The 50,937-nt window shown below is 41.3% G+C and overlaps 1 protein-coding gene across 1 annotated transcript; it reads right to left on the bottom strand.

The window, feature by feature from the left end:
- Positions 1-484: 484 nt before the first annotated feature.
- On the bottom strand, positions 485-49,949 carry CPB2 (carboxypeptidase B2). The gene is made up of 11 exons (XM_075532841.1): positions 49,909-49,949; positions 46,322-46,397; positions 42,663-42,787; positions 40,647-40,755; positions 36,147-36,248; positions 33,365-33,469; positions 27,986-28,096; positions 21,785-21,878; positions 15,424-15,626; positions 9,979-10,066; positions 485-669 (listed from the first exon to the last, which is right to left on the bottom strand). The coding sequence occupies exons 1-11, from the start codon at positions 49,947-49,949 to the stop codon at positions 485-487; spliced, it is 1,239 nt and encodes a 412-aa protein (XP_075388956.1).
- Between the last annotated feature and the right edge of the window lie 988 nt (positions 49,950-50,937).

Genomic DNA, 50,937 nt, shown 5'->3' with positions numbered 1-50,937 from the left:
ACGGTAGTTTCTGGAGCCTTATTTTCAGGGAAGTCTTATTTTCAGGGGGACCCCTTAGATTTCAGCGAGAGGCAAAACTGTAAGTAGGTCTTATTTTTGGAGGATGTCTTACTTTATGGGAAACAAGGTATGTAGAAAGCTTTCTTCCTCAGTGCTAGCTGCTGGTGGTTTCAAACTGCCGGTCATGTGATTTGCAGCCCAACAACCACTGCACCACTGTATATTCATTAAACTTGTTTAAATAGTCAAACATTGTGAATCAAAGGAAAACAATCCAGACCCCCTACATTTTAAAAAAAGTGGAAAAACAGAAGCCCTTGTCTTAATTTCAAAGTAGCCATTTATTTTGGGTTTTGACCCCCCCCCCAAAAAAGGAACATTTTTTAACCAACCTTGATAAAATTTAAAAGGAGACTGATACAATTATCTGGTTTTGCTGGAATCAGTAAATTAAAGTATGGGAACAGCGATAAAATCAAAGGTATTAAACATTCCTAATGACATGCTGGACTATTTTATACACAGCGGCTAGAGCATCATTGCAGGTTGGTCTGATGAAACGTTCAGGCAGCAAGAATCCAAAGGTGCCTTTATCTCGAAGTTCAATTGTAAATGAATATTTGATGCCCAAGTCATAAATCCAGTCATCTGAACCTCCAGGAGCTAGATCTACAAGCATAAGTTATATTTTTAAATAGGTATTTTAAATTGGCTGACAAAATGGGTTTTTTATTCTAAAAATCTATATAGCTTTGTTTTTCTGTATTATAAAACTTAAGTTACTTATAGACAATGGAGATGGAAAAGGGAGAAAATAAAAATTACTCATATCCCTACTGTGTCAGTTACATAATCTCCTGTGAACTTGCGTGAATGGGGTGGAGTCTTTATATAAAGCTCTTTCTTATACACCTATGAGTGTCTCTGGATTTGTTTCTCTAGACGACCAGTCTTTATGTAGAGTGATTTTGATGCCTAGCTATCTTGTAGGTCAGACTAGAACTGCCCCAGCGGGTTCCCAAGGGCGGAAACATGACTAAAACATACTGACACCTGTTTTTCCTGTGGAGCAACTGGTAAGCTCCAGTCTTGCAGTTAGCAACCTAGGCTTAACCATTGCTCCCTCAGAGCACCCACCAAGGAGTGACGAAGAAGAGAAGGGGAAACAATCACATTGCCCTGGGGTCAATCCCAAATGGCTGAGATAGTTTATTATGCCAGCCTGGCCGATAAACACATGTGGGATTAATTGAAGGGCGGAGAGATCAATGGTTCAGCGAGCCTCACCTTTCTTGTCTCTTGCTCTTTGATTTTCAGACCAGTGTGGCTGCCTGGCTTGTTCTGTGCCTCAGTTTGCAAGCTACACTACCTGTGGGACACCTAACCTGTGGACTGTCACTGTAATTTGAGGCACCTTTAAGACCTGCCTCGCCAGAGAATTGTAATGTACATCTCTGGAGTTGGGCACTGACTGTTGGTGACCTGCCTTGCTGTTTGTTGCCTGTGCTGGGATAGCCTAGGTCTCTACAGAGGACTACCTGACGGTCCTCAAGACATGAAGGATTGCCAGTGTCTCACAATTCTCTCATGGGAGTGAGTTGCACTGAGCCATTTGTACTGCTTTATAATTTCACTGTTCATTTCTTGTATTATATATCTATCTGTATTTAATTTAACAGTTCATTTCTTGTGTTCTATATGTATCTTTATAAATATATATATAATTATCAGCAATCTGGTTTTGTCTCTCTAGAGAACCCTGTCTAACACAATGGCAAATGTGGGTGAGTAAAGTAGCACTGCTGGGCATTTTCTTGGCTATGATCCTTAAGGAAGCCGATCCCCGGGCTTTCCTCTAAGGTCAACCACCACCTTCAGGTCAGTAGCTAATTGCAAACCTCTTGGACCACTGAGGAACTCCTAAGGCAGCGGTTCTTAATCTGTGGGTCGGTATCCCTTTGGGACTCAAACGACCCTTTCACAGGGGTCGCCCGATTCATAACAGTAGCAAAATGACAGTTATAAAGTAGGCATGAAAATAATTTTGTGGTTGGTGGGGGAGCTCACCACACCATGAGGAACTGTATTAAAGGGTCGCTGCATTAGGAAGTTTGAGAACCACTGTGTAAGAAAATCACTCTTTTTTCCTTCTATATTTTTAGTACATATATTAATATATTTAAGTCTTACCTACATAAATGGGATCACATTATGCATGCTGCTTGGTAAAATTTCTATAAATCATCTATAAGGACCAACTATATATTAATTCATTCAAAGATACATTACTATTTTAATGATTACATAGTAAAACTGGATATAATTGATTTAAACAGTTATTCATTTATCTGGAAATATTAAGATTTTTTCTAATATAGATGATATAAAGAACTTTACAACAAGTATCTTTATTCACACATAGCTGCTTTTGTATTTCCTTAGAGTAAACTGTAATTCTGCAAAAACAGAATTGTTAGTCTAAGGATATATACTTTTAAAATTATATATATGATGCATATATACATCAAAGTAGCCTTTAAAATTTATGCTTCCAGTAACCAGGTATGAATAGGTCTACTTCCCCTCCCAAACCATCCATAGAAACAATGAATTTCTGGCAATTTTATAGCTGAAAAACATCATCATATTGTCTTAATTTTTATTTCTTTGATTACCAGTGAGTTGAACTTTTTTGGGTTGAGGAAGGCTTATTAACTATTGTTATATGCAAATGAAAGCAAAGGGGACTTATAGTAGTTGCTGAAGGTCAAAGACTATATACAAAACTTCAGTATGGATTATTCTTAGCCATAAATCAAATGGAAATCCTCACAGCTGAACCAATAAACAACACCAAAATAAGTAGAAAAGATTCAAGTTGTCAAGGATTTCATTTGGATGGGATCCATAATCAATACCCTTGGAAACAGCAGCCAAATGAAAGGAAGCATTTATTGCATTGGGTAAGTGTACAGTAAAAGACCTCTTTAACTTGAAGTATGAAAAAGAAAAATGTCACTCTGAGGACTATGGTGTGTCTGACCCAACCCAAGATATTTTTACTTGCCTCACATGCATGCCAATGCAGCCTCACATTGCTGACCAATAGATGAGGAAGACTGAAGTAGAATTGATGCATTTGAATTATGGAGGTGCCAAAGAATACTGACTATCCCGTGGAATGCCAGAAGAATGCATCTGTGTGACAGAATAGTCTATATAAGCATGATAAAGAGACTTTGTCTCGTCTGTTGCGGACATGTCATCATAGGGACCCGTCCGTGGAGAAGGATACTGCACCGGGTAAAGGAGAAGGCTTGCATGAAAGAGGAAGACTCTCAGGGAGATGAATTGACACAGTGGCTGCAACCATGGACTCTCACATATATCAGTGATTGTGAGACGGTGTCTTGTTCTGTTGTACATGCGCTGGCTATAAGTCAAATCCAACTCAATGGCATGTATCAAAAACAAAAGTATGTGCAGGTTTTTCTTTGTTTTGTCATTGGATTACTCACCACAATAAACTTTAGAACATTGTTTTAATTCTTGTACTCATCTTTATTAGCTCCTCATTTTCCCCCAACCTCCCCTGCCATACCCTCAACCACTAATTCAGTTATTATCTCTATAGATTTACCTATCCTGGATTTCATATACAGAAAAACATTACTAATAAAACAAAAAACCCAAGCCAAACTAACAAAGAAAATATCAGTTTTTGAAAAGCTGAAAATATTAAAAACTAGAACAAATTTTAAATCTGTCAAAGGGAAGATCAAATAAGATGTTAAATTTTAACCTAACTGCATCTGTAATAATCCACTTTCTAATGCATTCTGCATGAATAGCAAGGTTATTTACAACCTGGTCTACGGCCAGAGGGGATTCACCAGAGGCTTTATCCACGTGTATTTCCCCTTCACTTTTTTTTTTGTATTTAAAAAGTTGAAACAAGTTTTAAATATCAAAAGGGAGATGAATGATTAGATATTACATTTTAACATCTGCACAATCAACTTTACAATGCTCTCTGTCTGACAACCAGGCTGTTGACATCCCTGGACTAAACTGTATTCCTCTTCAATGTTCTCTGAGTTTGGGGAACAAAAATAAATCTTAAGGGCAAGATCAGGGCTGTAGAGTGTATGGGGTAAGGTTTGCCAATGAAATTCTCCTAGGGAAGTCTTTGCTACCTTTCAAGGATGAACAGGTGCATCATTGTGACTGAATTTTAAAAATGCCTCGGTGTAACTTTCCTCGCCTTTTTCTACCACTGCCGTTCACAGTTTTCATAGAACTTCCTAATAAGCCCCATGAGCATCCTGGTCTTTCAAGAAATCTATCAAGACTACCCCGTTGGTACCCCTCAAAACAGTCTGAGCTGACCTCTTTATCTTTAATTTAACTGGTCCTACAAATCTTCTTAGAAGCCACAATTTTGGCTGGACATTTTGGGGGGAAGGCATCCTAACTAAACTAAGACAATTTGTCTTACTGAGAAAAGGGATCCTTGGTGGCATAGTGGTTATGTGTTGGTCAGTTGACCACAGGTCAGCAGATGCAAACCACCATCTACTCCGAGGGAGAAAGATGGAGCTTTCTAGTCCAATACAGTTTCAATCATAGACACACACACACACGAGCAGTTCTCCCCTGTCCTATAGTGCTCCTATGAGTCAAAATCAACTCATGGTTAGTGTGAGTGAGTGATTTTTCTGGGAGAACTTATCTAAGTCATCCTGGATAGTAGAAAGATGTTTTATTTGGAATAAACTCATGCATATATCAACTGAAACCACAATAGCAATACCATTGCACATGTGTACAAACATATACATTTAATATACATGTACATTTAACAATGAATCCACATGTATATGTTTCTATGTATTTCTCCCATTCTCTCTCTCTCTCGCTATGTGTGTGTGTGTGTGTGTGTGTGTATACCGTTATGAGACCTTCCATCCTATTTTCTATCTGATTATTATATATATAAGAAAATCAGTAATTATGTATATTTTGTTCTGAATACTTTTATTATTCATATTGTTGCTAGATTTTTTCCAGGTAAACAATGATATCATTTGTAAATGTGATCAATTTTGCCTCTTTCTAAAGCAGGAATAATTACAAGGATGTTTACTGAAGTATTTAATATTGAAAAATATCCATCAACAGTAGACAGGACAAATTGTTCATTCAACGAATATTTCTGATAGTCTCTATCAAAATTGGCAAGTGTTTTTCCTGTTATTTTTCTATGCTTAACACACATACATATAGGTACATGCTGAAGGTATGAATGATTAGTGATAGTCTGATTTCATCATAGGAAAGGATTGCCAATGGGACCAATGGTTCTAGGGGGATATGGGCGAAGGGGAGGTGGGAGAAAAAAAAACGGAGGTGGGGGAAACCAACCCAGGGACAAGGGAACAAGTGAACTGAAATCAATGGAAGGAAGGGTGTAGGATGCCTAGTGGGGCTTAATCAAGGGCAATGTAGTAGTGAGGAATTACAAAACCCGAATAAAGGCTGAACATGATGATGGGACAAGAGGAAAGTAAAAGGAAATAGAGAACCAGGAGGCAAAGGACATTTATAGAGGTCTAAATACAGGCATGTACATATATGTGTGTGTGTGTGTGTGTGTATATATAAAACAAGGGAAATAGAACTATGTATTCATATGTATATGTTAAGAATTAAGGTTGCAGATGGAAATTGGGCCTCAACTCAAGTACTCCCTCAACACAAGAACGCTTTGTTCTAACAATCCGGTATTCTGTGATGTTCACCTTCCGGACACGATCACTGAAGAAAGTAGGTGCATAAGAAAATGTGGTGAAGAAAGCTGATGGTGCCTGGCTATCAAAAGATACAGCATTTCGGGTCTTAAAGACTTGAAGATAAACAAGCAGCCATCTAACTGAGAGGCAACAAAGTCCACATGGAAGAAGCACACCAACCTGTATAATCATGAGGTATTGATGGGATCGGGTCTCAGGCATCTAAAACCCAGAACAAAATCATACCCAATTGTGAATGGGGGGTGGGGCATGGAGTGGAGACCCAATGCCCATCTGTAGACAATTGGACATCCCTTCATAGAGGGGTCACAGGGAAGAAAGCCAGTCAGAGTGAAGTATAGCACCAATGAAACACAACTTTCCTGTAGCTCTTTGGTGCTTCCTTCACCCCACTATCATGACCTCAATTCTACCGTACAAATTGGATTAGACCAGAGCATGCACTCTGCTACAGATACGAGCCCACAACCCAGGGAATTCAGGATAGATAAACCCCTTAGGGCCAACAATGAGAGTAGAGATACCAGGAGGATTCGGGGAGGCTGGGGAGAGAAAGGGGGAATTGATCACAAGGATCTGTATATACCCCCCTCCCAGGGGGATGAATAATGGAAAAATTGGTGAGCGGTGATGGAGAATGATGTAAGATATGAAAAAAATAATGTATAACTTATCAAGAGTTCATGAGTGAGGGTGGGCAGGGGAGGAAGGGGGATGAAATGGGGACCTGATATCAGGGGCTCAAGTCGGAAGAGAATGCTTTGAAAATGATGATGGTGGGCGGAAACGGAATTGATTACAGGGATCTACATATGGCCTCCTCCCTGGGGGATGGCCAATGGAAAAGTGGATGAGGGGAGACGTTGGGCAGTATAAGATATGACAAAATAATTTATAAATTATCAAGGGTTCATGAAGGAGAGGGGAGTGGGGAGGGAGGGGGGAAAATGCGGAGCTGATGCCAAGGGCTTAAGTGGAGAGCAAGTGTTTTAAGAGTGATGAGATGAGGGCAACGAATGTACAAATGTGCTTGAACAATTGATATATGTATGGATTATGATAAGAGTTGTATGAGCCCCCAATAAAATGATTCTTTTTAAAAAGAAAATGATGATGGCGGTATATGTGCGAATGTGCTTGACAACACTGGATGAATGTATGGGTTGTGATAAGAGATGTAGAGACCCCAATAAAAGTATTTTTTAAAAGAAATTGATGGTGGTAGCCATTGTAAAATTATGCTTGATGTAACTGAATTATGGATTGTTATAATGTCTGTAGGAGCTCCCAATAAATTGATTGATGAAAAATTAATTAATTAATTTGAAAATAAAATAAAAAAGGAAAGGATTGCCTTTATCATTATCTCCAGCCCAGATGCATCTGCTTGTGTTTTAGGAACAGCAGTAGGAAAGGGAATGAGAATCAGAAAGCTCTGAAATGGGAAGAAGTTGTGCCCGGGTGGGAACCTGGATCAGCAAAGGCAGCCCATGCGCAACGTTAACAAGTGGCACCAAGTGACAGAGAGACATCATGTAGACCAATACGACCCCAGTTTATTCTACGACTATTAGGAGTGGTTAGGGTGCAGAGAAAAGGAAGACACCCCAAGAAGGTGATCCTAGAATCTTGAGCATTTGGTGCTCAAGCAATTTGTTATAAACAATACAACTGTGACTGTTTATATAGCCCTATAGAGCATCCTGTGTAAAGAACATGCTGGACCTGGCTTCACTGTTTTTTTTTTCCTACCCACAATCTTTTAAGACACATAGAAAAATCAAGAATTTTTCATCTGTTAAGCCTTGAGGGCAACATGCCGGCACGAGGCAACAAACTGACCAAGAGGTCTGCGGGCCTGGCCCCATACTCAAGCTTCATTGACCCCCCCCTCCCCAGAAGAATGCACTACAGAGGACAGCTCTACAGATATAGCCCAGGGAGAGGGGTGGGACTGCCCAGACCACAAGGGAGCAAACTAAGAGGGAGGGAGGGAGGGAGAGGAAGAGGGAGAGGGGGTTGAAAGAGAGAGAGAGAACAGGAGAACTGCATTCTGGCCCACCAAGCCCCTAGGGCCACATTCCTGCTAGGAGCAGCCAATGCAGAGAGAGGACCATAGCACTGGCCCCACTCAGACACAACACTCCCTCACTGACCACAGGGCTGCAACACAAAAGTGGATTTAGACAATATCTAGTTGAGGGGGAATAGTCGGGTTCCAAGAAACTTTATTCACGCTGAAATTTAAATATGTAATTTTCACTTATCACAAAATATTATTCTCTGTCGTATCCCCTCTCCCCGCCAATTACTTAAACATGTAAAAGTCATTCTTACCACTTCAGCCAACTAACTCACTGGCTCACTTCTGACTCATAGTGAACCTATAGGGCAGGAGAGAAGTATCCCTTTGGCTTTCCAAGATTTTTACTCTCTAGAGGAGTTGAAAGCCAAGCCTTTCTCCCATGGACTGGCTGATGGATATGAACTGCTGACCTTACAGTTACCACCAGCCTGGTGTCTAAACTACTACCCCACCAGGCCTACTCTTAGATGGCTTGGATTTGATAAACCAGTCTTCATTGGTGGCTCCTGATAAAATGTTTATCATGTTCCCTTTTTACCATCTTCCTTCCAATCCAAAAGGTGCAGAACCCGTGTCTGTCCTCCTCCCCATGGGAGCACGCTGTTGTCAGTTGTCAAGCCAACTCTGAGTCATGGGGACCTGATATGCGCAGAGGAGAACTGCTCCATAGATTTTCAAGGCTTGAGACTTTGCAGGAGCAGGTCTGCCTCTAGGTGGGTTTGAACTGCCAATTATTTGTTGAGTTGTCCAGCACTTAACCATATGGATCATTCAGAGACTGCCTCGATAAATACCTCCCAGCAAAAATTAACTGATAACATTGTTGGCTTTTCCACCTACCTTTTATCAGTATGATGCACACAACAGACATCCAAGTATAGCAAATTCTGAGTTATTCTCTTAGACATAGGCATCTAATATCACTGATATACTCTAGATTTACCTAGATGAGCACTAGTGATGTAGTGGATTACATATGGGACTACAAATGACTACATTAACAATTTGACCCCACCAATTGCGCTATGGGAGAATTGCCGTGGGTTGGAATTGACTCAATGCCAGTGGATGTTGGGTTAGATTTGTATCGTGAACAATCCTTACAACCTTACACACTGGTCCTGGGCATCTTTCACTTGTTTTATTCCTTTGTGACCTGATCTATTTCCCTCAGCATCCACGATGCCAACTCTTTTTTTAAAAACAATTTATTAGGGGCTCATACAACTCATCACAGTCCATACATATACATACATCAATTGTATAAAGCACATCTGTACATTCTTTACCTTAATCATTTTCTTTTTTTCTCTTTTTTTTTTTTTACATTTTATTAGGGACTCATACAACTCTTATCACAATCCATACAGATACATACATCAATTGTATAAAGCACATCCATACATTCCCTGCCCCAATCATTCTCAAAGCATTTGTTCTCCACTTAAGCCCTTTGCATCAGGTCCTCCTTTTTCTCTCCTCCCTCCCCACTGCCCCCTCCCTCATGAGCCCTTGATAATTTATAGATTATTAATAGATTATTATTTTGTCATATCTTGCCCTATCCAGCATCTCCCTTCACCCCCTTTTCTGTTGTCTGTCCCCCAGGGAGGAGATCACATGTGGATCCTTGTAATCAGTTCCCCCTTTCCAACCCACTCACCCTCCACTCTCCTAGCATCGCCCCTCACACCCTTGGTCCTGAAGGTATCATCCACCCTGGATTCCCTGTGCCTCCAGCTCTCATATGTACCAGTGTACAACCTCTGCCCTATCCAGCCCTGCAGATGCCAACTCTTATTATCTCTACTCTACAGAGAGAAGCATAATTTTTAAGTACCATTTAAAAAATACCAGTGGGATTTTAAAACACCACTTTAACTTTTCACTCATGAATTCATTGATTAATTTAGGTCCTAGCTAGTATGCTTCTGTTTATAATTGTTATCGACTATCATTTTATATGCAATCATGTGGAAACAAGTCCATTTGGAAAAATTAAATTTATACAGAAAAAGTGAACACACATATTTCTTGAGTAGCTCACAGTTCCCCAAGATCTCCAGAAACAATACTTACATAAACTTTCTGAGCCACTGCCATGCGAATACTTGATATTTTTACTCACACTCTGAATAGCTTGAACAGCTTCACTGGCCACTAGAGACTAAAAGCAATGGGACATGGGGTTTTAGTTAATATATAACTTTGAAACGAGACAGAAGAGGTCTCTACAAGAAAGTCATGCCTTAATTGACTCAAACAGTATATTTGGGGAAAACATAGATTTATCTAAAAGTAAGTTTAGGAAAATGAACTGAAACAATTATTTTTGCTTCATGAAAATTATAATTAGATATCTCTAAACAAACTTTTCTAATGGGCTGAACAATTTCATTTAATTTGCTGGAAAAATGTAATCTTTTCTAGAGCACATTTATGATGCGAATTGAAGGATAGTGTGCTGGAAAGACAAAATTTGGAGTTGCTTTGATCCTTGGCAAAATTATCCTCAAACTTTAAATTCAATCTCTACCTAAGACATATGTATATAACTGTACATACCTGTAGGGAGCCCTGGAGCCATAGCAGGTTATGCATTGGACTGCTAACGGTAAGGTCAGTAGTTCAAATCTACCAGTTGAGCCACAGGACAACGATGCAGCTTTCTGCTCTGCCGTAAAGATGTGTTGTTCTTATTGTTAGGTGACAATGCATTGGTTCCCACGAATGGTGACCCTCGGTACAATAGAACGAAACACTGGACCATTCCCACAATTGTTATGGTTGAGCCCATCCTTGCAGTCATGGTGTCAATCAATCTTATTGAAGACCCTTCTCTTTTTCGCTGGCCCTCTACTTTCACCAGACGTGCCATCCTGCTCCAGGATTGATATCTCCAGATAACATGTCCAACGTATATGAGATGAAATCTTTGCCATCATTGCCTCTATGGAACATTCTCTCTGTTCTTCTACCAGAGAGTTCTGTTTGGCAGTCCACAGTACTTTCTTTGTGGGTGTGTACTTATTTTTTTAATTGTGGTAAAAATGTACACAACAAAACATTCTCCAATTCCACAATGTCTACATTTATGATTCAGTGCCATTCATTAAAACTCTCCATGTTGAACAACCATTACTGATATCCTTTCCCAAATCATTCCACCACCATTAACATAAACTCAATGCCCTCTAAGAAAATCCTCTTCCTCCTTTACCCATGGTAGCCATAAGTTGAGTTCCGTCTTTCTTTCTTTCTTTCTTTTGTTCTTTCGTTCTTTCATTCTTTCTTTCAAGTAGTTTTTTGATATAATATTCACATATCATACACTTCCATAAATTGCTTTTAAAAAGACTTGTATATACATCATCACAATCAGTTCTAATGCTCCCTCCCTGTTCCGCCTTCAGTTGCTCCCCAATTCCCCTTACATTGTCCATCCTCCTACTGCCCCCAATCCCGATAAACCATTGCATCAGTCATTGTCGCTATGTGTCCACTCCTTCTGTGCTTTAACTGGGAAACTTAACAGAAACAATAAAGAACAAAAGCAAAATGAACAGAAAGAAGAAAATAATAACATAAAGATAAAAAATAAAGAGGAGTGGGGAGGGAGGGGAAAAAAGAGGACCTGATACAAAGGGCCTAAGTGGAGAGCAAATGCTTTGAGAATGATTAGGGCAAAGAATGTACAAATGCGCTTTATACAATTGAAGTATGTATATGTATGGATTGTGATAAGAGTTGTATGAGCCCCTAATTAAAAAAAATAAATAGAGGAAATTAAAGACTACCAAGAATATGTTAAAAGCCAGAAAAGAAATTTATGTTGTAGAAGAAGTGAGAAATATTTGAGCCTAGAACACATTCAGGTTGAGTCAAGAGGGAGGTCAACTGACCAAGTATCATAATATACCATGGTTTGATCCACCATAATCGAGTTTACAATACTCTTTGTCTGATAGTAAAGCCGTTTAATACCCTACCAGTGGCCAGAGGGAATCTGCCAGAGGCCTTCCCCTGCCCTTCATAGCTTTCTACAAATTGTGTGTTCACAATTTAAGTTCTGATACTTTTTCCTTCATCATATTTGGATTTTGTTAGCATTTTTGGATCACACAGGCAGATGTGCTTCTTCCACGTGGGCTTAGTTAATGCCTCATTTGAAGACAGCCTTTAAGACCCCAGACACTATTCCAATCACTAGCTAGACACCATCTGCTTTTTTCCTCACACTCTGCTAGAGTGCCCTTAGTTTCAGTGATCTCATCATGGAGGCGAGTATTGAGCAGTGTCATGTTATAAGAACTAACTGTTCTTGGATTAAAGCTAGAGTTGTATGGGAGCTCAGAACCCATCTGCTTGTCCATAGGTTCTGAATGACTCTGGAAAACCAATCACAACAAAATACAAAAACAAGCAATCCCTAAAATAACCAAAATCAAAAGGAAAATTCATCAATCATCCCCCTGAGGTATAGTCAATTATACTGATAACATCAATAATTTATCCAATGGCATAGAATTTAAAGCACTGTAAATTCATGAGGAGTTTATGGGAATATAATCCAACTGCAAGCTGGAATCCATGAGTTGTTGCTTTGTACAGATTAAAATCTTAATTGATTGAGCTCTGTTTACGTTGTGTATGGGAATGATGCTAGGGGAAATTTTCCTGTATCATTTCTCACAAGTGAAGATCCTTACCTCTCAGATTTAAACTTGTCATATTAATGGAAGCAGAGCATTGAAATACTAACTATATGGTGGTGCTAGGGTCCTTTTTCCTTGAACACCCATGCATCCCAGGGTCCCAACCAAGTTCCAATGGCTGCCATTCCCAGAGCCTTGGGGTAGCCATTCTTGGTTTCCTCTCACATCAGCATAGTTCCGTTCTAAGTCCAAGGACACAGATGCATTTTAGGCAGGGCCCAGTCAGTTGAGTCAGGTTTGTACATCAAGTCATTCTGGTGTGGTCCCGGGACTCTTTTAAGTGTCTTTGCCAGCACCACGATTCAAATGAATCAATCCTCCTTCAGTCTTCCTTAAGCATTGTCCAATTTTCACATGAGGCGACAGAAGATACCATGGCTTGGGTCAAGTGTATCTTGGTCTTCAAGGTGACATCCTTGCTTTTCAGCACTTTAGAAAGATCGTGTGCAGCAGAGTGACCCAATGCAGTGCAGCATTTGATCCCTTGGATGCTGCTTCCATGAGCATTATTGTGGATCCAAGCAAGATTAAATCATTGACAACTTCGATAATTTTTTCCCATTTATCATACTAGGACCCAGTGGTCCAATTGTGAGGATTTTGGTCTTGTTTCCATTGCTTTGTAATCCATACTGAAGATTGTAGTCCTTGATCTCCATCAGCAGGTGCTTCAAGTCCTTCTCACTTCCAGAAATCAAGTAATGTCATTTGTCACCATGGGTTGTTAATAAGCCTTCCTTCAACACCATTATTAGTTGATTTCTTGTAGCTATTTCTTCTCATTTGAGTCAAGCCTCATCAGCAAATGAAGGTCCCAAAGGCTCCACCCCCAGCACAGCTATCAAAAGATATAGCGGCTGGGGTCTTAAAGACTTGACAGTAAACAGCGGGCATCTAGCTCACAAGCAACAAAGTTCACATGGAAGAAGCACTCCAGCCTGTGTGATCATGAGGTGTCAAAAGGATGATGTATCAGGCTCCAAAGAACAGAAAAAAAATCATATAATTGTGAATGAAGGGAAGTGCAGAGTGGGGACCCATAGCCCATCTGTAGGCAACTTGACATTTCCTTACGGAAGGGTTGCTGGGAGAGGAGAGCCAGTCAGGGTGCAGTGTAGAACGATGAAACATACAGCTTTCCTCTAGTTCCTAAATGCTTCCTCCTTCCCTCCCTGCCCCCACCACCACTATCATGATCCCAATTGTACCTTGCAAATCTGGCTAGATCAGAGAATGTACACTGGTACAGATAGGAACTGGAAACACAGGGAATCCAGGACAGATGATCCCTTCAGGACCAGTGATAAGAGTAGCAATACTGGGTGGGTAGACAGAGGGTGGATTGGAAAGGGGGAACCAATTACAAGGATCTACATGTGACCTCCTCCCTGGGGGACAGACAACAGAAAAGTGGGTGAAGGGAGATGTCGGACAGTGTATGATATGACAAAATAATTTATAAATTTTCAAGGGTTCATGAGGGAGGGGGTTGGGGAGGGAGAGGGGAAATGAGCTGATGCCAAGGGCTTACATGGATAGCAAATGTCTTGAGAATGATGAGGGTAACGAATATACAAATGTGCTTTATACAATTGTATGAGCCCCCAATAAAATGATTAAAACAACAAACAAAGGCCCCATGACCATAGGCTTTACTCCATTCGTGTCATTATAGTTTACTTTGAGAAGACAGCTCTTACTCAGTCATATTTTGGGTTTTTTTGTTCCATTTTATTGAGACCTCTTACAGATATTATCCATAGTTCAATTACATCAAGCATGTTTGTGCAAATGCTGCCACCATCATTTTCAAAACACGTTCTTTCTTCTTGCATTTTTTGATATCAGCTCCCCTTTATCCCTGGCCTCCCTTATCCCACAGGAACCCTCGCTATTATATTAAATAGTATTATTATTCCTTTTTTTTGCTGTGTCTTATAGCACCTAATGTATCCATTCACCTATTATTCTGTTATTCAGACATATTTTGGGTGCCTTCTGACCTGAGGCACTACCGCTGGCAACTTTCTGCTTCTATTCTGTAGACGTTCAATATCTGACAATGTTCCAGTGGTATGCATAAGATGTTCAGTGGTTACTTCTCCAAAGTAGACAGCAGATTCCTTCTTTGTAGTCTCTTCTTAGTCTGGAAGCTCCGCTGAACCCTGCTCACTTTGAGTGACCCTGCTGGCATTTGAAACGGCAGTGACATAGCTTCCAGCATCACAGCCACACATGAGCCACCCCTGTATGACACACTGACAGACCTGTGGTGGTCCCACATATTAGTAGTTACTAACGGCACTGTAAGTTCCCACATGCTATTGCTCACTTGTAGTCTGTCTACGATTTGGCTGAAAGTTGAGCCACCGGAATGGCTTAGAGAGTTAAAGGGTGATTGAGGACTGTAGTCTTGAAAGTCCTCCCAGTCGTTATCAAACCAGCAAACAAACAAATCCCTCACTACCACCGAGTCGATTTCAACTTGTAGTAATCCTATAGGAAGACAGAGTAGAACTGCTGTATTGGGTTTTGGAGGCTGTAAATCTTGGTGGGCGCAGGGCTCCTCTTTCTCTTGGAATGCCTGGTGGGTTCAAACTGCTGACCTTGCCATTAGCAACCCAACACATAAGTCACAAGTGCTCCTATGAGACCAGTCGACCTGGTTTTTGTTTTGTTTCCAAAAATATTTTGAGTGTTGTTTCATATTTTCTCCTAGTCTATCCAGGAGTTAGGGTTGAAAAGAGACTTTGCTTTTAATAACTTTACCACACAAATGTCAAGAAGAAAACAACGACTTAGCACTTACCAGCTCCTTGTGGTCTTTGCTTCTGCTTCTATTATAGGAGTATGGAAACAATATCTGTTGGGAGTATGAATGCATCGTTATGTACGCTTTAATGTGGTCCTTATTTTTTCTCAAGAAATCAGCCACTGCCTTCACTTCCGGTTCTGACTCAGGGTAAGGGCCGCAGTAGGTTTCTGAGCATGAAAAACTTGATGCGCCTTCCTCTGTGGGTAAAATGGATAACACAGAATGATGGGTTCATGCACATAAGATTGTAATGGATTCTTTCTCTGCTAATGTACTTTTCTAATATTTCTGGTACAGTATTTTAAAGTAAGTGTATTCCCCTGTATACAAACCTAAATGAAGCTTTGCTGCTATTGAGCCAATTCCAACTCATAGCCACCTTATAGTTATAGAACAAGGTAGATCTGGCCCTGTGGGTTTCTGAGACTAGCACTTCATGGCAGTAAAAAGCCTCGTCTTTGTCATGTTCATGGCCACCCTGTGTGTGTTGTTAATAGCAGGTTTTTCTGAAGCAGATAGTATTAGTCCAGGTAGACTAGAGAAACAAATCCAGAGCCACTCATATGTGTATAAGGAAGAGTTTTATATAAAAGAACAATTATATATTGAGAAAACATCCCAGTCCAGTCCAGTTCAAATCCATAAGTCCGAGATTAGCCCATATGTCCAATACCAATCGATAAATTCCTCTTCAGGTGAGAGGGTATTGTTTGTGTCTCCACAGGGAAAGAGGGACCAGACTTAAATCCAGTGTTCTGGGATGTGAATGCAGCGTGAAGGGGAGCCAGTGGAGGGGCCTGAGGGCTCGGCCCCCATACCCCTCCCCCCCAGAAGAATTTACTTTAGAGAACGGCACTGAAGCTGCAGCTAGGGGAGAGGAGCATTTCTGATCAGAGCACATGGGAGCAAATGAAGGGGGAGGAAGAGAGAGTGAAGCACATCCTGGCCCACCAGGCCTGGAGGACATTATCCCCACTCAGAACAGCCAATGCACAGAGTGGACCACTATGAGACGTGCTGTCCCTTGCTGGCCCAGGGCCCCATGGGGGACAACACTGGAGACTCACTGTGCTACACTTATGGCAGAACTTGTAACTCAGAGTTCCATAGTAAAACTTTTCTTTATGTATTGTATTGAGTTGTTGTTGTTAAGTGCCATCAAGATGGTTCTGGCCCCTAGCAACCCTAGGCATACCAGAATGAAACACTGTCCTCCTCACAATCCTCAGATGCCTGAGCCCACTGTGGTAGCCACTGTGTCAATGTATCTTGGGGATGTCCTTCTCTAGGGACTGGTCTCTCCTGGCAATATGTCCAACGCAGGTGAGACACATTCTTGTCATCTTAGCCTGTAAGGAGCACTCTGGCTGTACTTCCTCCACCACAGAGTTGTTTGTCCTTTGAGCAGTCCATGGTATTTTCAATATTCTCCTCCAGCACCACAATTCAAATGCATTGATTCTTCGCCAGTCTTCTGTATTCAATGTCCACCTTTCAGATGCATCTGAAGCGATGGAAAACACCGTGACTTGGACCAGGAGCACCTTCTTCCTCAAAGCAATATCCTTGCTTTTCAATACTCTAAAGAGGTCTTGTGCAGCAGATTTATCTAATACAACCCATCTTTGATCTCTTGTTAGCTGCTTCCATGGGCATTGATTGTGGATCCAAGCAAGACAAAAGTCCTTGACAACTTCAACCTTTTCTCCGTTTATCATGATTTTACCTACTGGTCCAGTGTGAGGATTTGGGTCTTCTTTACAGTGAGTTGTAATCCATCCTGAAGGCTGAAATCCTTGATCTTCATCATCAAGGGCTTCAAGTTCTCTTCACTTTCAGCAAGCAAGGTTGTGTCATCTGCATATCACAAGGTATAATAAGTCTTCCTTCAATCCCAATGCTGAATTCTTCATTTAATCCAGCTTTGCCGATTATTTTCTCAGAAGATTGAACAAGTATAGTGAGGGTATACAACCCTGATGAACACCTCTCGTGATTTTAAACCATGCAGTATTACCTTGTTCTGTTCTAACAATGTATGGTTGCAATCATTATTAGATAATCTTTAGCAAAATTTTACTTGCATGTGACATCAAGCATTATATTGTTCCATAGTTTGAGCATTCTGTTGGGTCACCTTTCTTTGGCATGGGCACAAATATGGATGTATTCCAGTCAGTTAACCAAATAACTTTCTTCCAAATTTCTGACATAGATGAGTAAGTGCTTCCAGTGCTTCCTCAGCTCATCGAAATATTTCAATTGGCATTCCATTAATCCCTGGAGTCTCGTTTTTAGCTAATGCATTCACTGCAGTTTGAACTTCTTCCTTCAGCACCAATGGTTCTTGCTCATATGCTATCTCTTGAAACGGTGGAAAGTCAACTAGTTTTATTTTTGGATACAGTGACTGCATTCTTTCCATCTTCTCTTGATGTATCCTGCGTCATTAATATTTTGCCTGTAGAATCTTTCAATATTGCAACTAGGCTTGAGTTTTTCTTCAGTTCTTTCAATTTTGGATATGCTGAGCATATTCTTCCCTTTTGGTTTCCTAATTCTTGGTCTTTTCACATTTCAATATAATATTTGACTTTGTCTTCTTGAACTGCCCTGTGAAATTTACTATTCAGCTCTTTGACTTCATCATTTCTCCCATTTGCTTTACTTACTTTACAGTTCAGAGAAAGTTTCAGGGTCTCTTCTGACATCTACTTTGATATTTTCTTTCTTTCCTGTCTTTTTAATAAGCTTTTGCTTTCTTCATGAATGATGTTCAGGATGTCCTCCCACAGTTTATCAGCTCTTCTGTCATTAGTATTCAATGCAGCAGATCTGTTCTTGAATTGTTCTCCACATTCAGGTGGAATAGACTCAGGTGGTATTGTGGCTCTGGGTGACTTGTTTTAATTTTCATTAGCTTTATCCCAAACTTACATATGAGCAATTGATGGTCTGTCCTATATTCAGCCCCTTTCCTGGATTTAGCTTCTGATATTGAGCTTCTCCGTGGTCTCTTCTGCAGGTAGTCAATTTGATTTCTGTGTAGTTCATCTGGAGAAGTCAGTCTGTATGGTACCTTTTGTTTTGTTGAAAAAAAGTATTTCCTTTGATCAAGTGGTTGGTTTTGCAAATTTCTATCACATAATCTTGAGGTTTGTTTCTATCACCAAGTCCACATTTTCCAACAACTGTTCCTTCCTCTTTGTTTCCAACTTTTACATTCCAGTTGCCAAAAATTATCAATGCATCATGAAGGCATATTTGATTAATTTTCAACTGAAGTTGTTGGTAGAATTCTTCAATGTCTTCATTATTAGCTTTTGTGGTTGGTGCATCAACTCGAATAATAGTTGTATTGATTGGGTTTCCTTGAAGGCTGAGAGATAAAATCCTTTCACAAACAGCATTGCACTTCTTGATTGATTTTGCAATATCCTTTTGGACCATGAATGCCACACCATTCCTCTTGGTTGTATTATTCCAGGCATAGTAAATCATATGATTTTTTAATTCAAAATGCCCAATACCAGTCCATTTCAGCTCCCCAATGTCAAGGATACCAATATTTATACATTCCATTTCATTTTTGATGACTTCCAATTTTCCTAGATTCATACTTTGCACCTTTCAAGTTACGATCATTCGCAGATTTATGCAGCTGTTTCTCCTTATCTTGAGTCGTTCTTCATCAGCAAATGAAGATCACATAGGCTCCACTCCCACAGAGTGTAACTGTTCCCATGATTGGCTCCATCACTAACTACCTCACAGGATTGGTTTAGTAAGTTAAAAGGTTTAGGACTACAGTCTCACCTTCAATTGGTACAATAGGAATTCATAGAGGTAATGTTCTACATCATAGTTCGGTGAGTCTGGGCCCTCAGAAACTTGTGAGTAGCCATCTAAGATACAATGATTAATCTCTATTTTTTTGGAACAAAAGTGAAAGAAGGAAACTTACAACTCAAAGAAAAACAAGTCTATAAGACTAATAGACTCCAATCATAGGTTCCCAAAGTTATTTGGACTACTGCCTGCCTTTTCAGAAAAAAAAAAAAAAACGAAAAAAAAACCCCATTATTCAATACCCCCTGGGAATTAAAAATGTTTGCACTATACTCCATAACCCAGAGTAAAGTGTAGGTACTTGCTGTTGCACCCCCTTAATTCATTCCAGTCCTCCCAGATGGCACTATCACCCACTTTGGGGAATTCTGGTGAAAACGACCTCACCTATCTTGAGGCCAGGAGAACTAGGTAGTGTCTGGCTACCGTACTACAGATTGTTCCAAATCAGGGCCAGAAGAGATGAACCTGGGTGGAATGGGATTAAAAAGTAGAATAAGAATCAAATTTCTTTTTAAAAGCCAGACTTATTGGACCAGTAGAGACTAGAATAACCCCAAAGACTATCACCTGGAATACACTTTAAAATTGGAACTCAAACCACTCCCAGACATCACCTTTCAGCCAAATGATGATATATTTATAACATAAATATTTTTGCCACTAAGTATTTTTCTCCGCAAAATAATCATTGAAATGGAATCAAACATTTACCCAGGACTAAAGATGAGCAAATAAAGGAGGAATTTGGGGATGGGGAGCTAGATACATGGAACCAGAACAACTAGAATGGAAATAATGAGAAATCTAACACATTGGGAAAAATATAAATACTGGGGAAAATGTAACCAATAACTTATATTTATAAAATATAACCAAATTGTTCAATAGGAGGCTAATATATTGTTTAAACTTTTACCAAAAACACATACAAGGTAGCATTTCTAGGGAAAAGTATGCAAGTTTCAATTAATTTGGAGTCAGTCAGCTGGAGCTGATATGCCAGCTCAGTCACTATATACTCCCTTGACCAAGTGATTTAACCTTCTAAATCCCTTGTTGCCCACCTATAAACCACACAAATGAAGCCTAGCAGATGAACTATGGAAACGGCCTGGCACTTATGAACTGCTAGCCAGATTAGTCAGATCTTTTTACATTGAGTGCTTCTCTGACCCTTTACTCAGTTTTCACTGGCTACATCACCTTAGGTTCCTGTGAGTTCTTTGATTTTTAAGTGCAACTGAAGGAAGGCTGTTGTGCGTATTCTGACCCATAGCTACCCGATTACGTATACGCTTGACCTGCTGTGCAATCTTTATGGAAGACACCTGCCATATCTTTCCCCCATGGAGTGGCTGGTGCGGCTGACACACTGACTTCTGGATTAGCAGCTAAGTGCTTTAGCCACTGCTTCACTAGGGATCCTCCCCCCTGGGAAGGGGAACCCCGTTTCTGGCATTTGGCTCCGTGCCAGAGAGTACAGCGCTTAGCTCTAGCATCTCTCATAGTCACCTTTTCAAGAAGGGATTGTGACGAGGATGGATTGAATCGTGACCCTCCAAAGACATGATGGAGTGGTAACCTTTGGCAGAATGTTACATGTGTATAAATGAGAATTATCCTTATTATTAAGACTGATCACACTTTTGATTAGCAGCCCAGCACTTACCTGTTATACCAGCAGTGTAAACAAAAAGAAAATGTTTTCAAACAGTCTGGTGCTAAACACTTCCATAAGTAATGGAAAGTTAGAGGTACCACCACACTAATGCTAGGTGTTATTTGCTTATTAAATTAGACCCAAAAGTAACGTCCTTATTATTCTAGGATCATAGAATTTTGAAGCAAGATGTGACCCTTAGTAACTGACAGTCCTTATGTTAAAGATGAGGGAATAGCTGTCAGGATAGGTTAAGTGATTTGTTGACTCTGGTATTGGCAAAGAAGATTGACAATACCAGACTTCCAGAATAACAAATCAATCTGTCTTTGAAGAAGTACATCCAAATGTTCCTTACAAGCTAGGATGGTGAGAGCTCATCTCACATGCGTTAGACATGTTATCAGGAAAGAAGAGTCCCTGAAGGAAGTCGTGCGTGGTGAAGTAGAGGACCAGGGAACGAGAGGAAGTCCCTTAACAAGATGGATTGCCATCAGGACTGTAACAATGGCTCAACCGTCACAATAAGGGCAGGACTAGGCAGTGTTTCCTTCTGCTCTGTGTAGGGTCACTCTGAGTGGGAGCTGACTTGGTGGTGTATAACAACAACAACAGCCAACACTCACTCACGGCATAGCCCTACACAGTTTATAATTTCAATTAATTTCTGATTCAGATACCACCACCTCCACCAGTTGCTGTTGACTCAACTCCAGTGAATGGAGTGTCCCGTGTGTGTCAGAGTGTGCTCCACAGGGCTTTCAATCGCTGATATTTTGGAAGTAGATCACTGACAGCGGCACGGAGTTTGGTGTTTTGAATTCCTCCAAGAACATAACCTACCACACCAGTGTTTGGAAGCAAAGTTCCGGTTGAGATCTGTTCCGATGCAAGCATTGTCCTCATGTAAAGATCGGTTCTTTCTCCACATTCGTTTCTGAAGCAACAAAACACAAACAGATACCCAAACAGTCAAACCTGTCATCCGCGGGAATGCATAGGTGCTTTTTAAAGGACCAGGTAGCCTGCTTGGTTTCCTTTCCCTCAACCCTATTCCCGCCTTCACTTTATTCTGTCACTTGTTTCTCATCGTTACTTTCTCACATCCCTTAGTCTCAATCAGTCCAAACATCTTATCTTTGTCAGTGGGGAACCCTGAGATACTGCAAAGCCACAGAGGGTTAGAGGAATTTGCCCAGCATTCAGTGCTCCAAGGATCCTGGATAGCGCAGTGGCTAAGAGTGTGGCTGGTAGTTTGAATCCACCAATCTCTCCCAAGGCAAAAGCTGTGGCAGTGTGCTTCCTGAAAGAGGATGGCCTTGGGGACTCTACGAGCCCCCTATCCTATACTGTTGCTCCGTGTCAAAATCAACTCGATGGCAGTGGGGTTTCTTGTAGTTGTTTAGTGTTTTTGTTTTTGTTTTTTAAATACGTGAAGCAGAAGGACCCCTGGAGGTATCATGCGTAAGAGATTATCTGCAAACCCCAAACTTGGTGGTTTGAACTCGCCATCTATTCTGTGGGAGAATGAGAAGACAGTCTGCTTCCATAAAAATAGAGAGGGGGCAACAGATTACAAGGTCTACATATAACCTCCCTCCCGGGGCACGGACGGCATTGGATGGTGTGAGATATGACAAAATAATAATTTATAAATTATCAAGGGTTCAGGGGAGAGGGGAGAGGAGGGAGCAGGGCGGGAGGGGGAAAAAGGAGCTGATGCCAAGGGCTCAGGTGGAGAGCAGGTGTTTTGAGAATGATGATGGAAACATATGTACGAATGTGCTGGACACAGTTGATGTATATATGGGTTTGATAAGAGTTGTATGAGCCCCTAATAAAATGATTTAAAACAAAAGAGGTACTCAGGAAAGGAGCAGATGGTCCTGGGATAGCGTGGGTTGTTGGAATAAAAATCTGGAGTAGCAATTCCTTTTTGTGTTAATTTTGAAACATTATCCTTTGAATAAATAATTTTACTTTCATTGTAAAAAAAATCTACAGTCTTGGAAACCCTACAGGGCAGTTATTCTTTGCCCGATAAGGCCATCATGAGTCGAAATCAACTCAACAACAATGGTTTTTTAATAGATAAACCTGGAATGATAACCCTAATGAGTTTGCTACGTTAATGAGATGGTATTAAAGTGTTTTGAATCTGTCTCTTTAGAGATATAAAAGGAGCAGAAGAAGATGCAAGAGACAAGCGAGTAGAGATGGGGAATATGGCATACTAAATGAACGCGTCACCAAGGAGCCAAGGAATACAGCTGAGGAGACATAGACCTTCCCCGAGACCTACCAAAGGAAGAAAGCCTTCCCTTGGAAATAGCACCCCGATTGCAGCCTCTAGCCCCCTAAATTGTGAGAGAATGAGTGTTTATTTCTGAAAGCCCCCACTTAGGGCCTTTCTGTTCAAGGCAGCACTAGATAACTAATTAGGTCACAAGTTAGACAGCTTCTCGTTTAGTTTTGCTTCATTTAAAGTGATCATGGACGAGTTTCCTTTGGAGCTCTTTCCAGGAAAGGTGGCACCATCTTCATTTATGTCAGCTCTGATTAAAACTATTAGCTCCAGGTTTCAAAACATGCTTTTAATTCAATCTCACGTGAGATGTGAAGATACCTCTACCCAGACTGTTCCTTTAATGGTGTTCATTGACTCTGATTTTTAAACTTCAGGCAAATTCTCAGTTTGCATTCGTGGTGTGACCTGGGAGGCTTGATAATGTAAACCGTTGCATGGGTGCTTTAAATTGGGGGTTGGGATGATGAGACAACCCAGCATCACCTACAGCTTCTTAGTAACAGGTTCCCTGAGAAAGACAGGTTCTCAAATTCCAGGAATCAGTTGGTAGAATCACATGCAAAATATAGTTGGAGGTTGGGAAAATGTGAAGGGTGCCTGAATTCCATGGATTCAGGTGAAGTGGTATGTTCCACTATGGTTAAAATAAAATGAAAGGGGAAAAAAAGCCAATAATATAAATGGATTTAAATTTATTTAATATACCTTTGGAAAATTAGAGCAATATTTCTGACTAAAAAGCCACAAATGGTCCCCCAAAAGAAAAATCTTTCCGTTTGAATACCCAATCATACATTTAATACTAGCAATCATACACGGTCTCAGAAACAGCGTCAGAATGCTGCTGTCAGGTGCCTTCAGGTTGGTTCCAACTCACAACCACCCTGTGTGCAAAAGAACCCAACACTCCTGGTCCTGGGCCATCCTCACAGTTGCTGCTATGTTTGTGCCCTTTGTTAAAACCACTGTGCCAATCCAGCCAGGGTCTTCCTTTGCTTTGCTGCCCTACTTTACCATAAGGAGTCTTGGTGGCACAATGGGTTGTGTTGGGCTGCTAACCCACCAGGCACTGCCTGAGGAAGAAAGATAGTAGTTTCCACTCTTGTGAAGACTTACGCTCTCACAAACCAACAGGGCAGTTCTACTCTATCCTATAGGCTGCTAAGAGCTGGAATTGACTTGCCAGCAATGGTTTTTCTCCCCCCTCTACTTTACCAAACATATATTTCTATGGTCAGAATAGTGTTTATATATTAATTTGTGAGCATGCAACATTTTCTTTAAGAACAATTCAGGTAATTTCTGACTCACCTTTAAATATATTCTAGTCTGGTCTTGGAAGTTTCTATTGTTGAAACTAACCGAACAAGGATAATTCCTGAATAGTGCTGAATGCCCAAGGTAGACATCTAATAAAATCTTTTGGATTCGCTTGGGATGCAGATTTCTGGGCTCACCTACACAGATTGCCCTCAATCGGTCTTTGGGACCTTGAAAAACACCTTCCCTAGCATCTCCTCCAGGTCAAGCAATATCTGAGCAAGCTGCTTCATGGAGATGTTTGGCTTGTGCACAGCCAGCTTCCAGAGGATGAATTGCCCCTGTTTCTAGAGTCCAAATAGCAATTTTTAGAGGAGAGAGGAATACATTAGACTGGATCAAGGTTGTTGTAGGGTGACCTTGGTGACTGGCTCTGTAATTCATTCTGTGCTTCCTTAAGACGTGAATGTAATAGTGACTTAGTGTAGAACCTATTTTTGCTCTTCTTGAAAGCCTCTTCCTGATGTATTGTGACCAGAAGACTACCTACTCACAGTAAATATATTTTGTCATACAAGATTTTTAGTGTGTCTCTGCAAATCTAAGTTCTTGACATGCTTTTTACTAAGTAAGTTAGATTATTGTGTGACTTAACGATGACTTTCAGGAAGCCAAGCTTTTCTCTTCAGAGTTTAAGGTAGCAATAGGATCTTGGAGTGAAAGTTTGGGGGGCCATTTATTTTCAAACTTCATGGCTCCAGCAATTTGGACTTGTCAGAATTAAAAACTCTGCTCCTCAGTGGGAGTATCCACATATAAATATGACCATTTATTGAGCACCATCTATGTGCGAGATTTGGTGCAAAGTAGTTCTCATTTCCTCCCACATACAAGGTCTTAGTCACCATATCACTGTCACCTAGATAATTTAAAAACAATTTTATTGGTACTTCTTCCATATAGCATACAATTCAATAGCACAATCATATCACAAAGACTTGTGCAATCATCACTACAATCAATTTTTGAATATTTTCTTCTTCCTTGTACGCATTGTTATTCATATATTTTTTTAATTTTCAAAAATAGATACAACATATTCTACAATTCAACAACTTCTACATGTATAATTCAGTGTCATTGATTATACTGTTCATATTGTGAAACCTAGCTAATATTTTTCACCAACTTCTTTCACCATTTCCCTCTGTTCTGGACAAATTACCTACTCCATTAAATAATCCCTGTGTCCTTTAATGTATGATCACCCCAATCATTCCCTGCTGTGCAAAGCTACTTAAGTGAGTTTTTCAAAATATGTACATTATGCTTTTATGTGTCCCATACTAAATTATAAAAGACCGTGTTGCATATTGGAGAGCCCTGGAGGCACAGTGGATTGCTGATAGGGTGGCTAAGCCAGCAGCAGCAGCTTAAACCCACCAGCGACTGAGGGAGAAAGACGAGGCTTTCTGTTCTCATAAAGATGTGCAGTCTTGGAACTCTCCTCCCGCCCCCCCCCAGAGGCTGTTCTACTGTGCCGTCCTGTAGGGCTGCTTCGGCTGGCATCAATTTGATGCCAGTGAGTTTGGTTTGCTTTGGGTACTTCCTATTTAGTGAATAATTTTACATGACTCCTTGTCCCGATCGGCTAGAAATAATGATTTTCAACATAAATGAGCTTCACCATGCTACTTCATATGTGTGTTCAGGACTAAGTAAGTTAGACAGTATAAAGATTTAAATGTATGTATCAATCAGAATGCAATTCAACTAAGATGTAAGTTCAGTGAGAATGCTGTTCCAACTCTTGTAATTCATGATTCAAAATGCTATTCAAATTATTTCTAATAATATTTAGGAGATCCTGACATTGTGCATCAATGGCAGCTGAACTTCCCCCAAGAGAGACTACATTCCTTCTGATAGGAAAGAGGATATTATCACAGTGAAGTAGTTTTTCCCAAAAAATCAAACCTGGCTCTGATAAGCATCTAGAATCCATATAACAATTTTTAGAATACAAAGGCTGGAGGGATATATTAAATTACGACAAGGCAGTACAGTCAGCAAAACCCAGCTTGCACCCGCGGAGGGGCTGGTGGCTTTGAACTGCTAACCTTGCAGTCAGCAGCCCAATACAGCATCCACAGGAGCCTGCCTGTACTTGATCATATTAACCACTGAGCCTTCAGGGCTTCCTCTAGAACAGTGGTTCTCAACCTGCCTAATGCCGCAACCCTTTATACAGTTCCTCATGTGGCGACCCCAACCATAAAATTATATTCGATGCTACTTCATAACTATAATTTTGCTACTGTTATGAATCGGGCGGCCCTATGAAAGGGTTATTCGACACACACCCCCATAGAGGTCGCGACCCACAGGTTGAGAACTGCTGCTGTAAAACATACAAAAATAAAACAAAACCTCACTGTCTTTGAATTGAGTCCAACTCATAGCAACCCTATATGACAGGGTAGATTTGCTCCAAGGAATTTCCAGAGCAACAAATCTTTATAGAAGGAGACGCCACAGCGTTTTCCTGCAGGACAATGGCAGGTACCAGCAGGGTTTCCTCTAAAAGAAAAGAGCTCTTAAAAAAAAAAAAAAAAGACCACAGTGCAACTATACTTTATTGCACCCTCAAATAAAAACAGCAGCAGCAAATCAGTACAGGTGTGTTGTGGTTTTTCTTTTTTTGTATAACAAGGTACAATGATCCGTGACTTTTTTTTTTTAAGAACTCTTTTCTTTAGAAGAACCCATGGTGGCACACGTGGTTAGGTGCTTGGTTATGAATTGAAAGGTCCATTGTTTGACCCCCAGCTGCTGCAGGAGGAAGATATGGGAGTCTGCTTCTACATTTACAGCCTTGTGAGCTCTATGGCGCAGTTCTGCTTGGTCATAGGCTTGCTATGGGTTGGAACCAACTTGAAGACAGTGGGCATATTTTTGGATTGTTTAGGAGGGGCCCTGGTGGTGCAGTGGGTAAGGCACTAGAATGCAAACCCAAAGATGGGTGCGTCACACCCCAGCAGCTGCTCTTCGGGAGGAAGCTGTCACAGTTGACTTGCATAAGGAGCAACAGCTTTGGAAGCCCCATGGGGCAATGTTAGTCTGTCCTACAGGGTTGTGATGAGTCGGAATCCACCTGAAGGCAGTGGGTGTGGTTTTCCCTTTAGAGATGCATACTGAAATATTTATTGATGAACTGATGTGAGATAGAGGATCTGCTTTGTAGTCATACTGCAGGGTAGAGTGGGTGGGGATATAGACCAAAGCTGGGTCAGGAATTGATCATAATCAAGCTGCATGATGAGAATATCATTTGTTTTACAATTATTCCCAGTTTCCTAGATATTGAAATTTTCTATAATAAAAATAAAAGTTAACATTTTTGTAATTAAATAATTGGACCCAGGATTCTATGAATAATTCAGTCCAAGGGGGCTTTAAAAAAAATCTTCACCTACCTTTTTCCAGGTGTAATCATAACCATCCACATTAATCACTGGCATGACATAGAAATCCACGTGTCTCAGAAGATTAGTATAGAGTGTTTCTCTCCTATAAAACTGAGTTACCTACAAATTAAACATGTAGATTTTCAGATTGAATATTCAGAAAGAGCACTAATTTTTCAAAAGCATTGAATGTAGGACACTCTGCTACTAAATATTGGCAAGTGCTTTGGCCATGGGATGCACAGACTCCCTATTTAATATATAAAGAGAAGAGAATCACACATTTTCTAAAATTTCCTTTGAAAAATAATGCTTTATGAAAGCCATCCACTAAAGATAGTAAAGCCCACTATATTAGAATGTTTAAGGAAACAAAAATCCAGATATAGTTCAGCTCCATTTTCAATAATCCCTGTTGATTAGAGATTAGATGACTCTTGTCTTATGCCCAGATATGATTAGATGCTATTTTTAAAGTGGTATTTTATTGTGTTTTCAGTGCAAGTTTATATATCAAGTAAAGTTCTTGTCTGATAATTTACATACAAATTGATCAATGACATTAGCTAAAATGTCCCACAATGTGTCCACATTCTGCTTAATCATGTTCTGGTTGTTCCATTGGTAGCTCTAGTTTCCTGTCCCTTTAGCTTTTCATTTTTGGTTTAGAGTAAAGGTTGATCTTATAGACTCACACACAGGTTTTCTTTCTCCAGACAGCCCTGATAGATACTATTTTCTAAATTTCCCCTAGAACTTGTGGAGCTAAAGTCTTGCTAAAAATGAAGCATCAGGTCATTTGGCTTCCAAATCTCCGGGAGCTTTTCTGTAGGTACTAGCTATGAGTCAGAATGGACTCGGCAGGTGTAAGTTCAGGTTTTTTGGTTTTTGTTAGTTCTGTGTTTCCTGGTAGGCATGATCTGATACCTGTTCTTCTATGCTGTGGGACTCATATCCAACACATTCAAAGACGATACCAGGGACATCTCATTCTGACAACTGAGAAGTTCACTCAGAATAACTAAGCCCAGAGATGAGAGGACCACAGAGACGCATTTCAGTCGGCCAAGTCATTTCTCCCAGGGCCAAATTTTCTCTAAAACCTTCATTTGTGACATCATTAATATTAAACAAACAACTTTTATTGTAAATTAAGGGGAAATTATTCAAATCATTAATTTTGCACGCAATAGGCCAAACCACTAATCAAACCGTTCAGTAGCCCCCTTGTCCCAACTTTTATTCAAAAGATTTTGTGAAGAAATGTTTTCATTATTAACAAAAGCAAAAGAAGGCTTTTGATACCTACCTGTACTGCAGCTTAAATTTTGTGACTTTACCTTTAAATATTTAAAACATTATATTCATATTTTTCACTAATATAATCAAGAGTCATTTTAAAACTCCTTGTCAATGGATAACCACTTAAAAACATGAGGAAAGAATAAGAAAAATTACAAGTTATTAAAAAAATCTAGGTCATAGGAGAAAGACACTTCCAGGAAGAAGTACCGTTTCAGAAACTTACAGGAGCAACTCGACCCTGTCCTATTGGGTCACCATGATTTGACAGCATACCCTTGACAGCATTGATGTTGCTCTTTCGGTTTATCATAGGTCAGAGGGAGCCCTGGCAATAGAGTGGGTTATCCATTGTGCTGCTAACTACAAGGTTAACAGTGCAAAACCACTAGCCGCTCTTGGGGGTAAAGATGAGGCTGTAAAGAGTTACCGTCTTGGGAAACCACAGGGGGAGCTCTACCTAAAGGGTCAGAATTTATTAGATGGCAGTGAGTTTGGAGTGTTGTTTGTTTCTTAGCACAGGGGAGAGAGAGAACAGCAGCTTAATGAAACGGAAGCCACATTATAGACTGAGGAAAGCAATCTCTTAGGTAGTGAGCAACAAATTTAGAAATGTAGGTGGGATACATTTTTTGGTAATAACTTGGCATTTGTGATAGAAAAAGATTGCTCCTCAACCTTTGTTTCAGTGTCTACATATTTAACCACTACACCATCAGAGCTCCATTTTGGAAAGAGCAGGGATCTAAATGTGTTCCTGGCCTGAGGGAAAAGGAGTGAGAGGCACAGAGACTTTAACTGGATTTTAATTTCCCGAAGAAAATAAAACCTGATTCACTTGTGAAATACCAGTCAATGAAAACTCAATGGATCACAATGGTCCAACCAACAATGGAGCTCCTTCAGAAAACTAAAAAACGTCTCGGTTATGTAGGCTAGGGCGTTGTGGGAGGAAAACATGAGACTCTAAGATCCTGAGCTGCCTCTTGTTCCTCATTGTATCTCCAGAGTCAAAAGCCTTATAACCAATTTGTCAATATTTGTGCAATACGTAGTGTAATCTTACAAAGATACAGTAAGTTGAAGGGTGCAGTGCACTCTGTAACACGGCTCTTCCAGCCATTGTCTTTGTAACGCCCAGCAAGTGATGATTTCCTGATGGGTCTGCATAACTTGAAGGTGGTGAAGCTACAGATAGGATTATATGACTCAGTTGTGAGTAATTTTTAATAAGATTAATCATAATTTTAAAAGTATGGAATACTAATGGGAGCTTGGTCCATTTTACCAAGCTTCTGGGTATAAAATGAGCCATCTCAGAAGCAGGAGGGGGGCGGGGAGCTTACTACCAGCAAGAGAGAAAAGTCAAGAGTAGATTGTCTTTTGGACCCCAAGATCCCTGCACATTGAACCTACTTGATCCAGAACAGAAAGCCGGGACACAAAAGACTTATCGGAGGAATGGCAGCAGCGCCGAGAGCCAGGCCATGAACCAGAGCAGCGGACTTCTTAGTGCACCAAACAAGTACAGCTGAGTGCTTTGGGGTAGCAGGCTGATTTATGGAGTGGGGTGCCTCCAGGCACATAGTCAAGGGAGCTGGATTTGCTGACTCACAGCAAGCATACACACTACACAGCATAATACTGCTAAGAAGAATGTATGCGAGTTTCTATTAATTTGGAGTCAGTCAGCTGGAGCTGACATGCCAGCTCAGCCACTATATACTCCCTTGAGCAAGTGATTTAACCTTCTAAGTCCCTCTTTGCCCACCTACAAATCATAGAAATGAAACCTAGCAGATGAACTATGGAAACGGCCTGGCACTTATGAACGGCTAGCCAAACTATTCAGATCTTTTTACATTGGATGCTTCTCTGACCCCTTACTCAGTTTTCACTGGCCACATCACCTTAGGTTCCTGTGAGTTCTTTGATTTTTAAGTGCAACTGAAGGAAGGCTGTTGTGCGTATTCTGACCCATAGCTACCCGATTACGTATAAGCTTGACCTGCTGTGCAGTCTTTATGGAAGACACCTGCCATATCTTTTCCCCATGGAGTGGCTGGTGCGGCTGACACACTGACTTCTGGATTAGCAGCTAAGTGCTTTAGCCACTGCTTCACTAGGGCTCCTGCCCCCCTGGGAAAGGGAATCCTGTGTCTGGCATTTGGCTCTGTGCCAGAGAGTACAGCACTTAGCTCTAACATCTCTCATAGTCACTTTTTAAAGAAGGGATTGTGACGAGGGTGGATTGAACTGTGACCCTCCAAAGACATGTTGAAGTTGCAACCTTTGGCAAAATATTATCTGCCGATAAATGACAACTATTATTATCATTATTACTATTAAGACTCATCACTCTTGATTAGCAGCCCAGCGCGTAACTGTTACACCAGCAGTGGAAACAAAAGGAAATTACGTTCAAATACTAGGTCTGGGCTCTGTGTGGCCATCGCAATGAATGAGCGAGCCCAGTGGAAAAGTACTGAGTGAGTGGGAGGCGCTATGGGTGTTTAGTTGGTAAGTAGGTTGGAGGGTGAGATAGGTCTGACCTCAGCTTTGCAGGAAATGGTCTTGGGCGAAACTGATGTGGAATCGGATTCTCCTTTTCCCATGCGAAGTTAGGTGTTAGATACTCCTCCCACATCCCTAGTTTCTATACTAGAGCAAAGGATGGGTCACTTAATAGGGAAGGGGTATTGTGTTGGAAAGGGTTGTGATTAAGGACCACTTGACCAAAACAAACATGAATCAGGTTTTCTTCCTGGCCTTTTTCAGTTTCCTGATAGAATAAAAAGTAATTTTCTTTCTTTTTTTTCTTCCCCCTTCTCCTACTATTGCTGTTAACAAGAATAAAACGACTTGACTTTAGTAAATTTCCAGACCGTCAAAATGACTGGACTCTTCTATGGGCCTGGTCAGTTGGAATCACCCACGTGTGGTCACGAGAGTATCATCATTGGTCGGGAACTTTTCTGCAGATTTGGGGAAGCTACCACCCCATTGGTGGGAAAGGGAGCAGATGTTAAGGTGAAGAAAGGAATGCGGACATATTTCTACCTTTTACTTTTGAAATGTATATTTCTTTTTTGACTTTTGAAATAGCTCATTTGTTAAGGTGGATCTACTTAGGTGGCAAAGCTTTAATTTCCTGACTTATCTCTCGGTTGTTACTGTGAATCTGTGAGTACACACACAGTAGCCATTATGAAAGGGCCAGATGTTTTGGGTTATTTATACAAAAGCAATGTTTCTGTATATAAATCAGGATAGAGGATGTATATGCCTACTTTATAGGACCTGCGGCACATTGCTCCTTTATTATAGAGGTTCATCGTCATTATGTATTTTTCACTTTTATGATGTACGCTTTGCCTTATATGTGGTTTCCTTCAATGGCAAGCCTTTCTTCACGGACAAGATCTTCAATCATACCCATGGGAAACTTTGCTCTGCTCTGCTTTATGGTTAATGGCCAGAGTCAGAAAATGGCAAAAGGTATCTGGATAGTTCAAGCCAAAAAAGGAATAAGAATTCATTGGAAGCCAACTTAGACAATTGTTTCACTTTTTCCTTCTATTTTAGTACATCTATTACAGCCAACCTATTAATTTCAAAATAGTCTCCAGTGTTCAGCTCAGCTAAAAATCTCGGAAGGAAAAGACCAACAGTCTTCGGGTGGCGGCACATTGTTGAGTCATTTTTGACTCATAGTGAGCCCGTCCCATATGACAAAGGAGACCTGCCCCCATTGGGTTTTCTTGGCTGTTATCTTTAGATCACCATGTTGTTTTCTCTGCGGTACCACTGGGTGAGTTTGAATCACAGTCTTTTAGTTGTTCGCTGAATGCTTAACGCTTTGTACAACCAGGCCTCCTTCAGCAATCTTCAGGGTGACTTAAATGATTAAGATCAGTTTTCTAATTTAATTTGCATAATGACACCTCACCAAAGTCTCACTTTTGGAATTTTTTGAGCCAAGAAATCTATGACCGGTCTTGGAGATAATGCATTAAAATGAACAATTCCATTAATTCAGACATAGGTGGTCTTGAGCCACATACTTAAAGGAACATGGACACTTACATAGCCTATGAACCACAAACAGAAGGCAGGAGAAATCCATTCTCTGGCGTGGATTCCACAGTCAATCCATATGGCATTTTTAGCTGTTTGTTCTTTTTTGGAAACCTGTTCAAAGAAAATGAAGCAAACAAACAAAGTGTCTCAAAATAATATATTCCATTGATATTGTGCTTAAATAAAATATAAATACATTTAGCTGTTTCAACAAGTATAAAATACAGATTTTTCTCTTCATTCCTTTGAGAATTCTCAAGTAAAATCAAGAAGCTGGTGAGGTGAAGGGATATCAGGTAAAGTCTCATAACTCCTATAATGGGGGACTAAATTTTCCTACAGGGATTCTTTATGTCGAGCTCCCCACCTTGCACTTTTCCCGGCCCCCACAATGCACTAGTCTAGTGGGAACTGTGAGTTTAAATTGAGAAGTAGACACCAGCAACGGGATCCTTGCCGTACCTTCACATTAGAGATAAGTAGCTGTATCTCAGGGAGTGCCTTCCCTGGGATGTGGACCCTCAGCCAGAACAAAAAGAGTCTTGGCAAAGAGAAGGCAGCGGTACCAAAGAAACACCTGCACTTCTTCACCATTTTCCTCATGGAACCTTCTACTCCTCAATTCCCGCACAAAGTACCCATCTAACGTCACACAAACTAACCACACATCTGAAGCCAGAGATTGCTCCTTAGACGTGAGCATGGTCAGACTTTGTCCCACATACTTTGGACATGCTATCAGCAGGGACCAGTCTGTGGAGGAGAGCAGCATGCTTGGTAAAGGGTCGACGACAAAGAGGTGGACCCTCAACAAGACAGACGGACACATGGACTACAGCAATGGGCTCAAATATAACCATTAGTGAGCATGGCTCAGGACCCAGGAGCGTTTTGCTTTGTTGCATGTGGTGCCAACGATGAGCCAGACTTCCCATGATGGCTCCTACCAACAACTTGGCTCCTAATAATCCCCTACGGGCTGCATGCACTGATCCTTACAAAGGGCAATTTATCCCAAGAGGAAATACTTGATTCAAGGGAGGTTCATCAGATTCATTCTCATAAGGTTTTGCGACTGAAACTGGACGGTGGCTGGAGCAGAAGCTAGTGTCCGAGCCCTCTGTTGTGAAGGTCCCCATATCTGAGCTGATGGTGGTGTAAAGGACAGTAAAATTTGAGAAATTACTAGAGAAGTTCTCTCATAAACATAGACCCTGAAGCCCAGAAAAGTTAAGTGACTTATCGAATGTCCCAGCAACAGGAACACAGTTGATCCTAGAATTGAGGTTCTGACTCTTGAATTAATTCATATTGCCACCTAGTCAATGTTGAGTCATAACCACCCTCTAGGACAGAGTAGAACATAGAGTTGAAATCTTTATGGAAGCATACTGACACATATCTTTCCCATTGACCAGCTGGGGATTCAAACAACCAATCGTTCTGTTAAGTGGAGCACTTAACCACTGCGCCATCAGGGCACCTCTTGAACAAATGCGGCATTTATAGTTAAAATAAACTGTAAGTTATAGTTTATTTTAACTCTAATAAACATAGTTTATTTTAAATATAATAAACTGGATTTATAATTAAAATAAACTATAATTACAAAAACAAAAATAATCCCAACTTTTGTTGACCACCTGCATTACAGAGTAGAGACTGCTCCATAGGGTTTTTTCTGTTGCAATCTTTACAGAAGTAAAGCTGTAGGACTTTCTTCTGGGGCATCATGGGCAGGTTCAAGCTGTCACCTTTTGGCTTGGGTGTTTTATTAAACCAGCAACTAAACTCGCTCATTCACAGCGACTCTCCATAGGTTTCCGAGTCTGTAACTGCTCTAGAAGTCGGGAGCCTAGTCTTCCTCCCTAGGAGCTGCTGGAACACAGTCCACGTCGTAATCACGACACCACCAGGGCTTCTTTATTCGATGCCTTCAAGTCAGTTCTGACTCATCGACCCATTTTCACTCGGGACTATGTTTGAGTCCATCGCCGCAGCTACTATGTCAACCCATTTTTTAAAGCTCTTTTTCACTGACTTTACAAAGCGTGAGGTCCTTCTGGACACCTGTGATAAGATGCCCAAAATATAGGAGATGGATTCTCCCCCTCCTGCTTATTCTGACTGCACTTCTTCCCAGACAGATTTGCTCACGATTTTGGCCATCGCTAGTTAGTGTTCTTCATGAACACCGTAATTCAAAGGCACCGGTTCTTCAGGGTCCTTGCTCATTGTGTATCTTTCACATGTCTGCGAGGCAGCGTAAAATGCCATAGCATACTCTAGCAAAGGTGTCTTTGCTTTTTAACACGTTAATTAGGTCTTTGGCAGCGGATTTGCCCAATGTAATGTGGCATTAAAAGCTCACAGACCCAAACTCACTGTCAGCAAGCCCTTGCCAACTCACAGCGATCCTGTAGGACACAGTAGACATGTGCCAGTAGGTTTCCCAAAGACTTATTCTTTACAGGAGTAGAAAGCCTCAGCTTTCTCCCATGGAGTGGCTGGTGATTTTGAACTACTAACCTATGGTTAGCAGCCCAATATGTAAGTCTCTATGCCACTAGGGCTCCATAGTAGTTCATAATTGCGTGTAAACTACCTGCACCCTGCAGGGCCCTTTGAAGGTAATAACAAACTTCTCCAGAGTTGAATACTGAAGTTGAAAAACGCTGGTGACACATGTATTTCCAGAATTCAAAAGAAACCAAAGCTGTAACAAGTGCCCCTGGAGAGTTCAGTCCTGCACAAAGTCGAAAGATGAACAACTCTTTCTACAACTTACCTTCAAGACATAAAGAGGGTTCTTCTCATATGAGGATCCGATGTGGATTTTTTCAATCAAATCAGGATATCGCTCAGTTACAACTTCTATCCAAGAATAGATCTATCAAAACAGAAGCTGTGAGTCACAGAGCAAATTCAAAGCATCTCTATGATCAAAGAAAGCAGACCACGTCTCCAGGTGAAGGAGATTCTTCTTCTCTGACTCTGTATGTGTGATTAAAACACTCGGGGAAGAGTTGTTTCCTGCTATGGAGGGAAATCACTAAAATGAATATCTTGAAAAGTGAAAAAGTACTAAAACTTACAACAAAGTTGGAAAAGTTCATCTTTAAAGTTTGGCTCCTGCACGTTATTTTGAAGGCTGATTGTATTGAATCTCTGCTTCTGCATAAAATTATCATTCAATAATGAGTTCTCTTTAGTTTTTTCTTTTTAGTATTTGTTTTTGAAGACTAACCTCATGCATTATCAGAAAACACCATTATTTCTGAGCACAACAGGATACATGGAACCAGGAGGAAAAAGTTAAGGATAATCTGGAAAAAAGGAAAATTCTTTTTTATCCTGGCAAGTAGTTTGATTCGAACCCACTCTATTTTGTGGAAGACCAACGACAGTAAAATCATCCACTGGAAGGAAAACCCTTAAGTAAGTCCGTGACAGACTCAAGGTCGATGTCCACTTCACACCAGTCAGTGAAGGATGGGGCATTTGGGATTGCACAGAGTCATTGTTAAATGTGGACCTGCTTCCCAGGGCCCACACTTAAAACTTATATACTGTTTGGATGGAAATTAACCCAGAGCCTAATCTCTGGGACTTTGCCTAAAAGTTCTCTTCTCCAAAAATAGCAATTCCGGCTCATAGCAAGTGGAATCTTATTTACCCTTGGATTCTCCATAACTAGGGAGAATGGTCTGTTGGAGTGGCCGTCCTCAGGCTGAGAAGGCAAGGGCTTCTGGGAGGCTCAACTGCCACTAACTGCACATCCTCTGGGTGTTTGTAGTATCTGACCTTGAGCCACAGGCATTTCCTCATTGCCACCGATTCTTCTGAGTCATAACCTGTCTGCGAGAACTGTGGTGTGTAGAAATCCTTGAGTAGTGCAGAGGATGACGGCCTTGAGCTGGAGTTTGAAGGGCCCCTTAGAGGAGCCTCAGAAGAAAGGTCTGGTGATCAATGTCTAAAAAGGCAGCCACTGAAAGCCTTACGGGGCACACCTCCATTCTGACACACACGGGTCACCATGAGTGAGAATCAGCTCAATCACAACTGTTTGTGGATTTTGTTTTTAGTATGTGTTTCTAAATCATTTTATTGGTGACTCTTACAGCTCTTAGACATCCATCCATCCATTGTGTCAAGCACATTTGTGCATATGTTGCCATCATCATTTTCAAAACATCTTCTTTCGACTTGAGCCCTTGGTATTAGCTCAATCCCCCCCCCGCCCCCTTCCTTCCTCATGATTCCTTGATAATTTATAATTTTTTTTTCCATATTTTACACTGACTGCTGCCTCCCTTCACCCACTTTTCTGTTGTCTGTTCCCCTGGGAGTGGGTGGGTTAGATGTCAATGACTGTGATCGGTTCCACTTCCTACCCCCACCTTCCCCTTCCCCTTCCCCTCCTGGTGTTTTTAGTATGTTACAGCGTGGATGGTTCCATAGATTTCTTCCATACGGAGGACTGTGTTATGGGAAACATTCCAAACATAACTCATTTCACACTACTGTCTTTTGCCATTTGCCACAAGAAGTAGCTCATGGCCACTTGCTTCTTTCTCCCCACAGTTGATTACTTACAAGTAACTCTAATCGCTGGTCTGAACCAGGGATGCAAGCATGTGCCCACCAGGTGGTTATGTGGTCAGGGCTAGAGGGCAGAGACCCTGGGTGTCTGCAGAAGCAGCGCAGTGTTACAGGAGAAGGCAGGACATAGCGGCATTTCTTGAGAGCAAGAGTGCCTGTTCCCAGGAGCCTCGTAGAAAGGACTGGGGGTAGGGGAAGGATGTTGAAATCTTTTCTGGAATGTTATGGACATGTTTTTGCTTGCTTACGGTATTTGTTTTCCTCTTGTATGATGTCCTTCCTGGACATATGGTAAGAAAACGGCTCTTTTGAACACAATCATTTAAAAATTAAATTCAAAATTAAATATTTCTCTCTAAAACCTTCTTCCTACCCCTCACCAAGCTCAAGATATCAGTGGCACGGTCACCTTTTCCGTTTTGCAGATCATGCCAATGGAGCCTCAGCTCCGGGCCTCCAGCTTGCTGACTGCAGTACTGCTGGTGGCCACTGGAGGCGGTCCAGGTGGAGGGGAGGAGCCCAGCAGGAGAGAGACAGAAAGGGGAGGCAATTTTAAATGAACCCCACGAGTCAGCCATGGGTTCTAGATGCAGATTGGGTTCTGCCGAAACTAAAGGAAAGGAAGAGATGTTCATGAAGATTCAGTAGGAATTTTATTTTTGTTACATAAGTCTTAGATGCCTTAATATATAGAATGGCCCCAACTAGTTTAGGACACCTAATCCGGGACGATGAAAATACCTCTATAAGGCAATACAATGGCATTCTGACACGAGAGCAAAACGAGCATCAGGGTGTTTTATTCTTTGAGTAGTCTAGAGAAAAAGTCTGCTAGGAGTTTATCCTTTACAACTAACCGACACAGCTCTTGTTGCGTTCTGTAGAAGCTTGCTGAGACCAATTAAACGAGAGCCTGTGAATACTGACTGAAAAAAAGAAATGACCTAATTTCTTAGAGATTAAGATACAGGTATTCCCTTCAGGACCAGGGGTGTGAGTGGTGATACTAGGAGGGTAGAGGGTGAGTGGGTTGGAAAGAGGGAACCAATTGCAAGGATCTACATGTGACCTCCTCCCTGGGGACTGACAACAGAAAAGGGGGTGAAGGGAGATGCCGGACAGGACAAGATATGACAAAATAATACTTTATAAATTATCAAGGGCTTATGAGGGAGGGGCGAGCAGGGAGGGAGGGGAAAAAAGAGGACCTGATGTAAAGGGCTTATGTGGAGAGCAAGTGCTTTGAAAATGATGAGGGCAAAGATGTGCTTTATACAATTGATGTATGTATGGATTGTGATAAGAGTTGTATGAGTCCCTAATAAAATGTTATTTTAAAAAAGATACAGGTATTCTTGTTTCTCATGGGCAGAAAAAGAGCACTCACTTATACACTGTCTTACTGTAAGTGGATGCATTCCTTTAATTTAGTGAGATCAGCTCTAATTATTCACTGTGAGAGGTTTTTTTTTTAATCTGAAGAGACATGGTTAATCTGTCTGTTATTTCTTGTGGACATTTTGATTAAAAAGCTCCATTCTTTATTCCAGTTATTTATTTTTTTAACATTTTATTAGGGGCTCATACAACTCTTATCACAATCCATACATATACATACATCAAGACAAAGTGTTATTCCTAGCAGCTTCCCACTTTTGTTGAATCCCTTCGGACTCATCAGGACCCTATAGAGAGTTTTAAATTTCATCTTCCCCCTGGAGCAGCTGTTCTGAAGGGCTGCTCTGTAGAGATATGCCTCACTTCAAAAAACACCCTTCTTCCATGCAGCTTTCTAAGGCTGATCCAACCCTTCCAGAACCCCAAACTATACTCACCACTATTGAGTCCATGGCGGTTCATAGGAACCCTACACGACAGAGCTGAACTGTTCCTGTGAATTTCTGAGAATGTAACTGTTTACAGGGGTAGAAACCTCCAACTTTCTCTCTAGGAGAGGCTGGTGGTTTCAAACTGAGGACCTTGTGGATGGCAGCCCAGTGAATAACCACTCCACCACCAGAGCTCTTCAACCCAGGGAAGGTGTCTGCAAAAGAGTGTGGGACTGCTCTGTAACACACATGTGATAATCCTCCACCGATTCTGACCCTTTCATCATTTCCTTTGGTGGAATGGCAATGCTACATAAAAGGAACAAGTCATTTAAAAATGAACTTTTCAGACGATTATCCCTCTTAACCCTACACGCATTGCTAGCACAAGAATCTGAACTTGGTGCAACCTCCGTTGAAGAAGTGAGAGTAGGTGCACACCATTGTGTGAAGTTTCTTCATGGTGGGCCAAGAATACCACACCTTGGTAATACTGTCAGTAACCCAGTGACACTCAATAGAAAAATCTATTAATTAGCCTCTGCCTAATGTTACAAGGCAGGAGGCAAACCAGACTATGACAATAGCATGATTTTCCAGGCTCCAGGAACATGACGATTACCCACATATCCTATTTTCACGATTACATGCCTATTTTGATTTCCTGTATAAGCCAAAGTAGAATTATCATACAATGTGCGGTTTCGTATTTCACTGGAACCTCATAATTCAATGGTAACAGGCAAGGAATGCCATCATTTCTGGGAATATGTAACCATGATTTTAGAAAGGAATTCTATAATGTGTACCCTGTAAAAAAGGAACCAGTAATTTCGGAGACACGTGTTCTAGCTTACTTCGTTTAGTGAGTGATACTGTTCGTAGTAGGATGAGGAGGCCCGGGGGCTGACTGTGTCATTGGACGTCTGTTGTCGGATGAGCTCTTCAACATTTTCTATGGAGACACTAGGGGGCAAAGCAGAGGGTGAGCCGATCACACAGGACTCTCGCCTTCCCACTTCGCGCAGCACTGACACAGGTGCCACCGGCGGAAGTCCATAAGAGATCCAATAAGCAACCATTCCTTGAGGTACACGCAGCAAAAATGAATATGGTTACAAGCTGAAAGCCTCTGATCCTTTCAGCAGGTCCTGCATAAGCCCTGGAGAGAAAACAGCTCCTCTGTGGTCGGATTCCTGGCCTGCCAAACCTGTCTCCATGGTTACCAGCATTTCTGCAGTGTGAATCTTTGGAAAGAAAGAGGAAGAAAGCGTTTCTGCTTGTTTTTCTCAGTGACAGCCATTAAAACCTCCCTGATGGTCTAATTATGTCAGTAATTTTGTACCCAAAGTGGTACATTGTTTTGCATAAAATTTGTTGTTTTATATTGTAGGCCTGCAATTCTTAAGAAATGACTCATTTTAATCGATCTAGTTGACATTCCAGGTATGAGGAAGTCAGATCACTCTGTGATCGCAGCAGAGGACACGGCTGGACCAGGGATCAGTTAAGGGACTTCTCTGCAGTGTAATCCCGAGTGTGGCTCGGGGTTACCACTTCTGACAGGTAACATTTACCCCGAACCACACTCGCGATTACAGCCAGGGGGGTTACCTGGTAAAGGCCAACTGGTTCTACAGAGCCAAAGATGACCACATCTCTGGAGAACCAGAAAGGACAGGGCAAGCAGACGTGCAGGGAGCCGGCTCGCTAACTTTCTCTGGAGAAGTACCACAGCTACTAACTCGGCATACACCTGAGTGGACAGAGGGTATTTGCTAGGGACCAGAAGGCCCTCAACAGCAGTGGATTGTTAATTTTTTTATACTAATAAGGATTTCTTTACATTTATTTAGGCCAATGGGTAAGAACTTGGGCTTGGACACCAGAGAGATCCGAGTTTGAATTTTCATGCTTCCATTTTCTAGCTGGCTTACTCTTGCGAGTGTACACTTGTCATCTACACAATGGGAATATTATCTGCCTCATAAGGGAAAGCGTGGACTGAATGACACGGTGTAAAAGAAGGCTCCGCCCAACAAATGCCTGTTATATATTACTACTAATTATTATCGTATGTTACGCAAAGGTTGTCCATTGTCATTCAGAGAAGATCGTGGCTTGGGGAAAGTGCCTGGGCACCAGCAGGATCCTGGGAGGTTAGGCCAGGAGCGCAGAGAGGAGATATTGGCTAGAGGACCTAAGAGGAGGAGGGCATGGCCTAGGAACAGAGATCATCGCTGATGCACTTTTTAGTTTCAGACCAGACATTCAGGAATGTTCACGGACCTCACAAAGGAGAAAGAATTAGAAAACATACTCCTTCTCCACAGCTTCTTTTACATGAGATCCCGTGATGTTGGCCATGTTGGGAGTGACAATGCCATGCCCTGAGCCTGACCACGGACTATGTATAAATAGCTCTGACCAGTTAACCCTCATTTTCAGATGAGAGGGTTACACAATTTGCCTAAAGTCAAATTCAGCTGGCTGCTTCGCTTTATCACCAGATGTGTTCAATGTGAGGGCTTTATTTTTCCACGAAGCATAGCAAAATAAAATATCATCGCATAGCAAAATAAAACAAAGTGCTAATATACCATGACTTAGCCTAGGAAAAAACACAACAGAATTAATTGCCAACATTCCACCTCACGATCCCACGGGGACAGAGCCGAATTGTGCTCTGCCGGGTTTTCCGGGGCTGGTTTTGGAAGCAGATCATTCGTTCTTTCTTTTGAGGGGCTTCTGGGCTCAAACCACCGGACTTTCAGAAGCAGCTAAATTCTCAGCCATTTGGGCCACTCAACAAATCCTAAACTGTATGATGGGTGCTTATAACAGCTACTCAGTAGAAATGGGCTGCTGCCTACCTGAATGGAATCCTGCTCACATTCAAATGGGCTTTCACAATGCTGACGTCTGAGTCATTCACGAAAAAATGAACTTCGTCTTTCTTCTTAATAAGGTTTGCTGTTACTGGCTGCCAGAGAACAATCTGTAGTTTCAAGAGGGGGAAAATGCCAAAATAAACACACAGCTGTTCACATCATTCTCATCTGTAGCTGGTCATAAGAACGGGTTTACAAGGGACGTGAGGGGGACCCTCCTTGTTCCTTCTAGTTCTTAATATAACCATTTGCACTGCATTTATCCGTCCCCGGAATCCTATTTGCTAAGAGGGCCTGCAGTATACCACCCACTCCATACATACTTGTTGAGAAACTGAAGGACCAAGTGATAGGATGACAAATGAATGAATAGATTTAGAACTGGATCTCAGGTATTTAAAAGAGAAACAGCGTTTTTGTTCATCTCGAGAGGAAGCTGGTTAAATATTGATTGACTTTATAAACAATTCTATGCCCGAGGTACTATCATCATGCCAGTGTTCCTTTTAGTTTTCCCAGGGTTGATGCAAATGATCAACTCATTTAGCGGCTCCCTGAAGGTTGGAGGTTGAAGTTCATTGGAGGCGCCCTGGAGCAGAGACCCGGTGATGTACTTCTAAGACATCAAACATTGAGAAGCCTACGGAGTGCAATTCTCTCCGATACACCTGGGATGGATGAGCTGGAACTAACTCAACCGCACCTTTTCTTTAAACTAATTATGGCCTTTGGGCAAGTCTTCCCAATTATATTTTTTATTTTTCTCTTTCCCTGCATTTCCCCAGGGCCTTCCACACTCATCTCATTTGACCATCACGATCATCACACCTGGCTACAAGCATTATTCTCTTCATTATTGACAGGACAGTGGCAGAAGTCAGCTCCAGGCTAATTTGTCTACCACCATACGCCTAGACAGTGGGAGAACAAAAACTGAAATTCTAAATCTTGGTTGCTCCCTATAATGATGTTTCCTAGAGCACCCAGTTGTCGCTGAGCCCCTTCCAGCCCAGGATGACTCCCTCTGTGTCAGAGCAGAACCATGCTCGGTAGAATTTTCTTTGTCTTTCCTTTTTAAAATTTTGCTCCTTGATTTTTTTTTAATTTGTGAAGATTATTTTTTTTTCTTTTTAAAGTCATTTTATTGGGGGCTCATACAACTCTTATCACAACCCATCCATCCATCCATTGTGTCAGGAACATTTGTACATTTATTGCTATCACCATTCTCAAAATATTTTCCTTCTACTTGAGCCCTTGGTATCAGCTCCTCATTTTTCCCCACCCTCCTCCCCACTGCTTCCTTACGAACCCTTGATAATTTATAAGTTATTATTATTTTGTCATGTCTCACACTGTCAGACGTCTCCCTTCACCCACTTTTCTGTTGTCTGTCTCCCAGGGAATGGGTTATAAGTAGATCACCGTGATCGGTTCCCCCTTTCTGCCCCCACCTTCCACTTCCCCTCTGTTATTGCTACTCTCATTATTGGTCCTGAGGGGGTTATCTGTCCTGGATACCCTCTGTTTCCAGTTCTTATCTGTACCTGTGTAAATCCTGTGGTCTATCTAGATTTGTAAGGTAGAATTGGGATCATGATAGTTGCAGGGAGGAAGCATTAAAGAAGTAGAAGAAAGTTATATGTTTCATTATTGCTGCACTGCATCCTGACTGGCTCATCTCCTCCCCACAACCCTCCTGTAAGGGAATGTCCAGTTGCCTGCAGGTGGACTTTGGGTCTCCATGCCGCACTCCCCTTATTCACAAAGTCTGTAGAATTTTCAATGACTGATTTTTCAGCCATAAATCAACAGGCCTTTTCCCAAGGTGCCTCTGAGGGGACTTGAACCCCCAACCTTTTGGTTAGCAGTAAGATATGTTCAGCATTTGCATGACACATGATTCCATACCATGGTGTCAAAACTCACTCAAACTCACTGCTATTGAATTGATTCCAACTCATATCAATCCTACAGGACAGAGTAGAACTGCCCCTCTGGGTTTCCAAGATTGTAAACCTTATGGAAGTAAAAGTGTTATCCTTCTCCCACAGAGCAACAGGTAGTTGATCTCCTGACCTTGTGGTCAGCAGTCCAAAGTGTTGACATAGTGCACCACCAATACACCACTGACCCTCCTGTTGTGAGGCACGCCCATTGCTCCCCTTCTTGATCCACCAGAGTCTGTGATGATGCTCCCACGGGGCTGCAGCCAATCAGTGAGTGAGCACAAAGGGTCTGTAAGAAAGACCCATTGCTAGGCCATGTGGGATTACTTTAACACATGGCTTGTTTTAACAGACTCCCCTTAGCCCCTCGCTGGAACTGCACTGCAGGCGGAGGTTTTGTCATGCACTGTCTTCCTTCCTTCCCTCCCCCTCTACCTGGTTCTCTCCTTTACATATGGCAGGCCTGCAGCACAGTCTCGTTATGGCCCCCGCCAACCCCAGCTCCTTCTTCTTTCCCTTCACAAGCGTCCCTTGCACCTCGCATCTGGCTTTGGCATCTGCTTCTCAGAGGGCCCTAACTACCAAACAGGGAAGCATCACTCTCCTACCATTTAGCACACTTGCCCATGATCTGTGCCTCATGCATTCTGGGGAGATGAGTCCCCAGCATGAACATCTTCTTAAATTCCCACAGGTTTCTGATGCTTACTTCTTGCACATGGATGAATAGTGTCCTCCCAAACCCATGTTCACTCACAAACCTTCTAATAGAACTTCACTCAGAAATAAGGGGTTTTTTTTCAGATGTAATTAGGTAAGATGAGGTCATGTTATATCAAATCGGGACCTAATATGATTGGTATTCTTGTGAGAAGAGAATCAGAGACTAAGACTAATATGAAAGGGCTTCAAAGATTGTGGAAATTTTCCATTATCTTTGGGTTCCATTTTTGCCCTAGGTTTCTGAAGCTCCCTCGTACATGTTATACAGAGCTAGAGACTGCAGCGAGGGACCACCAAGCCAAGGATTGTTAGCAACACCAGAAGCTAAGAGAGAGATTTAGACAAATTCTCTCCTGGTAGCATAGTCGTTACTCAATGTCAGGCTGCTCACCACAAAACACGCAGTTCGAAACCACCAGCTGCTTCTCACAAGAAAGATGAAATTTTCTACTCCCATAAACAATTACGATCATACAAAATCTCTTCTACGTTGATGTATAGAATTGCTATGAGTCATAATCAACTTGATGGCAGTGATGTTTGAGTTGTTTGAGAGCCTTGAGAGATAGCACGGCCCCTTAGGCACCTTGATTTTGGACTTAGGTTCCACAACTGTAAGAGAATAAATGGATGGTCTAAGCCTCCCAGTGTGTAATAACTTGTTCCTAAATATCTAGACATTTAATATGGGCCTTGATTTATAGGAAAAGTTCTGTCGAATCGTTGTCATTGTAGCAGACCTAGAAGCACACAGATTTAATCCCGACTTACAATTTTTAAATTGGTTGCAAAGTTGATGCAACAAAGAGGATTTCATCTGGGTGGCCAATAAAATGAGAAAGGGAAGAATACTATAAGAGGTTTCTGATGCATACTTCTTGCAGATACATATAAATCCGATAAATGTAATAGGTAGCATAGCATGCAATGCTTATGTAAATAAAATCAAAATACATAGGAAGAAATTACCTCATAAGTTGCAGTAAGGTTTTGCAGAATTTCAGCTTGCCTGGAGGTTCTGGGAAGAACCAATAAAACCTGGCCACTGTGGGGGGAGGGGACAAGGGAAACAAAGGAGTTTGACACTGGGTAAAAAATGAGCATGAGAATAAATTATGCTAGAAATGGCTTCTAACTAACAGTAAAAACAAAAAAAGAACATTAGCAGGAAAGTGAATCTCATTTTAGATTAAGTGCAAAAAGAGGACTTAGACTCCCTCCTTTCTGGTTCCAGGCAATTGCAAAATCAGCAGCTCTTGGCAGAGAGTCAGTTTATAATTTCTTCTTTTTCTCCTCGATAGTGTGTATGAACTTTAAAAATAAAATAGTTCATAGTTGTGCTAATTATATGTTAATACTATCATTTACTGTCATAAAACACACAGTGAATCCAACTTGACTTATATTCTTGAAAGAAAGAAAAACCCACCAAACTCACAGCCATCAGGTCGATGCTGACTCATGGCCACCCCATAGAACGGGGTCCCCTGCTTCTGCGGGTGTCCTAGACAGTCACTCTTCATGAAAGTAGAAAGCCCAACTCCTAACCACTATGCCTCCAGGGCTCCTTCATAGGATACATGTCTATGAAGTGACCTGCAAAGGTACCCAGTGCCTTACACTTTCATTAGTGCTCATTCCTCTGCTTTACTTTCCGGTTGTAACCCCAATCTGTGGGTTCTTACGCAATATATCTCACTTTGCTTGCTTGAACTCTTTAACAGCTATATAGCAAAGGCATTCAGGAATATCTCGATTTTTCCAGCTGAGGTTTTATTTGAAAGGTTATCATTTGTATCGAAGTCTCCAGTTGTAGGCTACATGTGAAAGACTTTCTCTCTGAATAGAATTACTATCTTAAGGGACAGGCCTATTCCTAGTTTTGCAGAATACTGTCAAAAATTTCCCCAAACTTTGTCACTTGGGTATTTTCTCCTTTGCAAAATTTTTAAATTGTTGTACCTCTTCCTTATCAACACCTGACACCATCTGATGTTGTTTTAAAAACTTGATTTTTTAAAACCCTTTTTAAAGGAAGGAACACATTTCAATGGCAAGAATAAGGGATGAAAGAGGGGACATTACAATAGACGCTAATGAAATCAAAAGGACAATTACACAGTACTATGAAGGATTGTACTCCAATGAATTCAACAATTTGGAAGACATGACAAAGTCTTGGAAAAGCAACCCCTGCCTCGACTATGCTCGATGGACGTCAAGAATCTCAACAGACCCATAGCAATAAGAAGAAATGGACAAGGTTATCAAGGGATTACCAACAAAAAAAATCCTCTGGACCAGATGGCTTCACAGGAGAATTCTCCCAAGAATTCAGGGAAGAACTGACACCAATCCTTCACAAACTCTTCTAGAACATAGAAAAAGATGGCAAACTCCTATGAAGCTAGTATAACTCTGATACCAAAACCGGGCAAGGATCCCACAAGAATTGAGAACTATAGAGCAATATCCTTAATGAACACTGATGCGAAAATCCTTAACAAAATACTAGTCAACAGAATACAAAAGTATATAAAACAAATAATTCACCATGACCAAGTGGGATTCATACCAGGGATGCAGGAATGATTCACTATATGAAAGACCATCATTATTATTCATCTCATTGACATGAAAAACTGTAAGAACCACATGATAATATCGATAGATGCAGAAAAAGTATTCGACAGCATCCAACACCAATTCCTGTTTAAGACACTTGAAAAGATAGAAATGGAAGGAAAATTCCTCAAGACAATATAAGCTATATATGAAAAACCAATAGAAAATGTGGTAGTCAATGGAGAAAAGACTAACACAATCCCATTGAAAAAGGGCACCAGACAAGGATGCCCTTTGTCCCCACTCTTATTTAATATCATGCTGGAGGTTTTAGCTAACAGCATAAGGCAAAGAAGAGACATCAAAGGTATTCGTCTGGGAAGGAAGAAATGAAACTATTATTACTTGCAGATAATATGATTTTATATATGGAAAAATCTCAAAAGCTCCACAACGGGAGTACTAGAAGCAATAGAGGAGTTTGGCAGAGTGGCAGGATACAAGATCAACAAACAGAAGTCCATCGAACTGTTATCAGAACAACAAACAGAAGTCCACAGAGGAGGAGATCAAAAAGGTGGTACTCTTCACAACAGCCAAACACAAATTGAAATATTTAGGGATATACCTGACTGAAAAAACAAAAGATCTATACAGGGAAAACTACAGAATACTATTACAAGAAACCAAGAGCGACCTCAACAAATGGAAGAATATTCCATGCTCGTGAATTGGAAGACTCCATATAGTCAAGATGTCATTTCTGCCAAAGGCACTATATAAATTTAATGCAATCCTGACACAATTATCCTCATCTTTCTTCAAAGAAATGGAAAAACTATTTACCAACTTCATATGGAGAGGGAAGAAGCCCAGAATTAGCAGAGAACTCCTCAAGAAGGACACAGTGAGAGGGCTTGCTTTATTTGACTTTAGCACATACTATACAGCCACAGTTCTCAAAACTGCATGGTATTGGTACAGTGACAGATACTCAGACCAATGGAAAAGAACTGAAAACCCAGAAATAAAGTCATCAACATACAGACAACTTATTTTAATAAGGACCCAAAAATGTCCAATGGGAAGCAGATGCCCTCTTTAATAAGTGCTGGAAAAAATGGTTATTTACCTGCAGAAAAAAGAAGTGAGACCCTTATCTCACTCCATGTACAAGAATAAACTCAAGGTGGATCACAGACCTTGAAGTTAATCCCCAAATTATTAAGGCCATCAATAAGGGAATTGGGACCAACTTGAGAACTTTGGCACAGGGAATACCTAGGCTATTAGAAATAGGGCAGGACACAAACACAGAGGAGACAAAAATTGACAAATGGGATATACTGAAGATAAAACACCTGTGTACATCAAAAGAATTCACCAAGAGACTAATAAGAGAGTCCACGGACTGGGAAAACATCTTTAGCAATGATATATCAGACAAAGGCCCCATTACTAAACTCTACAATACTCTGCTAGCTTCCAAAAAGAAAAAAAACTAATAGCCCACTGAGGAGGTGGGCAAAGGACCTGAACAGAAGTTTCACAGGGGCAGAAATCCAAATGGCCAACAAACATATGAGAAAATCTTCCCAATCTTTAGCCATAAGAGAAATGCAGATTAAAACAGCAATGAGGTACCACCTAACACCCTCAAAGATAGTCCAATTAAAAAAATCAGAAAGCAACAAGTGTTGGAGGGGTTGTGGGGAGAAAGGAACTCTCATTCACTGCTGGTGGACTTGTAAGTATGTACAGCCACTATGGAAATCATTCTGGCGATACCTAAAACAGATGGAAGTTGAGTTACCATATGACCCAGCAATCCCCCTACTACGCATATACCCAGAAGAGGCAAGAAACAAACCAAGGCCAGACGTCTGTGCTCCAGTGTTCATTGCGGCACAGTTCACAATTGCAAGGAGTTGGAAACAACCCAAATTTCCATCAACTGACCAGTGGATTAAAAAGCTGTGGTACATACCTACAATGGAGTACTACGCAGCAGTGATGAACCTATGCAGCACATCGCTGCATGGGAAGAACTGGAGGAGATCACGCTAAGTGAAGTAAGCCAAGCACAAAAGGACAAGTACAACATGAGTCCGCTGAGGTAAGCTTAAAAATCATAATGCAAAAGGGGCATAGAGAAAAAGCTACTGTATACAAACATTCCTGGGGTGAGGACCAGGTAGCATGGCAGGGACCAGACCAAATACAGGGACACATATGGTAGCCAACTAATAAGGATGTGGGGAAAGGAAAAAAAATAATAAAAAAGAAATGGGTAGCGGGGGCACAGAGCACTAACCCACCCAAGGGGAGGGTATTGTTTATATCTCCACAGGGAAAGAGGGACCAGACTTCAACCCAGTGCTCCAACATGTGAATGCAACATGCCAGCGTGGAGTAGGGAACCAGTGGAGAGGTCTGAGGAGCTGTCCCCCAATCCCAACTTCTAAGTGGATCTCCCCACCCCCCGAAGAATTTATTTCAAAGGATGGCAATGAAGCTGCAGCTCTGGGAAAGGGACATATTTGATTGGAGCACGCGAGAGCAGTTGAAGGGGGAAGAGGAGAGAGTGGAGCACATTCTGACCCACCAGGACCCACATGATGATGATGTTCCCAATTAGAGCAGCCAGTCCACAGAGAGGACCACATGGCCAGCCCCACTATGAGACATGATGTCCCTCACTGAACCATAGCCCCACAGGGGACAACACTGGAGATACAATGTGGGAATTGTGCCCGATCTGATCTGGCCACACTGAAGCAAAACACTAAGGCAGTGCAACAGAACAGCAAGGGAACGGAGCGGCGAGGTTCCCAGGGAATGCTGAAGGTGGACTTTGGGACCAGGGCATGGTGCCCCAACAGACTGAACTGGAAAACACTCCTAAAGGCCAACAAACAGTCCTTGAACTAACTACAAGCTTTTTTTTTTTTTTTTGCCATTTGTTTCTTGTTGTTGTTTTATTGCATATTGTTGCTTGGTTTTGCTCTGTCTTATTTTTG

This window comes from Tenrec ecaudatus, chromosome 15, assembly GCF_050624435.1.
Source record: "Tenrec ecaudatus isolate mTenEca1 chromosome 15, mTenEca1.hap1, whole genome shotgun sequence".
NCBI lineage: Eukaryota > Metazoa > Chordata > Mammalia > Afrosoricida > Tenrecidae > Tenrec > Tenrec ecaudatus.
The sequence above is the reverse complement of the archived record's forward strand: the minus strand, read 5'-3'. Positions and strand labels throughout refer to the sequence as shown.

Bases quoted from the DNA above. Each gene is read 5' to 3' on its own strand.
- CPB2 (XM_075532841.1), bottom strand. From the start codon at position 49,949: ATGTGCTGCATAGGTTCATCACTGCTGCGTAGTACTCCATT. The intron at 15,627-21,784 runs GTAGGTTATGTT...TTTTACCCACAG, and splicing joins TGCTTCCAAACACTGGTGTG to AGGAAGGCGCATCAAGTTTT. The intron at 10,067-15,423 runs GTAAGTGCTAAG...CATTGCTTTTAG, and splicing joins GCAAAGACCACAAGGAGCTG to TCTCTAGTGGCCAGTGAAGC.